The sequence below is a fragment of the Camellia sinensis genome, chromosome 5 (genome assembly GCF_055761805.1).
Source record: "Camellia sinensis isolate YWXY chromosome 5, ASM5576180v1, whole genome shotgun sequence".
Lineage (NCBI taxonomy): Eukaryota > Viridiplantae > Streptophyta > Magnoliopsida > Ericales > Theaceae > Camellia > Camellia sinensis.
Window position 1 is genome coordinate 212967708 of NC_138965.1, and position 60948 is coordinate 213028655.

General features: G+C 33.0%; 3 protein-coding genes across 8 annotated transcripts; all 3 read right to left on the minus strand.

Moving 5' to 3' along the window:
- Positions 1 to 17857: 17857 nt before the first annotated feature.
- On the minus strand, positions 17858 to 26574 carry LOC114282757 (uncharacterized). 3 transcript variants are annotated; one of them, XM_082871426.1, is made up of 5 exons: positions 25565 to 26574; positions 25331 to 25451; positions 20225 to 20537; positions 19887 to 19964; positions 17858 to 17904 (listed from the first exon to the last, which is right to left on the minus strand). In XM_082871426.1, exons 2-5 carry the CDS (start codon positions 25366 to 25368, stop codon positions 17890 to 17892), a joined length of 444 nt encoding a protein of 147 aa, XP_082727552.1. In that variant the 5' UTR covers positions 25369 to 25451; positions 25565 to 26574; the 3' UTR covers positions 17858 to 17889. The 3 variants fall into 3 exon arrangements, with proteins under 3 accessions (XP_082727552.1, XP_082727551.1, XP_082727550.1); XM_082871425.1 differs by lacking the exon at positions 17858 to 17904 and adding an exon at positions 17919 to 18866; XM_082871424.1 differs by lacking the exon at positions 17858 to 17904 and having other exon boundaries at positions 19568 to 19964.
- Positions 26575 to 41761: 15187 nt separating this feature from the next.
- LOC114262282 (uncharacterized) lies at positions 41762 to 46351 on the minus strand. 3 transcript variants are annotated; one of them, XR_014331030.1, is made up of 2 exons: positions 46101 to 46351; positions 41762 to 43879 (listed from the first exon to the last, which is right to left on the minus strand). XR_014331030.1 is itself a non-coding variant. In XM_028202642.2 (2 exons), the coding sequence occupies exon 2, from the start codon at positions 43180 to 43182 to the stop codon at positions 42028 to 42030; it is 1155 nt and encodes a 384-aa protein (XP_028058443.2). In that variant the 5' UTR covers positions 43183 to 43875; positions 46101 to 46312; the 3' UTR covers positions 41762 to 42027. The 3 variants fall into 3 exon arrangements, 2 of the variants coding, with proteins under 2 accessions (XP_028058443.2, XP_028058441.2); XM_028202642.2 differs by having other exon boundaries at positions 41762 to 43875; positions 46101 to 46312; XM_028202640.2 differs by having other exon boundaries at positions 41762 to 43882; positions 46101 to 46304.
- Positions 46352 to 48142: 1791 nt separating this feature from the next.
- Positions 48143 to 54512, minus strand: LOC114262283 (Regulator of chromosome condensation (RCC1) family protein). Of its 2 annotated transcripts, XM_028202643.2 has the most exons (7): positions 54063 to 54512; positions 52714 to 52753; positions 52316 to 52584; positions 51871 to 52220; positions 51017 to 51418; positions 49961 to 50348; positions 48143 to 48690 (listed from the first exon to the last, which is right to left on the minus strand). In XM_028202643.2, exons 3-7 carry the CDS (start codon positions 52538 to 52540, stop codon positions 48448 to 48450), a joined length of 1608 nt encoding a protein of 535 aa, XP_028058444.2. In that variant the 5' UTR covers positions 52541 to 52584; positions 52714 to 52753; positions 54063 to 54512; the 3' UTR covers positions 48143 to 48447. The 2 variants fall into 2 exon arrangements, with proteins under 2 accessions (XP_028058444.2, XP_082727553.1); XM_082871427.1 differs by having other exon boundaries at positions 51871 to 52635; positions 54063 to 54491.
- Positions 54513 to 60948: the final 6436 nt, after the last annotated feature.

Consider the following 60948-nt stretch of genomic DNA (forward strand, 5'->3'; position numbering starts at 1 on the left):
GGGCCAGATAAACTCTATCAGAAGAATTCCTAATCCATCAAGGTTTCCTTCTTATCTTAGAAGAGTGATTATATTAAAATTTTATTTACTGAACTTGATCTCAAATATTGGCTTTATCTATTTGTGGAGTCCAAATAAATTAAAACATGTAGAAAATATGTAGGCTATTGGGCCACAGTAGAAAAATAAATCTAACATTCTCCCACTTGGCCCATTAAGCCGATTATGATGCAATTATGAGTTTTTTCAAAAATATGCAACTTAAAAATTTTGACTCATTGGATTCCACACTAAAAACTTTGACATGTGATCACGAATTTTAAAAAAAAATAGCCAATAAATTCAGATATATTAGAAACTATAATACTGTGATTACTTCAGATCACCAATGTGAGTTATAGCGGTTATATAACATTTATGTCATATTTCCTTCTATGCACCACACCATTGATAACCTTCACCAACCCAGTCCTTTATTGGGATATATAATTATTTGCCTGAAAGGCCCCTGTAATTTGTCTTGTTAAGACATTTCCTGTTTATTAATATTCAAAATAATGTGTACACACACTTTTAGAAACAGGAAAAACAGAAACAAAATTATTATTGCACAAATAGTGTCAAAAAATAAGCACTCATGATTAACCATACACATCAAGGGTTGCTTAAAAGACCCATCCTAATAACATGCTCTTTGTATGTCTTTGGTGGCAATCCCTTTGTGAATGGATCAGCAATCGTAAGAGAGGTGCTTAAGTTTTCAATTAACACTTGTTGTTTCTGGACTCTCTCTCTAACAACCAAGTACTTTACTTCTATGTGTTTGGAACCACTGGAGTACTTTCCATTCTTAGAGAAGAAAACTGCTACGGTATTGTCACAATATATCTTCAGCGGCCTGGCAATTGAGTCAACAACACCAAGTCCTGAGATGAAATTTCGCAACCATAAAGCATGATTTGTAGCCTCAAAGCATGCCACAAACTCAGCCTCCATAGTAGATGAAGCAATAGTGGACTGCTTTACACTCTTCCATGAAATTGCTCCACTAGCTAGTAGAAAAACAAAACCCGATGTAGATTTTCTACTATCAAGGCAACCAGCAAAATCTGAGTCTGAGTATCCGATAACTTCCAACTGTTCCGATCTCCTATAGGTGAGCATATAATCCCTTGTTCCCTGAAGATATCTCATAGCTTTCTTTACTGCTTTCCAATGTTCCATTCCAGGATTACTTTGGAATCTTCCCAACATTCCAACTACAAAACTAATATCTGGCCTGGTACATGTATGGGCATACATCAAGCTCCCTACAGCTGATGCATATGGAATGTCCTTCATTTGTTTTCTTTCCAAGTCATTCCTTGGACACTGTTTTTCACTTAATTTATCACCATTCATGATGGGTGCATCACCGGCTGAACAAAACTGCATATTGAATCTCTCCAAAACACGATCAATATAGCATTTTTGAGATAGTCCTAGCAATCCTTGAGATCGATCCCTAAAGATCTCTATGCCAATAACATAGTTTGCTTCACCCATATCGACCATTTTAAAGTTCTTGGAGAGATATTCCTTGGTTTCATGCAATAAGCCAAGGTCATTACTAGCTAACAAAATGTCATCCACATATAGTACCAACATAATGAACTTGCTCCTACTAACCTTCAGATATATGCACTGATCAACTGCATTTTCCTTAACTCCGAAAGAGGTAATGGTATCATTAAACCTTAAATACCATTGCCTAGAAGCTTGTTTAAGGCCATATATGGATTTTTTTTAATTTGCAAGCTAAATGTTCTTTACCTTTCTTTGCAAATCCTTCGGGCTGCTCCATATAAATTTCTTCATCCAAATTCCCATTTAAAAAAGCAGTTTTCACATCCATTTGATGCAACTCTAAGTCATAATGAGCTACCAATGCTAGGATGATTCTAAGCGAGTCCTTCTTAGATACTGGAGAGAAGGTCTCTGTATAGTCTATGCCTTCTTTTTGAGTAAAACCTTTGGCAACAAGTCTGGCTTTAAATCGTTCGATATTGCCTTTTGCGTCACGTTTGGTCTTGAAGACCCATTTGCACCCAACCTTTTTGCAGTTATTAGGCAATTCGACGAGATCCCAAACACTATTCTGTTCCATGGATTTTAACTCTTCATTTATAGCATTGACCCATTTAGAAGAATCATCACTATTCATGGCTTGTGAAAATGAGACTGGATCTTTGTTAATCCCAATATCAAAATCAGATTCCTGTAGATACACCATGTAATCATCTGGAATGGCAGGCTTTCTTTCCCTCTGAGATCTTCTTAGAACTGCCGGTTGTGGTGGTTCTACAATATTTTCAATGGTGGTATCTTCATGAAGTGGTGAAACATGAGGTGGTGAAGGATTTTCATTATGTTGTTCGTTTTCCTCAGCCTGTGGAATAGTCTGAGGAACAACAACTTTTCGATAAGGGTCAAATGTTGGCACATCTACCCTAATTTCCTCAAAATTCACCACTCGTGTTTTCTCACTCCCACTAATTTCACCATTCTCTAGGAATCTAGCATTACCAGTCTCCACTATCCTCGTACTGTGATTAAGACAATAAAATTTGTACCCTTTAGACTTGTCTGGATAACCAATGAAATATCCAGATATTGTTCTTGAGTCCAACTTTTTCTCTTGTGGATTAAAGATTCTTGCCTCTGCTGGACAACCCCAAATATGTAAGTGTCTCAAACTAGGTTTCCTACCAGTCCACAACTCAAAAGGAGTTGTTGGGACCGCCTTACTAGGAACCCTATTTAAGATATACATTGCAGTTTTTAAAGCTTCACCCCATATTGAAATAGGTACAATTGAGTAACTTAACATACTCCTAACCATATCTTTAAGTGTACGATTACGCCTTTCAGCAACTCCATTCTGCTGTGGCGTACCAGGCATTGTATATTGAGCACAAATGCCTTTCTTTTCTAAGAATTTGGCAAATGGGCCAGGATTTTGACCTGACTCATCATATTTACCATAATATTCACCACCCCTATCTGATCTCACTATTTTAACCTTTCTATCTAATTGTCTCTCGACAAATTGTCTCTCGACTTCAGTTATGTACACCTCAAGGATGTCAACAGCCTGAGACTTTTCATGAATTAGATACACATATCCATAACGTGAGAAGTCATCTATAAATGTGATAAAATATTTTTCACCACTAAGACATGGGATGTTGAGTGGCCCGCAAATATTTGTATGAATTATCTCAAAAAGTTCATTACTTCTTGTGGCACCTTTCTTGGTGTGTTTGGTTTGTTTTCCTTTAATGCAATCCACACATATCTGAAAATCAGTGAAGTCTAGGTTTTCCAAAATCCCATTCTTCACCAATTTTTCAATTCTATTTTTGGAGATATGCCCCAACCGTCTATGCCACAAGATCGATGATTTTTCATTAATTAGACCACGTTTTAAACCAATATTCGAATGCAGAGTTACTAATGATTGTGCAAACTCATGATTTAAGGTAATTTTATATAAACCATCACATAAATTACCAGAATCAATCACTTTTGAATTAAACATTAAATTGAGTTTTCCACAATTAAATAAAACTGAATATCCAACACGATCCAATTTGGATAACGAAACTAAATTCCTAGAAATTGAAGGAACATAAAAAGTGTCTTCTAGATCCATCTGATGACCCGTCTCTAAGATCAGTCGATAGGTTCCTACAGCTACGACTTCAGCTTTGAGACGGTTCCCCATATAGACAAATCTTTCACTTTCCTTCGGTTTCCTGGTTGAGAGGTATCCTTGCATGTCATTTGTAATGTGGGTCGTGGCCCCAGAGTCAATCCACCACGTATTAGAAGGTACTTCAGCAAGATTTGATTCATAACAAACAAAAGAAAATTTCTTACCTTTCTTTTCGAACCAAGCCTTTCGCTTGCTGCAGTCTTTCTTCACATGTCCCTTCTTGCCACAAAAGTAGCACTTGACAGTGAAACCATTCTTAGCCTGATTTTCTTCCCCAGGTTCATTCTTTTTCTTTGGTGGATTTTTCTTTGATTTTACAAACTTACCCTTCTTTTTCTTTATAGCTCCATGAGTTACAGCCAATGCAGTTTGACGTCCTTCCTCCCTCAACCTCACTTCCTCCTGAACACACATATTAGTCAGCTCATTCAAATTCCACTTATCTTTATTGGTGTTATAGTGAATTTTGAATGCGCTGTATTGTGATGGAAGTGAGTTGAGAATAAACTGCACGAGGAAAGTTTCATCAACTTGCATTCCTAAAGTTTTAAGCTTTGCAGCTTTGTCAGCCATATTGAGGATGTGATCCTGAACTCCTCGGTTGCCATCATATTTCATTGTTATCAATTCAGCCATGATAGTGCCAGCAAGTGATTTGTCAGCAGATCTAAATCGATCTTCAACAGCCTTTAAGTATTCCAATGCATTAGCAGTTTAAGGTAAGGAGGTCTTGATGTTATTTGCAATGGTCATCTTCATGAACATCAAATTGAGTCTATTGGACTTTTTCCAGGATTCAGAAAAGGCAACTTATTCTGCAGTACTATATTCATTAATGTCTGCAAGTTTATCTTCAAGCAATGCCATATCGAGGTCCAACACACCCAGTGTAAACTGAACATGTTCATACCATTCCGAAAAATTCGAGCCAGTAAGTAGAGGGACGCCCGATGCAAGAGAGTGCAATGAGGTGGGAACTTTTACTGAAATAAGATAGAACAATATACATATTAAAGCTTTGAGAATTATGATGAACTATTGATATCACATAAGTTTTTCCTTTGGGCAAAACTTAGGTATATCTATTGTCCATTCGTCAAGAATCACTTATGTAGGTCTAAAGTAATTTATGCAATTTTTCAGCTAGTCATGTTACCTTTGGGTATTCAATTCTAATCTTTCAAATTACATAAGTTACATTATCCTACCCAGTTCATAATTATTTGAAAGTGACTCTCCTTTGGGCTAGTCTCAATCTCCTAATTATAACTGTAATTGAGAATATTATCGACCTTAATGTTACCCTTTTTAACAATTCTTTTATGTAGTTCTATATTCATAAGTTTTACAAATCTAGGCCACTTTGGCAGCTACTAAATTAGTAAACCCTATGAATACGGAACTAACCAACAATATTCTCCATTCATTAATTTTGAGTTATTTAATTATCATTAATCCAATCACAATTTTAATGAGATCACTATTTTTATGATTTCTAAAATTTCTTTTATGTGATTGCTATTACCAATATAATAATAATAACTCTGGATGAACAGGAATATTTATATATGTATTATAGCAATCATGAATATCTAAAATAATGGTTAATAAGAATTACACCTAATATGAATTAACCACTTTAATATTTAATATTCAATGTTATAAAATTATATCATGATATCAATTTTAAATCATGAAAATATATAAATATTTAACAATAATAGACAATAAGTGTGCATAATTAAACAAAGCAAAAACATAATCCTCTAATGTGATACAATCAAATAAATATATTTATTTAATAGTCCGAACGATTCAGCAAAATTCTAAAATTGCTTTTAATCTATGCACTTTATCATAACGGCAAGCAATACACTCAATTCAATAACATATTATGATGATTATAAAAATTATTATCACTAAAATTGATAATAAAACATGCATATGAACAGCATATAGAATTACATAAAAGTTTGCACCTAACATATCACAAAACAAAGTGAGTGAGGGAGTCCATGATGTGCATACTTAGTTACGATTTAGAAATCAAGAATGAAATCTTCTTTCACACAACCTTTGACTTTTAACAACACAAAAAGAGTTTCTTTGATGCATAATGAATATGAAAGAGATTAGATGTACCATTCAGACACTGCCTAATAAATATGGCATGCAGCTTACAAGGTTGATTATACAGCGTATATTCAAGATAACCAACACATGCCGAGAGTTCAAACCTTATGAACAAAAAATATGTTGTTATGAATAATTATAATTATAATATAAAAACAATATTCATAAATATATTATTATTCCAAGGTGTATTGATTCACAAACTAAAACTCTGATACCACATGTAAGATTTAATAATACATGTAACCATAATAATAATGCGGAATTAAACTTTACAGGATCTTGAATTCAATACAACTCAAGAATAAAACGAATATACCTTTGTCAGCCATTGAATTAGAGAAGTTGAGAAAATACCCCTTAGAGTTGAACCTTTAATTTTGGCTCAGCTTCTTCTCTCTGTCTCTCTTAATTAGGATGACTATAAAACTTAAAGTGATGGAAAAATACTCATGATATGAAAGAGGAGTCACCCATCCTTATATTGAGGAGAGAAGAGGGCCAGATAAACTTTATCAGAAGAATTCCTAATCTATCAAGGTTTCCTTCTTATCTTAGAAGAGTGATTATATTAAAATTCTATTTATTGAACTTGATCTCAAATATTGGCTTTATCTATTTGTGGAGTCCAAATAAATTAAAACATGTAGAAAATATGTAGGCTATTGGGTCACACTAGAAAAATAAATCCAACAAGTAGTTCACATAACTATTCTTTGAAACAGAGAGAAGGTCAAAGGTTGAGGGTTGGAAGGTCTCAACTCTTCACATATCATCGATATTGTCTACTTTGGACCACGTCCGTATGGATTTGTTCTTCCCAATGGGTCATCCATCCTAGAACTACTCTATCGATATTGTCCACTTTGGACTACGCCCGCACAGATTTGTTCTTCCCAATGGGTCCACCATCCCAAAACTACTCTATCGATTAGTACAATTTGTTATAACTGTTGGAGATGCGCAAAATTTTTTATTTTTTAAATCATTGGAAAAACCATAATATTATATATTCATAAAATATTTTAAAAAGTGTGTTTAAGGACCACATTCATGAAGAATTTGTATATGAAATGAAAAATATCTCTTAATTCATTTCTTAAGTACAGAGTTCACTATTTATACACAATATTCAATTAGTTATGTAACTATCCTATATCTAACTTTATAACTACTAACAGTTACAAATATAACTACTAACAGTTACAAAAACAGTTATAACAAATCTGATTAACAATGTGATACAAACTGAACTGACTGAACTATCTGAACCTATTTACAATGCATCAATCAGAACTGTAATCAATCAGCATTAGTTTCAGCATTAGCTTCTTTTGTGGCTATAGCTGGTAGTTCATCAGGCCCCCGCAAGCGAAGAGGAGAGGGACGAACCATGAGCTTGGGCTGAAGAAAAGCAAAGCGAGCAGAGGACAGCGGCTTAGTGAAGATATCAGCAAGTTGGTCAGAAGAACCAACAAATTTGACAACCAGCTTCATAGAAACCGCCTGTTCACGCACATAATGATAATCCACAGCAATATGTTTTGTGCGGGCATGGAAAACAGGATTGGAGACCAAGCTGATGGCGGAGAGATTATCGCACCAAAGCGTAGGCACAGCAGAAAGGAGATGTAACTCAGTAAGAAGCATTTGAAGCCAAGTCAATTCAGAAGCAGCCTGAGCAAGTGCATGATATTCAGCTTTAGTGGAGGAACGAGAAACAGTGTTCTGTTTCTTGGCAACCCATGACACCAGATTGGAACCAAGAAAAACACAATATCCAGTGGTGGATTTGCGATCATACACACTGCCAGCCCAATCAGCATCCGAAAAAGCATGAAGATCCAAAGAACCAGCAGTAAAGACAAGGCCATAATGCAGAGTACCACGAAGAAAACGAAGAAGCCTCTTGACAAGATTAAAGTGAGCCACAGTGGGAGCATGCATAAATTGACACGCAAGATTAACAACAAAGGCAATGTCAGGTCTGGTGATAGTAAGATATTGTAAACCACCCACCAAGCTACGATATAAAGTAGGCTGAGCAAAAGGAGTGGAAAAATCAAGAGAAGAGGAAGGCTTAGTAGCCATGGGAGAAGAAGAAGACTTACAGTTAGTCATGCCAGCTTTGGCAAGGAGTTCAGAGGCATATTTGTGTTGAGACAAAAACAGACCATCTGAAGTAGGTAACACAGATATACCAAGAAAATAAGAGATGGAACCCAGTTCCTTCATGGAAAACTGAGAATGCATATGAGTAATAAGCTGAGCAATTTGAGCAGAGTCACTCCCAGTAATAAGAATATCATCCACATATACCAACAGGAGAATGATGGAAGAAGAAGAGTAATGAATGAATAAGGATGAATCACAACGACTATTAACAAAACCAGAAGTGAGTAAAAAAGAGGAAAAAGTGGAGTACCAGGCACGAGGAGCCTGCTTAAGACCATAGAGAGCTTTTTGCAATTTACACACATGGGAAGGATAAGTCGAATCAACAAAACCAGGTGGCTGGTCCATAAACACCTCTTCTTCAAGAATGCCATGAAGAAAGGCATTGGAGATGTCCAGTTGCTTAATGGACCAGTTGAAGTGAAGAGGAACACTAAGAAACACACGAATAGTAGGTTGTTTAGCCACAGGGCTAAAAGTTTCATGATAATCAATACCTTTCTCCTGAAGATATCCCTTAGCAACCAAACGAGCTTTATGACGAGCAACAGAGCCATCAGAGTTTTTCTTGAGACAAAAAACCCATTTGCAGCCAATAACATGTTTGTGACTAGGAGGAGGAACCAAAACCCAAGTAGCTTGGCGTTGAAGAACTGTAAATTCTTCAGACATAGCAGCAGCCCAAGCAGGGATAGTAAGAGCAGTAGACCAAGTGTAAGGTTCAATTAGAGAAGAATCAGGAGCAGAAAAAATAGTCAAATGAATGGGAAACTTATGCTTAGACCGAGTAACCATGGGATGAGTGTTAAGAGAAGAAGCTAACGGAGCATAAGTACTGAAATCAATGTGACAGAATCAATAGGAAGTGAGGAGTTTGAAAGATCAGGAGCTGAAATGAGAGGAGCAGCTGTAGGCATAGCAGGAGAAGAAACAGACACAGGAAAAACAGTGCCAGAAGGATCCAGAGGAGCAGCACCAGCTGGAGAGACAGCAGCACCAGCAGATTCAGCAGGAACAGAACCAGAAATAACAGGAGCAGAAGAAGGAATAGACACAGGAGCAGCGGCAGCTGGACTGAAAACAGTAGACTTAGAACTAGGAGGAGAAGAAGGAGACAGAGAAGAGGAGCTGGAATGAGGTGGCCAAAAGAAATCATGAAGTTGAGATAAAGAAGGAACAGTAGAAGGAAGTAGAGAAGAATGAGAGACAAAAGGAAAGACAGTCTCATCAAAAATAACATGTCTAGAAAGAAAAACTTTTCCGGAGACAGGATCAAAACACTGATAACCCTTAATAAAAGGATGATACCCAATGAACACACAAGGCACAGACCTAGGTTGGAGTTTATGAGAAGTGTAAGGTTTTAGCCAAGGAAAACAACGACAACCAAAACTCTTGAGAAAACTAAAATCCGGAGATTGATGAAACAATATCTCAAAAGGAGTCTTATTATGCAATTTGGAACTAGGCAAACGATTGATAAGAAATACAGAAGTAGCTAAAGCATCAAACCAAAAGGAAAATGGTAGGGCTGATTGATGAAGAAGAGCAATAGTAGTAGTAATTAAATGTCTATGTTTGCGCTCAGCTACTCCATTTTGAGGAGGAGTGTGAGGACATGAGAGTTGATGAATAACACCATTGTTTTTAAGAAATTGCTCAAAATATGTTCCAGTAAACTCACCACCACCATCAGTACGAAACACTTTAAGTTTAGTATCAAATTGAGTCTCAACAAACACCTTAAACTCTTGAAATTTGGAAAACACTTCACTCTTATTACACATAGGATAGACCCAAGTAAACTTGCTAAACTCATCGACAAACAGAACATAGTATTTAAAACTGGAATTAGAACAAGAAAATGGGCCCCATACATCACTATGAATAAGAGAGAGAGGCTTATTAACAGAGGAATTTGACAAAGTAAAAGGGAGTCTATGACTCTTTGCTACAGCACAATGTGTGCATACAGTTTTATTACAATGAGAGGAAACAGGTAGCTGATAATTCTGAAGCAACACTTGAAGCTTTTGAGAAGAAGGATGACCTAGCCTTGTGTGCCAAACTGTTATTGAAGCAGAGGTAGTGGCAAGACAAGCAGCTGGAGATGCAACTGGTTTGTGTTTGAGAGAAGGAATGATAGATGGAATTTGATAAAGACCATGACTATGGACCCCTTTGTAAAGAGGGATCTGAGTAGTCTTGTCCTGAATCACAAAAGACTTGTCATCAAAAGTAATAGTGCAATCATTATCAGATGTGAGCTGATGAACTGAGAGAAGATTTGAGGACAGAGAAGGGACATGAAGAATATTATTAAGTTTGAAAGGATGAGAAGGAATGAGAAGAATACCTTGACCTGTATGGTGTATGGGAATGGAGGTTCCATTACCCACAGTGACTTGGTCAGAACCATAATATGGTTGATAATGATGCAGGTTATCAAGATCTGGAGTAACATGAGTGGTAGCTGCAGAATCAACATACCAATTGACAGGTGATGAGGACGAAGGTGTACTAGCAACAAAAGCAGTTTTAGGAGAAGAACTGGAAGAAGGAGCTGCTGTATAAGAAGTATCCATCCTAAACCAGCAGTCAATGGCTGTGTGATTAGGCTTGCCACAGATTTGACAGATCAAAGAATTTGAAGAGGAATTTTGTTGTGAAAACTGGTACTGAGATGAAGAGACAGATCTTCCTCCTCCATTTTTACGATTGAAAGAACCTCCTCTGTTGTGAAAATATCGTCCACCTCTATTAGAAGATCCTCCTCTGTAACCAGGAAATTTATGTCCTCGAAAACCAGATTGAAATTTAGATCCTTGATCTTTGGTTGCAGAATATGCAACAGTGAGATCTGAAAAAGATGAAGACAGGTGTGATTCAGATTCAACATGCAAAGCTTCTGAACACAAAAGAGAGGACAAATCTGACATAGTGATTGGTTCAGGTCGGGCTCGGATTGCTGTCTTCAAAGAGTTATACTCTGCTGGAAGACCATTCAGAACAATGAGAATCAAATCCTCTTCCTCAACAGGAGAAGAAACAAGAGCTAATTGATCTGATATTGTTTTGATCTGGAGCAAATAATCCTCCATTGATAAAGACTTCTTGGAAATAGCATTGAGTTTGTTCTTGAGTTGATGAACATGTGATCTGGATAAGGAGGTGAACCTTTTGGTGAGAAGAGTCCAGACTTCACAACTTGTAGAACATTGGAGAACAGATGTAAACACAACAGGAGTGAGAGTTGCAGTGATGCAACTCAACAGATGAGAATCGATTTGTTTCCATGCAAGAAACTCTGAATTGGTACTCTCTTTACCAGTAGAATCATGAATTAGTGCAGGAGGACATGGAGAAGAACCATCAACATAGCCAATAAGATTTGTGGCTCGAAGTATGTTCTGAAACTGACTTTTCCAGATCAGAAAATTTGTAGAATTCAATTTGATTGTAACAAATGAATTCAAATTGTTAATCAGAAGAACAAGATTTGCTGGTAGAGATAAAGCTGCAGACTCCATTGAAGGACCTTGAAGAAGCTTGACTCGTTGGAGTTAATTTGCTCTGATACCATGAAGAATTTGTATATGAAATGAAAAATATCTCTTAATTCATTTCTCAAGTACAGAGTTCACTATTTATACACAATATTCAATTAGTTATGTAACTATCCTATATCTAACTTTATAACTACTAACAGTTACAAATATAACTACTAACAGTTACAAAAACAGTTATAACAAATCTGATTAACAATGTGATACAAACTGAACTGACTGAACTATCTAAGCCTATTTACAATGCATCAATCAGAACTGTAATCAATCAGCATTAGCTTCTTCTGTGGCTATAGCTGGTAGTTCATCAATTCAGTCTAGGTATGTCTCACATTTTACTAATTTTAAATTTATACTATACATATCTTTTTGAGGTAAATTTCAAAATAAAATTCCACGATCCTAGGTTATTGTGCTCTTCACAAATAAAAATAAAGATAACTTTGTATTCGCCTGCTAACCCGACTAATTAACAAACAAGTTAACAAACCCATTGAAAAAAAAATAATTTAAAAATGCTTGTTACCTGCACCATTAGATTCTTAATCTACTATGGAAGATGCTCTTATATGATAATTATTACTTCGCTTTGTTTCCCTCGTTGTGTCTTTGAGCATAGAGCAGCACCCAAATGAAGCAAGAAAGAAGAGAGTTTCAGTAAACATATTCTTATTCAGATTGAAACACTCAGCTCTACTCTACCTCACAGATGACATGACAATCTCAGCGCAAATGGGTTCTAAAGGTAATAATAACCTGTGATTTTTATTTTATTTTTATTTTTATTTATGAAATGGGTCTCTTCTCTGTGCTCACCTTCTTAAACTTGATTTCTTCATTTTTTGCCCCTCTTTGAAAAAGAACAGAAAAGAAAAAAAGATTTAATCTCCTTTTCAATCTTTGTACCAGAGGATCGAAATTGTTTTGAGCAAAATGATGAGAAGTAAGGTACGAGATGATGGGAAGATGTGAGACACCAATTTCGTCCAACTGTTAGGTTGATCTCTACTCCATATTATTATTACTTCATATTATTAGTTCATTTCTCGTGGACTCGGGAGGAAAGGATTCCATCACAAGTTTCATTTTAAATATCTGAATCAGTGACAGACGTAGAAATTGTGTAAAAGTGGACTAAAGAAAAATTATTTCAATTTTAGAGGAATTAGAGTAAGATTATATAGATTTTGAAAATCACAATATTAATTTATTTTACAAAATCTCAAAATGACATGAAAGTAATGAGATTTTTCAAAGGTTTGGGATGACTAAAACACTAATTTATTTTATAATTACTAAAAATTGCATGAAAATAATGAAAATTTTCAAAATTTAGGATAGCAAAAGTAAAATTATTTAGATTTGGGAAGGGTTAGAGTAAAATTATATATATATATATATATATTTTTTTTGAAGGGGCCAAAATGCAAACTTCTTTTATAAATATTCAAAATTGCAAGGTGAAAATCTAATTTGCTAAAAGTTGGGGGGGCGGTGGCCCTCACCCGCCACCCCCTGTGTCCACTAATGAATCATTTATTTTATTTGATTATATGCGTAAATCATTCATAAAAAGAATCAAATAAGTTTCATTTTGAAGATCTGAATCAGTGGCAGACTTAGAAATTGTGCAAAGGGGGGACTAAAGAAAAATTATTTCGAATTTAGAGGAATTAAAGTAATATTATATAGGTTTTGAAAATCAAATTTTACAAAATCTCAAAATGACATGAAAGTAATGAGATTTTTCAAAGGTTTGGGATAACTAAAATACTCATTTATTTTATAATTACTAAAAATTGCATGAAAATAATGAAAATTTTCAAAATTTAGGATAGTGAAAGTAAAATTATTTAGATTTTGGAAGGGTTAGAGTAAAATTATACTATATATTTTAAAGGTACCAAAATGCAAACTTCTTTTTATAAATATTCAAAATTGCATGCTGAAAATCTAATTTTCCAAAAGTTTTTTTTTGGGGGGGGGGGGCCTCACCCGCTGCACCTGTGTCCACCAATGAATCATTTATTAAATTTGATTATACGTATAGATCATTCATAAAAAGAATCAAATAAATCCAATAATTATAGCTCATTATTTTATCAGAATTATCTTAAAAAATATAGATATTTTATTTTTAAAATTATTTTTTTTGTCTATGGATATGTTTATCATACGGATTTCATTTTTTCTTAAATAATCTACACACGTAATCGAATAAAATAAATGATTCAAATCGTTGAATTCCATTCAATCTGTTGGATTAGGGAGAACCCAAACCCATAATATATACTAGATAAAGGAAAGTAAACACATAGGTTTCATTTGGAAAGTGGGTTGACTTTTTGATCATTTTAGCCTGCGACTAAAATGTTCGTTTGAGTTGGACTTTTTAACTCATTTAGAGAGTTAACTTAAATGTTCGTTTGAGTTGGACTTTTTAACTCATTTAGAGAGTTAACTTAAGGCTCGTTTAATATCATTTATAAGTTAACTTCTATAACTATGATTTTTTTTTTAATAAAAGTATAATACATGTCTGTTTATGTGGTTATTTTTCATCAAAAAATATTAACAATTGTAATCAATTAAACTAAATTGTGTCAAAATTATAAATTTAATATCAAAATTGAACCAATTAAAATTATATAAATTAAAATAATGCAAGGACAAAAATATAAATACCACCAGTGTAATTTGCCTTTGAACTCAAAAAATTACAATCTTTGATATTCAATTCAAAGTGTATACATCGATAAACATTTAAACAACAAAATTCTTAACGTTGCAAATTATTTTATATAATATAATGTGAAAAGGCAGACGAGTTTACTAGGCACGCGAGACGTAAAAATTATTGGGCAAATTACATATACCTCCCTCAAAATTTAGGTAAATTACAGATATCTCTTGAGATTTCAGAAATTACAGATACCCCCTGAGATTTATATTTTTATAACAAATTATCCTCTGAGATTTATATTTTCATAACTATTTGCCCCTGATTTGTTATGCAAATATAATCTTCAGGGGGTATCTGTAATTTCTCAAACTTCAGGGGGTATCTGTAATTTTGTTAAATCTCAAGAGGGTATATGTAATTTGCCCAAAATTATTTAACAAAAATATCGCTGGATCCATTACAGAAAAATTAGATGAATTCGGAGCTTAGGATCACATTAATACAATTTTGAGGAATCAAACTAGCATAATTAAAATGTGAAAGATCAAAATAAGATAAATATCTACTACATGGACTAAAAATGAGGTAATTATATTTTCACACACTAAATTCCTTCAATATACATACTTAATGAATACTTTTTCAGTGCACGTATCGAAAACAAATATTCTCAGTACACATCTTTTCATTCTATTAATACCCTCATCTTCTATTTACAAAATTTTAATTTTTTTTTTCATTCACCTACTCTGTGTCTGTTGGAAAACTAGCAATGTCATCACCGCCACTCTTAGGGTCTAGGGGTCATATGCCCCCCTAGGTTTTGAAATATATATATACTAGGGATAACCCGTGCCTGAAGGCACGGTCAATAGTTTTTTTGGTACCACACGGGTTACGGAATTCAATTGTAATATCACTCTAATTTAATACTTCACAAATAAGAAGTTGAAATTGTTTCTACATAGTAAACTGGCAAAAACATTCATAAATTTCAAATAACAAACTTCAAAATTACAGTCCAAATAATAAATTTTATATTACAGTGTAGCATAAGCAAATAATAGAATCTAAAAATATTTGCTAAAATTCAAGTCCAAACAACAAATTTTAGAATTCAATCCACGCTAAAATGACACATGTATAGCAAACCTTCAATAAAAGGATGTTACTGAATTAGTATCATAACTGATAACCTTTTCAGTTTATCAAATTTCAATACCTTCAAGAAAATGTGAACAAATATTTTGGTACAAAAGAGTAATCATTCTAACTAAAAATAATAATAATTAACCATCCGGTTTAGAATGAGCGCCAACTAACTACACACATAAAGAGAAGCAACAACCCAAGGTTTCCAATACGGATCAGCCACCTACAACAAAATCACTCGCTTAAATTCACTTTAAAAAACCAATAGCTATGAGAAATCACATTAAAATACATATGAGAAATCAACAAAATGATTCTTTAAAAGCAACTCTAATTTGACAACAAAATGAACTCATTGCAGTAATAAAAATAATTTGAAGAACAATAACAAATGCATGAATAGTTTAATATAATATTATTGAATCAGATTATTTTACGGTTTCAATTTGAACAATACCAAAAAAACTCAACAAACCCATGTTTAAGAGTTATAATTGCATATTTCACAATTTTTTGCAATGATCTTTGACAAAAATCATAGAATCCAAAAATCAACTCAATAGGCAGGATAACAAACTGAGTGAATATTAAATTAAATTAAGTGAAGCTTAAGACAAAAATCATAGAATCCAAAAATCAACTCAATCGGAATACTTAAGACGAAGCTTTAAAGATAGAAGTTTGGAATATATAAAACTTAACAAATTGCTTAAAATTTGAAACATTCTAAATGACTCAAATAGCATGATGAAATTCTCAACAACCAATAAGAAATTCTAAAAAAAGAAGACGACTTTTGCTAATGAAAGTTTGAAAAGTATGACACTACAAATTCAAACCAATTAAGATATTAATTTCAAAATCAATTAATTGAAAAATTCAAATCCTAATCATTAACACAAAGAAGCCATGCATTTGACCATGAATTTGAATCTTAGTAAATAAAAACTCGAACTTAGCTTTATAGCTTTAAAACAAATTAACTCATTAATTCTATAATTCTGTTAAGAGTCCATTGGTTGAATTTACAAAATCATTGCATTCATATAATGCCCTAATGTGACTAAGTGGTATTTTGGGAAGATGGTAAAAAGCAACTTTTTTTGCTTTTAACCAAGCTTTTTGGGAGTGTTTGCGAAGTTAGTAAAAAACTGATTTTTTTTTTAATTAATATTTATTTATGGTGTCACATCACACCAAAATGACTAAAATAACCTCACCAAATTTAAAAAAATTACGTTTGACCCAAATCTATAAGATGTAAATATTGAGAGTAATTATGTAATTTCCTAACCTACTTTTTCTACTTGCGAAATGAGCAAAAAAACGCTGCTGTGCTCCAAACGCCAACCTGGCGTTTTTCCCTTTCCCCAAAAGAGCCCTAAACTAATCATGTAAATGAAAAAGTACTTTAAATAAGAGTAATTACACAGATGATTAATTTGGAAGTCATTAATTATATCAACTACAACCATTTTAAAATTGAAATTGTTGCATTAAAAAATAACTATAGTAAAAGGACTTTAAAATGGTCCAATAGTCATTTTAGTAACTATATATGAAATAAATAATAAAAAAATCAAATCAAATCAGACGGATTAAAGGAATGTTATCCAAAGAAAAAAAAAATTTCTAATATGAATTGCTAGCATATCACTCGTGCCTAAAGGCACTCCCATATAAACAACTTAAATGGTTAAATCTTTTCTCTATAAAAAATAAAAAATAAAAAATAAATCATACAACATAGAAGTTTGAAGAGATTACCTTAATTGGAGCGTTCAAGGGTGCCATTGGTTTGTTTCCTCCTATCAATGAACAACCCCTGACTCTTTCAAAAGCTTCTTCATCTCATCCAATTCCTATAGATTCATATCCAACCAACAGTGGTAGAGTATTTAGCATGAATAAGGAAGAAGATCAAAAAAGCAAAAGTACTTAGGAACATGACATATTTCAAAAAATTATTTAGGAACATAAAGTCTAAATAGGAGAGTATTTAGGAATATGACATATTTTCATAGTACATACCGTAGAAAAAAGTAGAAAATTTAAAATTTACTTCGCAAAAGTGTCACCCTTCCAAAAATATATATTTAAAAAAAAAATCCATTTTCACTACTAAGATAAATGTGAAACATAAAAACTTTATAAAATTCATGTGAGTTTACCACTTTGGATGCCATTTAGGATAAAGATGAAAGAGATTGTCATATCTTTTCAAACAAATTGAACGAAGTATGCACAAATTGTTGCTCACTCGAGATTGCCACTCTTTCAACACTCATCAATCAAAGAAGTGCACGTTTAGTTTAATATTGTAACTCCCAGAACAATAAATACAAAATCATTAGAGAGATAAGAAAAACTTAACCTTAAAAAAATATAGACCTATAAAAGGGAGCCGATATTACCATTCGCTTCTAGTCTTCATTCACCTGTAAAATACAGAAAAGAGCCAATATGATAATTAAAAGAGACTACCCAATTCAAAACAAACACACGCATTGTCACACTATTAAAAGGTTTTTCATAAACCACCCAATTCAAACTAAACACAAACAATGTTGCACAATAATAATAGATTACCCAATGCAAACACTACCAAAAAACACAACACATTGTCAACACAGATACAAATTAATAACAGAACAAAAACCAAACAAAGAAAAGATAACCCTGCTCTTGAAATCATAGAGAATGTTAAGCCCTTTGTGATATTCACGTCTTTCATAATGACTGAGAATATTTTACAGAGCAACAACATGAAAGTAGTTAAAAAAACCCAAGTACTCCATTGTGAATCTGAAACCCAAGTACTCCATTGTAAAAAAACCCAAGTAGTTAAAAAACCCAAGTACTCCATTGGTTTCAGATTCTATAAGGAATGTCTTCGTAATTATGTTACAATTGTGAAATTTGTTGTATTTTTTTTTCAAATCTCAAGGGAGGTTAGTGTAATTTACCCCCATTTTTTTCTATCAAATGTTTTCAGATTATTGCCTTTGCTTTCTAGGTATCTCTTCACTAAATTAACGGCAGTATATCTTAGACTTGGGGTTTTATGGGTTGCTGTGGTTTGATGCTCTAGTGAAACATGATGTTGAAAAACATAATGCATTAAGTTTTCTATTTGTTTATTTTTTGTTGTTATTATTTGAATAGAAAAATAAGAATGCATAGTTGTAAAGGTAGATGTGTAGGTGAAGATATACTTACAAAACCAGATTAGCCAATGTGAGAAGAAAAGGACACCTGAGAGTCTTTCTCACAAAGTTATCCATAATGTTGTATTGTATCCATCAAGTCAAAGTCAATTCTTTTGCCATCTCTTAAGGTTCCCAAATGATAGGGTCTCTTTCATATGTAGAAGCAGCTTCAGATTTGGCATCCTGTCCTCCTATGGATTATTATTATTATTATTATTATTATTATTATTATTATTATTATTATTATTTGTATATTGTATTTGAATTATAGATTTGAATAGAGATTTAAAAAGAAAAGACAAAACGTGAATGAAATATAATTATATTTTATTTATATTTCATTTATTTTTTTTCTTTTCCTTTCAAAATTACTTCTCAAATTTATGAGAAGTAAAAAACCAAGTACTCCATTGTAAAAAATTCTTAGAATCTGAAACCAACAAATTCTGTAAATATTTCTGTAAGTACCCACAAATTTGAAATCCATCTATAAATACCATATTTATAACTTGAGAAATATGAAATCCATCTATAAATACCAAATCTGAAATCCATCAATTAGCAGTAAACTTGAGAAATCTAACCATGTTTGTAATAGGAATCTTCAAAATCACAGAGAATGTTAGAAAAATAATCAAACTAAGAATAACATTAGCATGAATCTATATGTCAAATCACCAAAAGCAGTAGTTAGAGATTGAAAGTGCTAATGATTTTTGCATGGGTCTACCCACAACGCATACCATAATCTCTACTTAATAAGTATATACCATATTCTTAACTCTCAACCTTTTTTCTTTTTTTCCAGTAATCATTCTGGTTCCAGGATATGAAATCTCATTACCTTAAAGACATTGGTGCAGGAAAACCTTTATAAGTTGAGTGCACCGAATCGAATGAAGCTAGAAAGTAAAAAGTAAGGAAAGAGATGGTCTAAAGATCTGGCAAAGATAAAGAACAAAGGTAAGAAGGTAGATATTATGAAAGGGAAGGTAAGAATAAGAGAAAAAAAAGCCTAAACAATTACCATATTGTTTTTTTTTTATGATATTGAACTAAATTGTTATTGTCAAATTTTTCGTTAAAAGTAATGAGGTATGTTAATCATGTTGTTTGATTTTAATAATGTTTAAGTTGGGATGACAAATTCCCCCATCCAACCAACCAAAAAAAAAAAGTGAAGAAGAAAAAATAGTAGGGTGGGGGGTAACCTTCTTAGAACTCTTCTTCTCTCTTACTTCATACTTCTCTTGGCACATCTCTGACAACCATGCCCCTGGACTCACCAACTGTTTCCACATCCAACCACAAATTCACAAATCATTAGAAAGAATCATAACCCACCCAAATCACTGCTGATTTTTCTTTTCTTCTTATCTTATTTTATCTTAGCCAAAAAGAAAAAGAAAACCCAGATCATATAACTGAAATTGAATTCCTTTGCATTCCCAGGTAATAATTTCAGAGACATAAAATCACACGCAGACAGAGACAAAGTCAGGGAAACACAGAGAGAGAGAGAGAGAGAGAGAGAGAGAGAGAGACTTACAAGTAATGTTCTTTGGATGATTTTGGCCCTTTTCTTAGGCCTCTGAGGAGGTTTACAGCCTTTGATGGCCATAAAATCCTCCTCTTTCTCTTTACTCGACAAACTTATATACAGCTTCGGCCAAACAATCTCTCCTCTGTTTTCATCCCCGTCACTACCACCAACTCTCTCTCCTCCATCCATCATAATCGAACCACCGGCCTTTCCATTCTCATCCAACCCCAACCCTAACCCAGCCACTGACCCTCTCGTGGTGTAGTACCTGTCTTCCTTCTCTGGAGAACCTGATGCCGACTTCCGATTCTCCGAATTCCTGCAAATCACACCCACATGCAAATCAATATGTAATGACAAAGTGAGGAAACACAAATCATTAATTTTTCAGTGAGAATAAGCCAATTTTATAGCTTATTAACATTTCTATTTTCCCCTTTGTTTAGATACTCTCAGAAGATAACAAATAAGATTGGTTTGCTCACCTTTAGATTCTTCTTTTTGCAGGGCGTTTGGGGCTGCCACTGTTAACGAAGAGGGATGGCAGAGACAGAGAGGGAGGAAGAGAGTAATTGGGGTTCGGGGTTGGGTCTCCGGCAAGGGAATGGGCTTCGATGGAGGTAGAGAGAGAGGTGTGTTCAAAATTTGAAAATTGAAAGAGAGATTTTGAGCAGAGATGAGTACATATGAGAGAGAGATTTTCAGCCACATTAGAGGTGAGAGACATTTTGGACCATTAGATGTTGATGGTAATTGATCTCAACCATTGAAATGTCTTTGTAGGACAAATGAGAATGAGACATTTTTAATCCTTGGATTGAAGTAATCTAATGATCCACATTTTGACACATACACATTTTTAATTTTGAATTCAAAATCATCCTTCCATTGTTATATAGATTTTAATTGAGCCATTTTACCGAACATGGTATATGCATGAAGACATGCACAAAATATAGAGGAGTGAAGAGACATTTTAATTGAGGCAATACAAATGAGAAACAAATCACATAATATAAATGAGAAACACAATCAAACCCGAATGAGAAACAAATCACATAAAAAATTAGACACCTAACGAAAACCCAAATAAAAATTTTGAGGCATTTTAGAGACCCATTTTAGAAAAATATTTCAGAGACCTATGTGAGGCATTTTACAGAACATAGTGAATGCATACGAAGAGACATAAAACAAAAAAAGCCAAAAAAGAAAAATTAAAAAAAAAATGTTTTGATGGATTTTCATAAAAAAAAAAATGTTTTGAGGGATTTTCATAAGATTATATGTTCTCAAGTAGAATTATATAAGCAGCTAGCATGGTATATAAACTATTTTAATAAACTATATAAACTATTTTAAAATAAGCAGCTAGCATGGTGTTCATAAGTTTAGAATTATATAAACTATTTTAATTGAGCCATTTTACCGAACATGGTGTATGCATGAAGACACACACAAAATATAGAGGGGTGAAGAGACATATTTTAATTGAGACAATATAAATGAGAAACAAATTACATAAGAAACATAAGTATTGAAAATTTTAAAATCAAAATAACAAATTGTAATTGAGAGAGACAGTTGAGATGAGATGAAATGAACATAAAGATGAGACTCAAACAGATGTTGTAGTTTCAAATTGTGAAACTGAAATCAAAATACATAAGGAAAAAAATGATGAGGTATGGACAGAAACAATATATTCTGTCCACAAAATCACATATTTTTTTCAAAATTACTTGGGATTCTGAACCTATTTGGTATCATTTGCCATGATTATTATATAGATTAATTGTGAAAAAAAAAAAGCAAAGCCCATTTGATTTCTGAATCAACTCATGACCATTCACATGACGGAAATCAAATCAGCCGAGAAATAACAAACAAATTTTAAGGGGGAGGAGTTGATACATTCTCTTTTTATTAGGAGGTCTACACAATTTCTGTTTAGATTTTTAGTTATTCTTTCCTAATTTTTAATTATTCAGGTAGGTTATCTTATCTCCTGATTTGTAACTCATTTAAGTTTGTCAACTACTTGTAAGGAATTTTCCTATTTTGTTGGGACTTACCATTGTATTGAGGCCTGTTGCATACGCAAGTAAATAATGAGATAGTGCGTGGAGTAATTCCCTAGCACCTTGGTGTATTTTCATTACAGATTTTGGTTCCCTCAATGTAACCAAATTAACCATTCCACCTACCTTTCCTTTTTTACTATCTTGTTAGCATTTACAACTCTTAAAGATAAGGACTTCATCAACCAGCCAGCCCATACCAGAAAACCAAAACAACACAATGCCACATGTCATTGTGGATAAATTGTGGGACTCTAGCATTTCTCAATAACCCATAGAATCTTCCAACCCATCTTCGGGTTAGAATCATATTGTGCAATCAAAACCTTCAATTGATCAATAACATTATACATTTGATGATCAAGCACTAAAGCATACTACCCTAAACAGCAAAATAATGGAAACCCACAAATTTCCAAATGCAATCAGACAAATGAAAGTTACTATGTAGTTGGAAGACATTACTTGACTCTTCAGTGTCGTCAGTTCGCGAAATCATCACTGGTGGTAATGCAAGATCTGTAACAGTGAAGTAAATGCAATTTCAACAAAATTTTCATTCAAAAAATCATGCAGACAGACTGAAAGACAGTATGCTTGTAAATTTGAAAACAGGGAAACGAAAAAATGAAGAATAAAGTTAATAAGAATATCTATAACCCATTTACCATCATCAGAAAGAGTGTCTTGCATCCATTCCTCATCAATAATATCTATAAGAACACCCAGGCTCAGTTCTACCATGCTCGGTCCGTACTTCAGATAATCTCCTTTCACAAATACAGAATTAAAGAACAATAAAATTTAATTATAGATAAAATCAAATCCACTCCACAATCACTAAACCCAACGGTATAAAATTTGGAACAATAAAATAATTCACTCCACAATCAAATTTTTTTCAACATTCCTTATTTAATTTACTTGATAATCTGAACCCATTTTGTAAATCAGAAATCACATAATAGGTTCACATAATATAGGTTCACATAAAATTTTACCAGAAATCACACAATAGGTTCACATAATATAAATCACATAAAAATCACATAATATAAATCACATAAATCACATAAATCATATAAATCACACAATCAAACCCGAATGAGAAACAAATCACATAAAAAATTAGACACCCAACGAAAACCCAAATAAAAATTTTGAGGCATTTTACAGAACATAAAACAAAGAAACCTTAGATACCGATCTCTAAAGGCACAAAGAGACACACATAAAACAAAGAGAGAAACCTTGGATATGCGTAGAAAAGGGAGGAAAATTTTGAAGAGGATACCGACCTCTTTCTTGTTGGTTGCGTCGACCGATCTACCGATCTACAGTGCAATAAATTACGAACACAAAATTACCGACCTCTTTCTCGTTGGTTAAGTCTAAAAAATTGCGAACATTTGTGATAGTGCAAACAAACAAACAAACCAAAATACGAACACATAATAAATTATATGAAAACATAATAAATTATAAACACATAAACACAAAAATAGGAACACCGTTTTTTTTTTTAAACACACACGCACACAAATTAAGTAAACAAACAAACCAGATTGTTTAAAATTGAATTTATGCACAATTTTTATATACAAAATCTTTTTATATAATACACCTAATATTTTCTTAGTTGATGATTCAAATTATTATTATTATTATTATTATTATTATTATTTTTTTTTTTTTTTTTCAGGATCTTAGAGTTTGCTAGGGATGAGTAATTGAGTTAATACTGTAGGAGTAGACATTCTTATGGGATGATTTTTGAATATTGGAATTACAATTTATCTAGAAATAATCTGGAAAGGTGATTGGTATGTATATAGCTAATTCAGTTGCTTCCTGGAGTATATTAAAAAAGATTAGCCTTGGTAAACTGACCAAAAGATTAACCTATTTCAAAACCAAAATATAGAGCCGCAAACATACAAACCGAAATCATACAAATCCGAAATCAAAATACATAAATAGAAATACATAGAAATACATAAATACCAAAATACAGAGATTTGAAAACTTATTTCAAAATCAAAACTGAAATCATACAAACCCATTTCAAAATCAAAACCGAAATCATTCAAATCCATTTCAAAATCAAAATTAAAACTGAAACCATGTCGAAATCATATGCAGAATTCTGTAGAAATCATATGAATTAAGCCATAGACAATGAATTAAGTGGTCTAGTAGTTAAGCCGCCTTTGTCCCCATTACAATTGCCTCCTAAAAACAAAGGCTATAATTGCTTTTGTCATTGTATATTCTGACTTGTGTAGAAGAATGATATGGACATTCAAAGTGAGCTTCAGACCAACCAACTTAGATGCATATTATGTAATGAATACAAAATTCAAAGTCAATAACCAACTTGATCGCAGATTATGTAACGAATACAGAGCTTAATGCAATAGATGTGTTTTGACTGAAATTGTTGCTGAAAACACTTGAATTCTATTAGTGAAGACAAAAAAAATAGCAAAACAATATTTGAATTACAACTTGACATAGTTTACAACAACGTTTATACCTTGGGGACAAATAGCTATAATTATTATACTTGACATTTCACAAATTCACAATTGGTATTTTATTAAACAATGAACTCCATGCACATGGAGCTTACCTACAGCGGCGACAACAACGTACTCACTTCTAATCTATTTAAACAGAGTGGTCTTTACCTTTAGTTTGAAAAGAGTGAGCGAAGTGATCGACTCGAGACAAAAAGAGAAGGGGAGCGAGCAGTTCCGACAGAATTAGAATCTGAAACCAACAAAAAATCTGACCTCACCACATATAATTTTAAACAAACAAACAAAAAAGAGAGGAAAATTTTTATGGATTTTGAATAACAGTATTTTAAACAATGAAAAGTTGAATCAAATAACCCAAACAATCCCAATGTGGCCAACAGCTAACAAAAAAACAACAAATAAAAAATAAAAAAATAAGTAGACAAATCACCAGAACCAAACACCAAGGATGCGGGGGGGTAGATGTAGAGAAAACTGTGTAACTATACCTTAGCATCATTCCAACTTGATGTAGATCAATCAGCATTCCTATTTGAGAGCCATCAACCCCATTCGATACATACGATCGGCTATGGACTCTGGATTCTCAACATCCCTTCTCTTCGTCGTCTGATCAAGCCCCAAAAAGCCCCCAAACCCAAAAAATAAAATCACAAATTTAGGCAATGATATTCGAGAGAGAATCGATACATATATACATAGAAGGGTTGGATGAGGAATACCTTGAGACGGTGACAGAGAGAGAGAAAATCGATGGCAGGAGAAGCGGGGACCGAGGATGAATCGGAGTGTGGTGGTGATGATGAGGATGAAGAAGGAGGCTCGGTGGCCATTCGAAAAACCCTAGAAGGGTTGGATGAGGAAGTTCGAGCTCTGAAAAACTTGAATCGAATGAGTTCAGTCGAAGCGAGTGAAGGTACCAAGAAGGATTTACAGAACACTCGACTCCCATTTGAAATCAAGAAGAAGAGAGGGAGAAGGGTTAGGTGGGAGGCAAACCTGTGAGACACAGAAGAAGAGGAGTGTTTGATACACTTGGGTAGAAATGAGAGGAGTGTTTGAGAGACAACCGTTAGATGCTGATCAGGAAAGATCTCAACCATTGATACAAATGTATCTCTCATACATTTTACACATTTTCAAAATCCTTCCTCTCTTATTATATAGATATATATTTTGCAAATATAAAAGAAAATATTTTAAATAAAAAAATTGATAAAGCTATTATTTAGATTAAAATGCCAATGACATTTTTTAAATTATAAAAACAATAATGATTGTTTTGATTGAAAATAAAAAGACTACGATAAATTATATTATTATCTATGAAAATTTTAATATAATGGTGATATCTATTATTATTGATATGCAAACATAATTAATCTCAATGAAGATATGAAATTTATTGAATTGTTAGTTATATTTGACACGTGAAATTCATCCTCTATGTGTTTTTTTACTATTGGTTGATGATATCACATGTAAATGATGACGTGGTATTACTATTATATTGAATTTTTACTTATATTTTGTACAAAAAATTACTTTATCATTATATAATTTATTTTAAAACTTATATCCATGACATTTTTAATATTGTTCATGATACATAAGTTACAAATAAGATTACTTTCTTTTTTTTTAATCTTTTTTGAAGTTAATCGTAAAAATTTATATGAAATATTTTAGTAAAAATTTTCTATGTTATAATTTGTTAGTAATAGGCGCCCATGTGGCATGACCATTTGAATTTAAATTTGAATCTTATCCAAATAGGTTTTGAAATTGAATTCAAACCTATTTAGGATAACCACTCAGGATACAGATATTATCTCCATTACTGATATGGATAGATAATAATAAAATATTATATATCTAGTATATGGGTTATGGGTGATTAAGAGAGAAAAACAACGTATGATCTGAGTTTTACCCATATACTGACTCTCTCCCAAAAGAACAACGATCAAGTCATTTGCACTGTGATTTGTGTGGGTGATATTCAATCTGTGATATCACTTCACTGCTGGGTTGGTTTATCAGACTCTGGAAGCACGCGATTTATCCACGAGGTTCTATCATCTAAAGGTATGATCTAAATATTTTTTCGCTGCATGTTTTGTGTTTTGATTTACATTGGTATCAGAGCCATGCATGGGTATTTTCGTGTTTCCTTTAATCATGTATATATTTTTACATGTCTATGTTTACATTATATACATGAATGTTTGTAAAGGAGAAAAAAAAATCTACTTTGATTAGATTAAGAGCATAAATATTTTTTTTTTATGTTCATTAATGCCTTTTTTCATACCATAAACGGTTTTATTTTGAAAAAAGGAGTTCGACAGTACAAAAATCGGACCAGAAAACACCCTGGAAGACGGCGCGTGCAGACCACGCGCCACCTGACGCCGTGAGCCGCAGCCACGCGCTCCCACGCGCCCACACGCGCCAGATCCCCTACAGACGCGCCTGCACGCGCCATCACGCGCGCGTTAGCGGCGCTGTCCACGTGCACGCCGTCCGCGCCTCGCACGCGCGCCGCGTGCTGGAGCCGAGCGCCGAGCCGCGTTTGAGCCGTGCGTCGAGCCGCGGGCGGAGCCACACCGAGCCGTTCCTTGAGCCGACTCGCGCCGAGTTGCGCTGAGCGGCGGCGAGCCGAGCTGAGCCGTTTTTCCCGCCTGGCTTGGCTTTAAGGCTCCGTTTGTTTGTTTTTTAATTCTGAATTGCGTTAATTGGCCATAATTTATTCGTTATAGCTTTGTTTTAAGCATGGTTGGTACTGTTAGACTCAAAATTAATTTTTCTAAATTTTACGAAAATAAAAAATATTTTTTCTATGTTAATAATTCATTTTTTATGCTTTAAAATGATTCTGGTATTGCATAAATAATTTTCTGGGGTTGAAATTTTTATTGTAGACTTCTGAAATGTTTTACTATCTACTGGTAATATTGTTTCAGTTTATCAGTTTCTGGATTTTTTTATTTCTAATTTTATGTGTGTTTATTAGTTATTTAAAATTCCAAAATATTTCAGAAAAATTCTAGAAAATTTCAAAATGATGTGCACTTTAATTATGGCATAATCTGAATATTAAATACAGCATATTTTTTTTGGGTTTGTAATATGTTGTAATTAGAGGAGCATGATTAGTTATTTATTTATTTATTTGAATTCCATTATTAAATAAATATAGCATGAGTTATTTGTAAATTTACATTAAGATGCTATTGTATGGAATTTATCATGCTTTGTATATGCCATAGTCAGTGGGAGGTTATTCGGTTGAGAGAAATCTTTGTAGATTAACTCCCGAAAACCAATATTTTGCGCATAAATTAAACTAAATTTTGGATAATTGTCACTTGTGGAGCAAGAGATGATTACGAGCATAGCGGATTTTCGATCTTGCGACTTGTGTAATATTGTCACTATTTAATTTAGATTTTTGCAGCAAAATTATATTATGCTAATCAAATTAATCCTAATGCGAATTTCTCTCTAAATTGATTTAGCTTATGGAAGTTAATTTGGTTAACCTAGACTTAGTAGAGATGTTCAAATGTGAACAATGTAATCCCATTCTTTAGATGAGCAAAAGTCTTGGAGACTTTAGGTCAAGTCTTAATTGAGCCAAAGTAAGAAAACATGACTCAAAGTCGCCGTGATTTTGTTGCCTTGTTTGGCATAATAAAAACTAATGTGTGCGCTATGGTTAACGGCACGCTACGTAGTTTTGGTTGGCGAGTTTTGGAGTTATAAAATTAGTAAGCCCTCAATAGATCTGTATATGATCTTGACTATTGAGCTGCGCGGATTGACTTTGTAATTTGACTTGTAAATAATGTTACATCATTGGATGAAGTAACATTCATGAGTCACGTCATCCAAGAAATGCGAGCTTAAATAAATTAGTCATTAAATGTAAGACGAGTAGCCAGTTTGAGCAGTGTTTTGCTCTCTACCCAATTATTGGGAGTGGATGGAGCAAAAATTTCATGCACTATAATAGTGTGCGTTGAAATATCACGTGAAGTTAAAAGATTAGCGCTTAGAAGCTGCAAAATCTATTAACACTAAGTGAAAAGATTAGCGCTTAGTGGCTGCAAAATCTATTAGCATTGCCGACTCGTCCTAGTCTGGACACTTACTGTTTCCACACTTGAGTGTGAGACATGAGGAAGGGCTTCTTTGTGTGATTCCTTTACTAGGCTAACGTTTTGAATAACATTTATCACTAAGTGCAAACGTTGCAGCATAGTAATGAAAAGGTCAAGGCCGACAAGGTTGTTGTGACTCTAAGAATTTGACGCATCGCTTGTGAGAGCATTGTGTTGAAATTAGACTCTTTAGCCTCATTCGCGCTTAAGTTACTTCAGGAGCTTCCATAGGTGATAGCTTATTCTCTCCTTCTTATGGATAGTAGAATTAATTGCAAGTAACTATGAAGCGAGAAATAGATATGGCAAGAGGAGTATCGTCATCTTTCAACTAGATGTATGGAGAATAAAATTGACTTGAAGGTGCAGGGGATTAGCACTTACTAGTTAAATTTGCGACATAGGCGCAATTGATATCTCCATGACATCCTTTTTATGATCTAGTAAATATGACTTTGTCGTGAGTCATTACCTAGTTGGGCCTAAACCTTTAAAACTTGTCTTCGAGAACTCATAAATTAAGATGATTGGAATTAGTTTATGACATTGGTCATGAACCAGTGGCTTATTATACTTAATCACATTAATGAGATGATGACACCATGGTTTGAGTAGGCCTTATCGGGCCCACTCGCTTATGACATCCTATTCTTATATGAATGTGTAACTTTGTTCACAATGGATGCGCACAAGTAAGTAGGAAAGCCATAGAAGGTCATTTGTTTTGGCGCATTTAGTCCACTATGATATTTTGTGACTAGATATGTGTAAGGGTATGATAACTAAGCCTCAATCTCGACACATTTATAGATCACGATACGCATCTGAGTCAAGACTATTTGATCTCCCATAAGTCAAAAGTTTTGAGATGATTTTTGACATTGCACATATGAGGTTGAGATCAATTAGATAACAGCATTCATGCTTTTAGTTTTGACCAAGGTGGCGAGTATCTATTTGAGTTATTTTTAGAAAACTCTGTGAAGAGAGATGGATGCTTAGAAAATTGATTATTCCTAGTACTCAACAACACAATGGTGTAGTAGAGAATAAGGAATTAAATATTGTTAATGTTAGGTGGATAATGGCGCAAAAAGTTTCCCAATTGGAAATTGCACTTGTTTGTTACCTATATCCCTAACTAAGAGCCCTCCATATCAGATTTTACACTCCAATTTTGAGTAATAGGTTCGTAGAGAGCCATCTATGGGCGATCTGTAACCGTTAAGCAGCTTATCTTTATGTTACTTCTCATAAGATTGTGAAGTTAAGACCTAGGGTTCTATAGCACATTATTGTGTGTTGTCTTGTAAACACAAAGGGTCGTGTGGCACATTATTGTATGCGGTCATGCAAACCCTCTGGGTCATGTGCATATAGGTAAGCAGCTTTGTGGTAGTGTAACTAAGTCACATAAAGTTTTATTAGTAAAGGTGACGTGAATAGAGTTTTCGGAACTCTATAAGATGGAGAATTCCAAGCATAGCGCTCTATGTAGCCTAGTTGAGAATGAAAAGAAATTTTCAATATCCTAGGGACAGTGGGAGCGATGTGCCTACTAATGGATTACTCCATTAGAGAAGAATACTCTACATTCTTAGTTGCGTGGTAGCGAATGTGAAAATTTTCCACGTCATCACTGGGTGATTGAGAGGGAAACATTTATGATTGCTCCGCAAGATGATAAAGAGCCTAGGATAATGCCCAAGGCTCTAGTCCCCTATTTTTAGAAAGTGGATCAATGTTGCGCAGTTTAAGACAAAGTCTTTGAGGATTAACCATTTTTTATAATTTGGTTGACTTTCCATTATGACGCAAAACTGTTATAAAGTTATGCGTAATTTGGATAGTCATTGTTGAGGCATAAGGCTCGCTAGATACCGAAAAGTCGCACCATTGAGGAAAGTGTAAACCATGAGAAGACTTCCTCCTGGGGAGTGAGGTTATTTTGACTTAGGCTATGATTGACATAAGTTCGGAACATTGATTTGTGGACATTGTGACCCAACATTCTCGTTAGAGAATTGGATAAGTAGATCCGTAGGGATTTACATTCTGCTTTTATGGTGAAAAGTTAGGAGCACAAAAAGGTTGCTAGCTCTAATAAATCTTTTACAGCCTAAAACAGTTATCCAAATAGTGGTTCTTAGATTTCGTCAAGCCATGATAGGCCAACGATGATCGATGAAGACCACTGAGGCATGATCAATGGTCCAAAAGAAGTTTTTCCTTACTTAGTCATTATGAGCCAGGAATTTATAAGGTTGTCGCCACCTAGGGTGGGCAGTCCTCTATTTTAGATATGATGGACATGGGTGATGTAATTTATATGCTTGGATGTATGATCCTTAGGGATTGTTTTAGGAAAATTCTCGGTTTGTCTTCGATGACTTACATAGAGAATATCTTAGAATGATTCTAGATGCAAAATTACAAATCCATTAACCTACCTATCGGTAAAAGCCAAAGCCTTAGCTATTGAGTGAATCCTCGGATTGTCTTTGGGAGAAACAGATGACCTATATTCCTTGATCTTTTCTTTGTTGTGGGAGCCTAAAGTACGCTATGTAGGCGTATTCGGCATGATAAGTGTTATCTTTGGTAAATGGTCAACTGAGTTGTTTAGACATTGACCTTGCTCATTAGACTGTGGATAAAATGCTTTATTAGAAGCATATTAATTTGCTCCTTGTAAGATTCAATGCGCTAGTTGGGCGCATCTGTGCTAGTTGGGCGCACTAAGAATGAACGCAAATTGGTCACCAAAATATCTTTAGAGAGGTTATTACGCAAGAGGTAGTGATCTTAAATTACTTCATGTGAGGCGCACATGGTGGATTACGTTGTATATACTTATCGCAAGAGGTGCTGATAAGGCTTATGTTTGGAATCTATAATTGCGCAAGCTGTGATCATTTTTTTTAAAATCGATCACTTATTTTGAGATGATGGGATGTTGACACTATTATGGTTTGTGTCATAATGATTAGCAGATGATGATGTCAGCAGGCAAGATTGGCTCACTCACACGAGCAATCGCCTTTAGCGCTTGGGAGCAAGTAAGGATGAGACTGGTGGTTTTTTTTTATTTGGAGCCAAGAGAGGCTTAAATCATCCACTATGTATGTCGCCTTGGTTATAACCAAGATGAGGTCGTGTTAAGGACCAAACATGGATGTTAGTACCCACTTTCCATGTTGTGCCTGTTATGATTAGCCAGATGCGAGATCTCATTTGGCGCCAAGAAGGCGAGCAAATAGAGAATTCAGGTTAGGCGCTAGAAAGCGACTAGACTAATATCTGTACGGTGTATCGAGTATGACGTCACTCTTTATGGAAGAGTTACTCCACCGTAGCATGTATTCATACTATATGTGCTTAGCGACCGAGTAATGAGGTGAGAGAATGGATCCCTGCTTCCTCACCGTGTGAGTCTTACGTGTCATTATTGATATGACTTCACTATGTACCGTTTTGTGACTTTTGACTATGTCATAAGGTAAGGGATTAATGTTCTGCTACTTTGGTATGTTGCCTGCGGTCATGTATGATTCGGCCTTAAGGGACATCACTGAGAAAGCGGTCAATCCTAAACTAAATGGCATGAGTGCAAAGGGAAGATCATCTAGTATTACACCACTGTTGTATATTCACTGCCGGCAACTCACATCGCTCTGTATGAGAGGCGAATTGAGTGTGAATATATTGCAAGAATTGAGAGGGTCAAACATGCTCTTTTGAGGGATAGAGATGTTTTTTGGACCGGTGTAATTAGATGGGTCTGGGGTATATGAGACACTATTTCTGTTCTTTTTGGGTTGATGTCTCTATGCTGGCTCATTTTGAGTTTCTAGTATAGAGCTCCCACATGCAAGTGTTCTCAGCAGTCGCATGGTGCAGTGGCTAGTATGAGATTGTTTATTTTTGGGAGATTGAGATAGAGATGTGGCAGTGTCATGCCAACTCATGTGCGAGTGGGAGATGTTAGTAATGGGCGCCCATGTGACATGACCATTTGAATTTAAATTTGAATCTTATCCAAATAGGTTTTGAAATGGAATTCAAACCTATTTAGGATAACCACTCAGGATACAGATATTATCTCCATTACTGATATGGATAGATAATAATAAAATATTATATATCTAGTATATGGGTTATGGGTGATTAAGAGAGAAAAACAACGTATGATCTGAGTTTTACCCATATACTGACTCTCTCCCAAAAGAACAACGATCAAGTCATTTGCATTGTGATTTGTGTGGGTGATATTCAATCTGTGATATCACTTCACTGCTGGGTTGGTTTATCAGACTCTGGAAGCACGTGATTTACCCACGAGGTTCTATCATCTAAAGGTATGATCTAAATATTTTTCCGCTGCATGTTTTGTGTTTTGATTTACATAATTAATAAATGTCTTCTCTGATTTAATTTTTTGAGTTTATCACTGACTCTTAGCACTCTACTGCCACCACCACCACTCCTAACCCATCCATGCTTTAGTCTAGACCTCCATAACCTAATCTCGCTGCCCACCATTTTTTCAAAACCTTAACTTTTACGACTCTCTCCACTACAATTCTAACCTCTACAATTTTTTTTTATCGCAGTGCAAACCTTAGATCTGCTCCAAGGTTGATATCTAACCAAACCTTAGAGGTTTGGATGTGTATTGAGAAATTAGAAAAGATAAAGATTTGTCCTTGAAAAAATTCATCATGTGTGTGTCCTGAGAAGATTTGGTGTATGGAAATAAAATTACTTTGACAAAGCTAGGGACAACATTGACACAAATTGAGTACATTAAAAACTAATCGGCACAATTGAAACATTGAGAACAAAATTGATACACAATGCACATTTTGGGGACTAAGCTTGCTTGGTTTTATTTTTCCAAAATCATTTTTTAGAAAATTTTACTTTCTTATTTTTCGTATTGTTTTGTTTTTACTAAATTTTTTTAATATTTTACGTAATTTTTTTACTTTTTAGACACCTAAAAAGTAAAAAAATTATAAAAAAAATCTTTTAAAAATTCACTAAATACCAAAAATATAAAAATACAAAAAAAATTATAAAAATTCAGTACATTTTTTTGTATTTTTATGTATTTATTAATCTTTTAAAATATTTTTTCACAAATTTTTTACTTTTTAGATACATCTAAGTAAGGTGCATCTAAAAAAGTAAAAAAAATGTTTAAATTTTTAAAAATATTTACTAAAAACAAAAAAAAAAACACGAAAATAAAAAAACTGAATTTTCAAAAAATTTAATCCAGAAAACTCAAACCAAACACACTGTTCGCGTTATTAATCCGTTTGATTAATTCGGATTTGGGGATCACATCGATAAAAAAATTGGATATATTAAAATAAGACAAAAAACATAGTTAGGGGACTTAGTGATGTAACTAAAAAAAGTGATGCGATGAAAATATTCTTTGTTCTGTTACGTAAATTTAATGGAAATTAGATGAAACACATATTTTCAAAATTAAAAATATTATTAAACCTTCTTTTAGGGGTAACCGCATGGGGGGGCAATCCAAACGATTGTTTCCAAGAGAAAGATCACTGTAGGAACTATCCAATAGAATTATTCTACTCCCTCCGTCTCAAAATATTAGTCCCTTATTTTATTTTTTATTGTCCTAAAATATTAGTCCCTTTTCAAAAATCAAGTACAAAAATAATATAAATTTCTTATTTTCCCCTTCTTTTAAATTAATAAATTATATAAAAAGTATAATTATGACATTGATATTTTCAAAAAATATACTATCAAAAGGGTAATTTTAGAAAATGAACTTTTTTAAAGTGTAATAATTGTACTATCAAAAAAAGTTGAATTCCCCAAAAAAGACCATCATTTTAGGACAGAGAAACTATTTATTATTAGTTTGATGAAAAATGATCTTTATAGGGTTCGAAAACAAGATCAAATTGTTTGAGAAAAAGACTAGTCCCCTCTAATTAAAAATAAGTGGTCTTTGGGAATTTCTCACAACCTATCTAATTACATAATGACCTATACGCAATTGTAATAAAAAGATGAAAACAAATGAAGGGTCCACAATCTATACTAAGAAAAATAAAAGGAAGAGACAAGTTGGAGTGTCAGGTACCAGAAGTGACGGAGTTAAAAAATTAAATCATTAGAAGTACTTATTAATTACAATTAATTTTTGAGGAAAATCGAAAAGCAAGTATTATGTGTAACTAGTGTATTATGGACAATGTAAAAAAGTCATATATTTAAGTCGTAAAATAAATTATATAATGGTAAGATAAATCAATTTTTTACAAAATTTGAGTAAAAATTTCATATAATAGTAATATCACATTATTATTGACATATGATATCATCAACCGATAGTAAAGCAGCATATGAAGGGTGAATTCCACATGCAAATATAACTAACACTCTAGTAATTTTTACATATATATAGTGAGATTAATTATATTTACATATCAATAATGATAGATATTACTTTTATATTGAGATTTTTTTACAAAATTTTCATATATAAAAATATAATTTGTTATAGCCACTTCATTTTCAATAAAACAATCACTATTGTTTTCATAAATTTAAAAATGCCCTTGACATTTTATTCTAAATATTATTTTTGTTTAAAATTTTATTTATATATATATATATATATACTTAAAAATGGTAAAAAAAAATTGAAGGGAACACGTGACCTAGTCACCATGTGGCTCTGCCACTGGGTACAAGATAGGAGGTGTGAGGTGCCAATCTTGTCCAACTGTGGTCATTACTCAATATTATTGGTTCATTATAGACAAATTATTAGAGCCATTGATGCACAATACTGAATAGGGAAAACATTAAACACAAACAAAGTTTGAAGTAGTCTTCCTTGATGCACTCTCAATCTTGTCTAAGGGTCTAACTAGTTTGAATTGAGCTTAACCTTGATCCTATTTCGGGTTGACTAGGTTTAGCAGCTACGTAGGTGGATCAACTTGCATGCGCAAGTGCTGTTCAAAAAAAAAAAAAAACTTGCATGCGCAAGTGGAGCACCATGGAGGCTTTTTGTATCTTTCAATTTTTTTTTCATTTTTGTTTATATATATATATATATATATATATAAAATATACTAATGGTCCTTAAAGTATGCGTTGCATATTACGTTAGCCCTTTAAGTTTTAATTTTGGCTTGTTTTGAAAATATGATTAAAAGCAGCTTTTTGGTTTTTTTAGCTTATTTAAGTCACATCTCCTCTCTATTTTTTTGCACGTTTGTTTTTATAAAAAAAGTCCAAAAAAAAAAAAAAACCAAAAAGTTAGCTTTTAAACTACTTTTCAATTTTGTTGCTAAAGTTTTTAATTTGAGTCAAACTAGTATAATTCCATACGGTCGTTTAAATCGTTAATGAATTAACTATAAATTTCAACTATGGTCCCTAAAATATATGTTTTGTGTTATTTTGGTCCTTCAAATATTAATTTTGTCAATTTCGTCCATCAATATTGTAAGGTTATGTTTTATTTTTTTCATGAATGTTTCAAGATCAAATTGACAAAATTAAAAAATTTAGTGACCAAAATAAACTAAACATATTCTTTAAGGACCATGTGTGTATTTTATTACTATTCTGTTAATTACTTAGATGGTCAGTTTGGAATTGAACCAAATTGACTCAAATTAAAATTTTAATAACAAAATTGAAACTTTTAAACGACCAAAATGGCAAAAAATTGCATATTTAAGCACCATCAATGTATTGTAACCTCTTTTTTTTCCCTATAAAGCAAGTAGAATTATATAAAATATAAAATAAAATAAAAAATTACAAAGGGACCATATTACTAGGCAAAAGATGAAACAAGTGGCACAGACTAGTCTATTCTAGATTCCTTAAAGTCCTCCAGAATTTTTTCTTTCAGATCAAACACAATGATACAAATTAGATTTTCTTGTCCAGATAGCCTAATATTAACCTTCGGTATCTTTTGGTACCCATGTGAAGTCTTGACACTGCCTAGACTGAGTTTGTTGTGTCCGTCTCTTAAATTGATTCTGTTTGGCATGAGATGAGACTTATTACTAAGATTTTTTTATTTTTTTTTTCCGATTCAAACAGAATTATTATTGTTGCTGTGTTGTGTTGGTTGATTCTTGGACATCTTAGGCTTTTGGAACATATTGTCTAACCAAAAAATAACTTTTCTCAGTAGGTTGATGTTGATAAAGAAGGCAAGGGTGAGTATGATGGGTCCGACTCTAGAACGGTTGAGGAGACTATGGGACCTGTGGGATATTCGAGTGCTAGTTCTCGTTAGTCTCACTTTACAAATCATTCTTTTTATCTTTGGCAATCGCAGAAAGTACATGTCATTGAAATGGATCAACATCTTTGTTTGGTTGGCCTACTTAGCTGCCGATTCGATAGCAACTTTTGCCCTTGGCAATCTCTCTCGTACCAAACTTTGCCCTTGGCAATCTCTCTCGTTCCAAACGGAATCACGATGTTGAGGACAGTAACAATGTCATGGGGGTAATATGGGCATCCTTGCTTTTGTTGCATCTTGGTGGCCTAGATACATAACAGCTTATTCATTGGAAGATAATCAGTTGTGGTTGAGGCACTTGTTGGTATTGGGTGTTCAGGCTACCGTGGCAGTCTTTGTAATTTTTTTTTCTTGGAGAAAAAATTCTTGGGCTTCATATTTGTCACTCCTAGCTTTTGTGGCTGGAATTATTAAGTGTGGGGAGAGAGTGTGGGTTCTCAGGTCAGCAAGCAATGACAAATCGGGAGACATTGTACCGTTTGATAATAATCTAATTGCTGCAAGTCTTGATGGGCGTACCACGGTGGAGGACACATTTGTAAGTGCTCTAGTTATGGGCCATAAGTTGGTCAAGGAATTTAAGCATTATATGGAGAACTACGACACTGGAAGATTTCTTTTCGAATTGCCTACCAATCAGTCGTCCAATGGGATGCAATCGAGGGACAATTTCATGAGTGATGAAACATATTGTGGGATGCATTGGAGGTTGAAACGGGACTTATGTACGATTTGTTCTATACAAAGGCATCCATAATCTATACCAAGTGTGGGTGTGTTATGCGCTGCATCAGTTTTATTTGTACTATGTGTGTGTCGGTACGATTGTTTTGGGTAATATCCAGGAAAGAGAAGTTGCATAACAAGCAGTACTACGACTTCATAATTGACGTTAACATCACAAGGGTGCTGCTTGTAAGAGCTCTAGTGTTGGAGATTTATGCAGTGATGGTAATATTATCTTCTAATTGGACATTGCTTTGGCTAATTGAGCACATGAAAGGAGAATGGGTGATCCAGTTGAGACAAAAATTCCCTCGATTTTACCAAAAGAAGAAACGGTTTGAGAAGGTAGGGCAATTTGACCTGCTTGGTTTTTGCTTTAAAAAAAACGAGCCTGCTAGGTTTTCTTGCATTAGAAGCCTACTTAGACCTTTGGGATTTGAAGACAAGTTTAATTGGTACATGCATTAGACTTGTGTGGATGTACCTCCTAATCTATATAGGATGATTTTAAACTACTTTCATTATTGGAGTAGTCCGAATGTGCCAAGACTAGATGAGATTGCTCAAGCTAGCTTAATATCCACCGTGATGGTCTTACATCCTCAACTCCCAGCTTTTTACGAGCTAATCATTATTTTTTACTTGGCAACAGAAATGTGCTACCATTTGAACTTGAATGATACTTCCCAACAAGGTGCGAACTCCTTTGGAGGTGGTGACCAAATTAAGGAAACATGCAAAACTTTGTCGCATTACATGATGTATCTTCTCCTCATGTGCCCTTCAGCATTGCCCATCGCTTTATCTGACACTGAGTTGGCAAACTTGATCCATGAGCTCAATGTGTTTCTTAATGATGCACATAATGAAAAAGAAGCTTGTGGAAGGTTGAAAGATTATTCCATACAATTCCAAGACCCCAGAAATCTACGCCGCATATTACTTGTTGCACAACATTTTGTCAGAAATTTCTTGGGATGGGAAACACTAAAATCCCTGTGGTTAGGAATGCTGGGCTATGCAGCAATTAAGGGGCAAAAAAATCATCATCTTGAACAACTCAGACGGGGGCGATTTTCTCACTTTCTTGTGGTTCTTTATACCGCAATCTAATATGTTGGATACAATTGACACTGCGCGAGTGTGTAGAAAAATAAATAATCAAGTGACTCAGCTTATGACGAGTAACATTGATAGTTATGCAGTTTAGAAATATTATCAATATGGGAATGGTTGCTTCTTTTGGAGGTCCTTTTGCCATCTTACGGACAATACGGGGAATGTTAAGAATGATTGCATCTTCAATAATAAGCCGATAATTGAATGGAAATCAATAGCAGAAGTTGTGAAGACCATAATCGCCTTTTGGGTGAAGCAAGGATGGAAGACAAAAAATTTCACTATCAATGAGTTCATCTTCGAGTTGCAACAGGTCACAGGTAATGGATCTCTATTATGACATTGGAACGATAATTTGTAGGTGTTTGGAAATGCTTAACTTCAATTTTAGTGAACTTTAGATTTTAGTGTGATTTTAGATTTCGGTTTTAAGTAGAAGTTGTAAATGTGTTTGGTGAAAAATAAATCATAACTTTTAGTAATAGTGGCCGATAACAAAACAAAACTTTTAGTAATAGTGTTTTTGTAGAGTGTTTGGTTGAAAAGTGATTTTTTGTTGTGTAGTTGTGAGTAAAAAGTTAAAAGATGAGAAAAAAAATACACATTTTTTTACTTTTACAAAAACAGGACTAAGAAAGTTGAAGTTTAAAATAATAATAAATAAATAAAAACCAACCCCTGTTTGGCACAACTTAGCTTCTTCTCTTATTTATTTATTTTTTTTCCCTGAAAAAAAATAAAATAAAATAAAATAAATAAAAAAGAAGAAAGGAGCAACTTTTGAGTTGCCCCAAACAAGCCCTTTCTATTGTTTGTGCTGTGGCTAGCTAGAAGGATGGTTTTTGCTCGTCTTCTTTTTGTTGATGGAATGAAAAACTAGGTGCCCTGTTTTTGTTGGTCTTTTCTGGTTTGTTTGTTTTTTTGGTTTGTGCTTTCATTTGATTCGCTTTTTATTTGGTGCCAACCTAATTGAGATGATGAGGGTTGTAAACTATGATTTTGTCGGCACTTTCCCCCTTTCTTACTATTTTTGTATTTTGCTAGATTGTTCTGACTCAATTGATCAATAATATTTTTCTTTCATTTTGCTGATAAAAAAAGAAAAGAAAAGAAAGATACTATCAATAATAGATACTTCAATTTCCCTAAAATACACATGGTGTGTACCATAAAAATTTATGAATGTGTATTGTTAGTTACCAAAGTGTACATTAAACATTCGTTGTATGGTCTTGTTAGGCTGTGACTTTTTGTTGTGGTCTAATGCCACAAATGTTCATAACTTATGCTGGAAAAAAGTCCTAACAAAAGTTCCACAAAATCTAATGACAAAGCCACAATACAAATATTTGTAACTAAAGTAACAGATGTTCATAACTAACACTAAAGGATTACAAAACATGTATGCACGATATATACAAATTGAAAGGTTCCATCCTATCTAATCTTTTTTAACTATCAATAATATCACTGTTCCAACCACACGTAGTCACATTCTCTCTCACTCACTCTCACAGACTTTCACTTTCGCTCTCACTCACTCACTCACTCTTATGCTGTGTTTGGTTGGGGGATTTAGGGAGGGATTTGGAAAGGGAAAGGGAAAAGGTGTGTGAAACTATGTGAAATATAAGCATGATTTATTCACATTTTACCTACCTTTTCCATTTCCCTTTCCAAATCCCTCCCCAAATCTCCCAACCAAACACAGCATTAGAGATACCGGAAAAAAATCCTAACAAAAATTTCACAAAATCTAATAACAAAGCCACAATACAAATATTTGTAACCAAAGTAACAAATGTTCATAAGTAACACCAAAAAATTACATAACATGTATGCACGATATATACAAATTTTTGAAAGGTTTCATCCTATCTAATCTTTTTAAACTATCAATAACATCCCTGTTCCAGCCATACGTAGTCACATTCTCTCTCACTCACTCTCACAGACTCTCAGTCTCGCTCTCACTCACTCTTAGAGATACTGGGAAAAAAGTCCTAACAAAAATTCCACAAAATCTAATAACAAAGCCACAATACAAATATTTGTAACTAAAGTAACAAATGTTCATAACACCGAAAAATTACATAACATGTATGCACGATATATACAAATTGAAAAGTTCCATCTTATCTAATCTTTTTAAACTACCAATAATACCCATGTTCCAACCACAGGTAGTCACATTCTCTCCCACTCACTCTCACAGACTCACTCTCGCTCTCGCTTTGACTCACTCACTTACTCACTCACTCTTAGAGACGTAAGGAGTGTCAAGGCCTTATTTTTGTTAGAGGAACTGAAATAACCATACCACAGCAATCCTCAAAATATGTGCAGAAGCATACCATAAATATAGCACCCTTAATGTTGCTGGAATAGACCATTTTCTTTTCCAGATGACAAATTCCATCCTTGAAACATTGTTGAACTAGTAGAGAACTTAGATTTCAAGATAATGGTTGGCCTCATAATTCAAGATGAACAACATTAATGTAAAGTACCGTACGTACATTTGTTTCACATGATTAAACTATGGAAGAAAAAATTAAAACTAGAATGAAAAGAAAAGGAAATTGAGAAACTATGAAAGATCAGTTAAATATCGATAATCTGAAAGAGCGGAATTGACACCCTTGATCGGTGCAAATAATCATACATTAATGGACTTGTAACGATTGAACAAAAATTAAAAAGATAATTTATGTGATGCTTACATAACCATCTATATGGATAATTTCTATGCTACATAATTATCTATATTACTTGTAGTAAGCTGCGTCACCTGATTATTAATTTGTCTGCCCACTTTTGCGGCATCAATCCTATCCAATATATTAGATTAGGGTATAAAGAACCATAACAAAGTGAGAAACTGGCCTCCTTGTCTAAGCTGTTGAAGATGATAATTTTTGTCCCCTTTAATTGCTGCAAACCCCAGCATGCCCAACCACAAGGATCTCAGCCTTTCCCATCCCAAGAAGTTTCTCAAAAATTTTTGTACAACAAGTAGTATCCGACGTAGATCGTAGGGGTCATGTAATGTTATGGGATAATCTTTCAACAATTCACAAACCCTGCTTACATCCTCCTCATCCTTAATGAACATTTTGAGATCATGGATCAAGTTTCCTAACTCGGTGTCCGAAAGATTGATGGGCAACGCCCAAGGGCACATGAGGAGTAGATACATCATGTAATGGGACAAAGTCCTGCATGTTTCCATAATTTGTTTTTCATGTCTAGAGGAGTTAGCACCTCGTTGGTCGGTAATATTTAACTCCAAATGGTAGCAAATTTCTGTTGCCAAGTGAACAATCACGATTAGCTCATAAAAAGCTGGAAGATGAGGATCTAAGACCTTCATGGTGGATATTAAGGTAGCTTGAGCAACCTCATCTAGTTTCACTACACTTGGCCTACTCCAATAATAAGCGTAGTTTAAAATCGTGTCATATAGATTAGGAGGTACAACCACATGAGTCTTATGCATGTACCTATCGAATTTTTCTTTAAGTCTACAAGACAACATAGCAGGCTTATTTTGTTTAAAGCAAAAACCCAATAGGTCAAATTGCCCTACCTTCTTAGACCATTTCTTTTGTTTGTAAAACCAAGGGAATTTTCGTCTCAATTGGATCACCCATTCTCCTTTCTTGTGTTCAATTAGCCAAAGCATTGTCCAATCAGAGGCTAAAATTACAATTATTGCATAAATCTCCAATGCTAGAGCTCCAAATAGCAACACTCCTGTGATGGTGACGTCAATCATGGAGCAGTTGTAGTGCTCACGATGCCAGTTCTCTTTTCTACATATAGCCCAAAACGATCCTACCAACACAGACATAGTACAAACAAAGCTGATGGAGCGCATAACACACCCTCGCTTGGTATACATTATGGATGCCTTCGTATAGTATAAATCATACATAAGTCCCATTTCGACCTCCAATGCATCCCAAAAATATGTATCACACTCGTGAATTTTTCCCTCCATTGCACCTTCGTTGACAGCTGATTAGAAGGAAATTCAAAAACAAATCTACCAATATCATAGTTCTCTATATAACGCTTAAATTGTTTGACCAACTTCTGCGCCATGACTAGAGTTCTTATATACTTGTGTTCCTGACCATCAAGACTTATGTCGGCTTGCTTTTTAAATGGTACAATGTCTCCCAAGTTGTCATCACTCGCTGACTTGAGAACCCACCACACTCTCTCCACATAAAAAATAATTCCAGCCACGAATGCTATGAGTGACAAATATGAAAGCCGAGAATATTTTCTCCAAGATATAATAATGACATAAATTGCCACAGTAGCTTGAACACCCAGTACCATCAAGTGCCTCAACCACAACTGATTATCTTCTAAAGAATAAGCTGTTATGGTATTTGGGCCACCAAGCTGTAGCAAAAGCAGAGGTGCCCATATTGCTGGAAATACATTGTTACTGTTATCACCTAGGGCATCAGATAGCTTGCTAAGGGCAACAATTGCTACCCAATCAGCAAGTAAGTAGGCTAGCCAAACGACAACATTGATCCACAGTGACGACATGTACTTCCTGCGGTTGCCAAAGACGAAAAGAATGATTTGAAAAGCAAGACTGAGGAGAACTAGCACTCGAACATCCCACATGTCCCATAGTATCCTCAACAATGTTGGAATTGGATCCATCACACACCTATCTTCTTTATCAATGTCAACATATGAAAAAAAGTTAATCAGTTCAAGCTATATATTTTGAGGTTAATTAGCTATACAAATTGTTCAAAAAGTTTCAGATGTTCAAGTGCAATAACAAACCAATTATTAAATGAAATCAAAACAAAACAAAATGTACTATTAGATTGTTGTTGGTAAAAGAGCCAAAGTAAGCAATTTAACCACATCCACGATCTTTTGACAACCACCAGATCATATTATAAGCCAAAGTATGTGAAATTCAGTAATGCTTTTTCTTATGCAAATACTAGATTATTTTTTCCAAACATTTATGCAAATACTTAGATTAGTAACCCTAAACCTTGAAAGTAGCTGGAAACTAAAGGAACACCAAAATTAATAGAATAACTCCTCAATTTTCATCTAAGGAACACCAAACTTGGGTTGTTTCTATTTAAGAATTAGGATCTTGTGTAATTGCAATGATTTTTACTTAATATATGTTGCTAAAACTTCTGTTTATTCATAGTTGTTAGTTTCTTCTTGTAGCTAAGATGTCAAAAAAAAAAAAAAAAAGTGTAACAATCAGATTAAAAGGACTCACCTTTGGCTCATCAAGAAGCCAAGAACAAGAACAAAAGAGCCAAACACAATTAAATGTTGTTTCGTGGCACATCTTCTATGGATTAATTGAATGGCTCTCATGAATTGGGATAATAAAAATCCTCAATAATTTATCTTCATCGATAAACATTATCCACATAGATCTTTCATTTTTTAACAGCTAAATTACATTCACAAAGCCAATTGTTGGGTGCAAAATATTTGGGTGTGTATAGAAAGAAAAAATGACAAGACCAACCTGAGCAAGGAGAGAGAAACCAAATGAGAGAAAAAAACAAAGGGACCAAGAGAAAGAACTGAGAGAGCTAATTTGCTTCTGTTGATAATTGTGATATTTTTCTTTCATCAAATTTGAAAGTGCTCAAAAATCATCTCTAGAGCATCTCCAATGGTTTCACATTTTCTTTCGTCAAATTTAATTTGATGAAAAATTGCTCAAAAATCATCTGTAATCCTTTTATCCAATGTTCATCAAATCAAAGAGTCATTCTCCGTATCAAATTAAAAACTCATGAAATCGTTCAAAAAATTTGAATTTGATGAAAAATTTTTAAAATGAAGCATTAGAAATGATTTTTATTCATCAAATTTGATGAAAAAGATAATTTGGGATAAGTGGGGAATTTTAAAAAAGATTTTGATGAAAGGATTAGTTTTTTACTCAAATTTGGAATTAAATTAGATGAAAAAATTGGTGAAACTAAAGATGTGCATGATAATGTTTAAAAAGAAAAAAAATTAAAAAAAAATCCAAAGTGTTAGCAGGTATTTTAATATTATCATGTGTTATTGGTTTCCATTCTAGTCTTCTTCTAGTCTTCTCTCCTATCCATTCCAAGACTTAGAAGTTAAGCAATCCAAAGTCTTCATTAGGTCCACCAATCTTATCTAGTCCTTGGTCTTGGTCTAGTCTTTGGTCTTGGTCTTGGTCTAGTCTTTGTTAACTTATCTACTAAGTTTTTCATTTATATATATATTAACTTGTGTCCTATCTTAGGAGGCACACGAGAGAAGAAGTGTTTGTTCATTAGAAGCTTTGTTCCTTTGTTATGTCTAGTGTGAGATTATCAGGCAAATAAAAAGGGTGTGTGTGATAAAGCTTTGGGTTCAACCAATTGTGCAGTATTGGTGAACCATACGACTTAGTCGGACTGTTGTATCCTGGGGGGACAAGTCAAGGTTTTTCTGCTGCACCGGTGTGAGGCTTTGCCTAACCGCAGAGGGCTTGAATCTCCTTAAAGAGAGCGAGTTTCCCGCGCCTCAGCTCTGATAATAAGTTATTGTAATTTTATTATTTGTATTTTCTGGTGTGTTATTTGTAATTATCACCAACACAAAGTAAAGTTCTTCCTTTTTCCATAAGAAAAGGTTCAGAAATATGACATAGTCCCACAATTAATTTCAAAAAATTAAGATAAATATGGTTCAATGAAAACTAAATAAATAAATAAATAAATGAAGCAAATGGGTTCAACTGGACTAGATAGTTGAGATCGTAACAATCATTAAACAAAGCTTTTTACCAATAAGAGTTTATTAAAAGATTTCAGTAGGTCAAGTCTGGTTCAGTTGAACTTATAAATCAAATCCATAAATAAAATAGAGAGGGAAAGAAAATACCTTTGTAATGAATGAGAATTGAGATAAGATCAAAAACACACACTAATGATGTTTCAGTTAAGCCTCCAATTTCTTCATCTTCGCTCACTTTCACTAGCGTTTTTTTTAAGCTTAAAAACCTTCTCTTCTGTTTTTCCAGCCGACTAAAACGAATAATTGCAGTTTGGTCTCAAAACACTTTGCTCGTTTTTTACGTTTTTTGTTTTTGTTTTTGTTTTCTTAAAAAGGGAGCAATAGGGAGGGCTCTCCTTTTTCTTTTTTTTTTTTTTTTTTTTTTTTTTTTTTTTTTTTTTTTTTTTTCAACTCATTAGAATTATTAATGGTGTGTTTTTTTAGTGGTACCAATCAATAGTTCTGTTGTTTTTTTGGTTCGTATCTAAAACGCCAAATTAGAATATGGTTGAAATTAATTTAATCTATTAAAATATATAATAGGTTAAATATTATATTTAAATTATAATTATTTTAATTTTTTACTTATAAAATTATAAAATAATCAAAAAATTCATCTCAAATGGAATTTTTTTAATTAGGCTAAAATAATCAAAAAAAAATCATATTAATTTTTTTTTTTTCCAAACAAAGGATTTTTTATTTTTTTTTAAAGCTTTGTTCATCTTTTAATCATTTTTTTGTTTTTTTAATATTTCAGATGTACTTTATCTAAATATATTTAAAAGGTTAAATATTTGTGAATAAATTTAAAGAAATTCAATAAATACAAAAAATATATATACTATTTTTTTGGTATTTTCTTTGTTCCATTTAGTGAATTTTTAAAAAAATGACAAATTTTATATTTTTAAATTTATCTAAATTAAGTGGCTCTAAAAAGTTTATATATATATATATATATATATATATTAAAAAAATTAAAAATCAATAAAACTAAAAAATAGAGATTAAAAACTCAAATTTTATTTTTGAAAACTGTTAGATCAAACATAAAGTTTTAAAATATAAATTGAGGATCCAAAAATTTTGGGCCTTCCTAATTTAGATTGAGCCTCTATAAAAAATAAAAATAAAAATCTTTGGATTTTAAATTCAAGTGGCCTTTATTATTATTATTATTTTCTTTTTTGTTTGTAAGGACTAATACAAGAGCTAAATTAATTAATTTTGGGACCATTTTTCTAGCTATGTTTTTTGGGCCCCAACGCGGCTGATTTGTGAGTTTTTGACTTGACTTAAAGTCGGTCGTGACTAATCAAGTGTGCGAAAAAGGGCAACGAAAGAACATGAAAATTAATTAATTAATTAATTTTTTTTAAACAAAAAAAATGAGTTGGCAAGAAGCATACATGTGGTACGGATGAAAGTGTTGTGTGTGGTTCATGCTTGGATTCCAACTTGAAGTTAAAATTCTCAACTATAAATAAACATTATCATCTTTGGAGGACGTTTTTAGAATTTTATTATAGTTCATGTTCAATGATGGGTGATACCATACTCTTAGGTTTTTTTGTCTTCAATTTGAGCTCTCAGGAAAAATTGTGTGATGCCATATTTTTAGGTTTTTTTGTCAAATATTTTCTAGCATCTTTGATGGAAGAATTTTTTTTTTCTTTTCTTCTTTCCGCCGTGGCTCGTCTTGTTCTTGTTCTCAATTAGGATTAGTGTGAGACAAGTCCCCCTCCATAGTAAGAACCAAAAGTTATCATTGACAGAAGATGAATGATAATTTTTCCAATTCTTTTTCTTTTTCCTTTTCTTATTTTATTGCTAATTATTTATTAGGAAAATTACATGATCATCCCAAAAAATTATTAAAAATATATAATAAGTTCGACAAGTTTAATATAACTACACTAACCCCCTTTTTGGCAAGACTAAAAGAGACATGAACAAACAAAATAAAATAGACATTCCAACATAAAAGAGATAATAACACAATTTTTTCAACTATATGACTAATGAATGGCTGATGAATATAGAGATTAGTATTTTGTGAATTAAAATCTTAAAAGAAATATTCCAACTTACTGGGCTCAACTCAATGTATTATCTCTAAACCTGAAACAATGTGTAACTTACCCTTATTTATTTTAAACCTGAGCAGATTTATGATCCATTCAACACAAACAAGTCAATAAAATGAACAGTTTTGACAAATGTATCAGCTATTTACTGCTTGAGACCTAAGAGCTGACAATTGTTTTAGGAGGTTAATAATTGTACCATTTTGCTCAGAGGCCCCTCTTTCTACCTTACTTGATTGATTATTCACAATCTTTTTGTTTCTATGTACAAAATAGACATGGAAATATGAACTAAACACCCAATGCAACAAAAAAAAAAAAAAAAAAAAAAAGAACAGACATTTTGATCATTTTTCAGAAAAGGGCTAATTGAGATCGATGTCGATGCGTTCAGGATTTCCCCGCTCAGTCTGGTTGTCGACAAGCTCGACACCCAGCTGGCCTTTGTCACCGGCACCAAAAGCATACAATTTACCGGATTCAGTGAGTGCAAAAGTGTGGGCATTCCAATAGATAGAATTGGTGAGGCTGATCTGTACTATTCGCTCCTTTGCTTGCTTCAGCGATGTTACTACGTCTGGGCTTAGAACATTTGTGTGCCTAATCACCTGGCGAGAAATGGAAACACAGCCCAATTATCAGTATACCTTGGTTAAAGTGGGAAGGCTACAAGATAAATTTCTCTCTCTCTCTCTCTCTCTCTCTCTCACACACACACACACTAACACACTATAGAGCTCCCATACACACTTGAATGTAGCCAAAGGGCCGGAAAGTGCACATGCAGAAATGGTCATAACCAAAGGGGCAAGAGAGTTGCACACACAACGCTACGAACTCACAAAACAATCAAAACATAACTTCGGTTGCTTCTAAACCGGTCAGCAAGCATATTGAATTGCATAACTGCTACACTATCAATGAAATTACACAGAATTTACAAGTGAAGATCACGTTGTACTGTAGCGATCATGTTCAGCAAGAATTACAATACATTCATAGCCATACATAAAACACATAATAACATGAAGGAACTTGAAAAGATGGAAGGCATGATGTGCTTTGAGGAAAAAAAAAAAAAAAAAAAAACTACTTATGTTACCATAGAAGCATTCACAACAAAATCGTAATGTTGCAAATGATCCAGGAATCAAACAGATGTTTGCATTTCATTAAGACCAAAGTTTTAAAAGGCATTATACATGTGAGTCTAATGCAAAACACATCAAGACTTTGATTTCTAGGTGATACTCTCCAAAGGCTTGCGCATCACAATTTGAGATGTGCACTTTGTATGCCCTTTGTACATAAGCATATGGAGAGGTTGTCTTGTGAAGTTAAATTAGTTTAAACCTTAAAAAGAGAGAAAAAAAAGAAAAAAGAAAAGAACATCCTTTGTAACTATATTTCATGAAAAAATAAAGTAAATAATCAACTAAGAAAAAACACAAAGCTAAGGCTCAAGCAAGAAACTCGGCAACTGAACTTAAGAAAGTCAATTTCACCTTTGATGAGGGCAACTTCCTTTTCTATGATGAAATGTTTGACGCATTGAGGATACAATTTATTTATACCTTTATATTTAATTTTTAATACACTTTTTTTACTATTTAAAAAAAATTACTTATTTACTAAATAGAAAAATTCAAAATGCTTACATCTTGCACCTAGAGGCACAAGGGGTGTTACAAGTTACACATTATTTTACCTCAATAAACATCGATGTATAAAAATCACCTTATATAGTGTTCACTAGTTAGAGAGTAGCATATACTTCAGGACTTGTTTATAAACTTGGGAAATTATGCAGAACCTAACAGTCAAGCCAATAAAGCATGTTTTAATTGTACTAGAAAATAGTGTAGGAGAAAACCATACCTGCCCATCAAAAACACCAGTGTTATGTCCAAGACTAGATGATTCTCCACATCCAAATGAGAACACATCACCATCTTCAGACACCACAAATGTTGTGTAATCCCCAGTAGCAACATGAACAGCTTTGACCCCACTCAACGCCTCTACCACTTTAGGAGCGGATTCACAGTCTTCGTTCCCATGTCCCAAACATCCATAACGCCCCCAACCCCACGTACAAACCCTTCCGTCCTTCCCCACCACAGCAGCATGCCACGCACCGGCTGCAACCACTACAGGCTGAAGATTCAAAGTCCGAAACTGTTCAATCAATTTTGGGTACTTTTCATCAGTTCTTGTTCCATGTCCAAGCTTCCCACCCAAGCCACATCCAACAGAATACACCGACCTGATCATATTATCAAAAGAACAACAATATCTAAGCATTTATGTATAAAGGACACTACGTGTGTGAAATTTAAAATAATAGTTATTTGAAGTACTTGGATCTGAGAAAATTAAAACAGTAGAGAGCAATTATTGTGTTTTGGGGATACTTTGCAAAAAGAAAAAAGCATGACAGTCTCAGGTGTAGAATTACATAGTAGTATAGATGAAAATTAATTGCACAAAGCGGGGGCAGGGAGCAAGGGCATAACGAAGTTTGTAAGGTTGGGAGCCCCAAACTGTGTATATATTTTGTAAACTAAATACATAAACATATTCCTTTCTTCTTTTCTTTTTTTTCTATGTAGTTATAAATATGTGTTAAAATATGAATAAATATTAGAGATTGATGTCAACTACAAATTGACTTTGTTAAGAATAAATAAATATTATGAAAATAGAAACTACTAGAATAAACTTGAGTTGTTTTTCGTTTGTTTATGAGACTTGTATGTTTGAGAGATTCTATTTGGAGTGAGTTTCTTCACCAACGGAAGCACGTTTCTTGGTAGTGCGGAATCACATTTCTGAGTAAGAAATGTCACTCAAGTGGGAGTTTCCTGCTACTAAGCTATGAAACATTATATTTGAAAACTTTTATCAAGGTCAAGAGATGAACAAGAAGCTCACATGCCACTAGGTTGACATGCCAAAGCAAGAAGGTAACAGTATCCAGCTGCAATTTGAACCACCGGTATATTCTCCAGTGCCCCGAGTAAAGGATAGGGTTCCAAATCATTTGGCTCAGTTTGGTGACCAAGTTTGCTTTCATTTCCCCAAGAAAACGTATAAACCCTTCCTTCTCTTGACAACACAGCAGTGAAGAAATTTCCAATTGCCGCTTGCACCACAAATATGTTTTTCAAAGACTCCACGAACTGTGGGGTAGTAACTAGTTTACTTCCTTGAGCCCCATACTCTGCTTCCCCAAATGAGTCTTTCCCAAAGGCATATACCTGCCCCGAATCACTAATTAGCATTGTCCGGCCAGCCCCAGCAGCTGCTTGAATAATACGAACACCTTGAAGTGATCTGCAGCAGAAAAGATCCAGTTAATTTTCCCTGAACTGACCTAAGAAGCACAGACACGACACAACATTGCCACAGACACAGAAATTTTCAAAAAATGGATGACATGACATGTGGCAAACACATGCAAAATATATAATTATACATTTGTTATATGTCATAAACAAGAATAAATAATTATTATATATCATACATATGAATATTTAAGTCAAACATAATAATTTTTAAAGTCTAAAAGAGAAGACGTACTAATTTACACTTTTTTATTTGTCATCGGATTCCAAGTTCTTTTATTCAAATTTGTAATGTATTTCATGTGTGTCTCAGTGTAGGGAAGTATCCAACGAGTGTCGTGTCGATCTTCTTAGAAGTGTCTATGCTTCTTAAATGGGAACCGATCTCCTATATTCTCACTTCTACATTATCAGGCCTAAAATTATAAAAAGTTAAGCAACCTGATTTGACGAGGCCGCCACTCCTCTTCCGTAGTGCCATGTCCAAGCTGTCCCGAGCTGTTAGACCCAAATGAGTAAACAACTCCATTAGAAGTCACAGCGATACTGTGACCTGGCCCTGCTATTGCTTGCGATTTTTCTCGCCTTGAACACACTTCTCCAGCCAGCAAGAATCTCAGGACCAGTTTCCATGAGCCCCCACATCTTTCCTTCAAATATTGACGTTCATCAGCTGTCATTGGCTTAAATATAGCTCTCTTCTGACACATGTCGAGAGCAGCAAGCTCTGATAAGGACAGCTCATGATCAGGGGCAAACTGGGCAGGCTGCCTAAAGAAGGAACACGTCGCCTGCAACACACAATCACAATTCAATCAGCAGCATCATCAATTCTAACATCGACAAAATAGTCCACTATTAGAACAGAAAGAAAAGGAGCACTTGCCTCTAGGCTCGCAAGATCATGAGGATCCAAATTACACGCGGTGAGGACATGAAGAACAATAGAGGGACTCGCAGACAATGGGAACTCCCCGGGACTTGCAACGCCAAAGCAATGTCGTTGTTGTCGTAGAAATGCCGGTACACCAGAGGTGACAAGAGCAGCAATTGACTGCTCGGGGATATTACAGTATTGAATAGGTGGGGTTCCACGCGTTGTGGCATCCATGGGCACTGCTTAAGCGTGCAGTGCCCAGACTAGGCAGAGAAGATCTAAATGATGGAAATGAAGTGAAAAAATCACTACATTGAGTTGATTGGACACTACAGAATGTAAATTTGAGCTTCAAACTTTATAACTAATTGAACATACAAGTGAGAATTTTATGAAAAAGTATCTACCTTAAATAATGTACCGGTCAGCAAATTTCAGGTATCACACCTACATACAAAACACACTATCATAAACACACATTTTTTTATTGGACCTGAAGTGGAAAAAAAAACACAATGTGAACCAAGTAACTGCATAAATTTTCTTCATTTGGTATATAGAATTGATCAAAAGCTAAATTGACAGGCACCGTAAAATCATTGCTACAAACTAATAAAACAAGTATGAAAGATCCAAAAATAAATGTAAAAAAGGTGACTGAGTGCACGAGGCTCCTGCTAAAGTGGGACCCCAAAATGGAAAGTACAATGTGATGCAAGTAAGCGGACAATTTTTCCTCATTTGGTATATATAATCATTAGATGAAGTAGAAGATGAAAAGACAACTAAACCACATGCACTAAACTGATCAAAAGCTAAATTGATGTGCACCATGATTGCTACAAACTAATAAAATAGGTATGCAGGATCAAAAAATAAACATACAAAAGAGCGACACGAAGCTGCGGCTATAGCGTGATCCTGAAGTGGAAAGCACAATGTGAACCAAGTAATAGGAAAAAAATTCTTCATTTGGGATATAGAATTGTTAGATGAAGTGTAGAAGATGAATAGATAACTAAACCACACGCACTAAACTGATCGAAAGCTAAATTGAATGATTGCTACAAACTAACAAAATAGGTAAGGAGGATCCAAAAATAACCATAAAAAACACAAAACTCCCCACTAAAGCAATCTCTCCCCCTTTCTAGAGGGACTATTTCTGTGACTCAAATTGCGTCACCAGGGACACTAAAGGGAAGCTTACTGTTGGGCCAAGCCGCCCTTTGTCCAAAAATAAACATATAACTGGAAAGAAGATAACATTCTGTGAGTCCATGATACGAAAATATGATCAATAAAGCACAAGAAACTTGAAAATATGATCAAACAAGTAAATCGAACTGAGAACCAATTGATGCACCAAAAAAGAAGAAATCTGTCACATGAAGAATACTAATCCTTCAACAAAGGATATTTCACAACCAAAAGGAAATGAATTTCCACTTCGATTCACAAACAATCATCATACATAACAATGAAACCCAATAATTCAGATTCAATAAATCAAAACAAACCAATTAGATACAAACCCAGAAAAGAGATTGAAGTTAAAAAAAATTCTTCACAGGAATCAACCACATAAAATCTGATCTTTTAACGTGAAAAAGATCAAAGGATGATCAGACCATATCAGCTAATTCTACAACTCATCACGCAACCCAAGAGACAATAGATTTTAAGTAAAAGTGAAAATTTATCATAAAAAACAGAACATAATCACAAATGGGTAACTGCTGAATCTGCACATTACATGTCATAGAAACCCAAGATTCCTCAAAACCCATGTGAAATCCGTCAATTATTCCCGATGGATTCACCAAAAACAGCAAAATTTCAGATCAAATTGAAGAGTATGGAAAGGGGTATCTGATCAAAACATATTCAAGACTCTCTGAGGTGATTGTTTCTCGCAGGAAAATAGTGAATCAAAAGGAATAGAAAACAAAGGGATTGTTGATGGGATGTTTTTGGAAGAATTGAGAAAGAGAAAAAGAAAGAAAGAGAGAATTTCGATGCTTTTGTTGGGAGTGAATGAACATATATATATATATATATATATTGATTTATATATTGTGAATTGGGTGGTTGTCATCTGTACGTTTATTCAAGGGACGAGACGAGACGAGACGAGACGAGGTGTCTCCCTTCGGTGCTGGTGGTTCAAGAAGCCTGCCAATGTGCTTACGCTACACACGCCAGCTTATTTTGAGAAGTAAATTGAAAATTAACAGCTTGCTTAATTTCAATTTTTTTAAAAACAATTTTTAAAAAATTTTACTTTCTTATTTTTTATATTTTTTATTTTTATTAAATTTTTTTAATATTTTAATTATTTTTTTTACTTTTAAGACACACCTAACATAAATACACCTAAAAACTAAAAAAAATTATAAAAAAAAATCTTTTAAAAATTTACTAAATACCAAAGATACAAAAAAAATATATAAAAATTCAATACAATTTTTGTATTTTTATGTATTTATTAATTTTTTAAAATATTTTTTCACAAATTTTTTACTTTTTAAATACATCTAAGTAAGGTGCATCTAAAAAGTAAAAAAAATATTTAAAATTTTAAAAATATTCACTAACAAACAAAAAAAAACACACGAGAATCAAAAAATTCAATTTTTAAAAAATTTAATCCAAAAAACTCAAATCAACCACACTAAATTTTTTTATTTTTTAAAAATTATATTAAAAAATAACGAAATAATGTGACTTAAAAAGTCATATGTCAAAATAAGCTTATATATCGTTACAAACTCGACATAAAAATTTATAAATTTTTTAAAATTTTATATTAATTAATCAAATTCATTTCGTATATAAATTTATATTTCAACAATTTAATATTTACCATCCAAACCTATCTGTGAGTACATTTTAGATCGCAAATTCTTAGGCCTTAGTTTTTAGTTTTGTTGGTATATATACACATCATATATATGTATGTTTTTATTTAAAAAAATAAATAAATAATAGATAGTCCCTAAATATTATATATTAAAGTAAATTACAAATATAATTTTTAAATTTTATTAAAATACGAAATTAACAAAAAAATAAAAAATAAAAATTGTAACTATTTTTCTATACAACAATAAAATTACCATAATTATTAATTGAAATATATTTATGACATTATTAAAAACTATTAGTTGACTTAATAGTTTATTATAAAATGAGTAATTTGTTATGTGATTATAAATTTGAAAGGGTGCGATATAATTTTCTGAAATAATTTTCAGAAGTGAGGATTGAGAATCAAGAACTGCTTAAGAGTGAATATTTTCGTTATTTAGGGTTGATTATCACAATAGTGGGAGAGATTGATGCATATGTGGCCCATAAGATTAAGGCGGGATGGTGTAAGTGGAGAAGTGCGTTTGGGGTACCGTGCAATAAACGAATACCCACTAGACTAAAAGGTAAGTTCTATAGAATGACTATTAGACTAGCGATGTTGTATGAGACGGAGTGTTGGGCAATCAAAAAACAACATATAGATAAGATGAGTGTGGCTGAGATGAGAATGCTAAGGTGGATGTGTAGTAAGACTAGACAAGACAAGACAGGACAGAATTAGGAATAAGTGTATTCGGGAATGGGTAGGAGTAGCACCGATAGAAGATAAGTTGAGAGAAAATTGATTGAGATAGTTTGGTCACATTCTACGAAGACCAACACAAGCAGTAGTGAAGAGATGTGATGCTATAACGGTAAAGGGGAGTGTTAGAGAACAGGGTAGGCCTAGATTAACATTAGCTAACGTTGTAAATAGAGATATAGATCTACTTAATTTGAATAACGAAATGGCTTTTGATAGGGCCATGTGGAAAAGAAGAATTCATATAGCCGACTGTATTTGGTTGGACTCAAGACTTAGTTTGGTTTGGTTACATGAAGTAATTCGTGTTTTAAACAAATCTTATGTGTTATATTTGTAATTTACTCTTAAAAAATTATTAAGTAGTTTCTAAATATTATGTACTATTATTTACATATTTCTCAATAAATGAAAAATTACAAAATATACTAGGTGAATTATATCTTTTCTCTCAATTATCTAATAAAAATGAATTAGCATTATTCTGTTGATACCAAGACTTCTTCAACTATTAATAAATGTCATGTTTGAATCAAAAAAAATAAATAAATAAATGTCATGTTAGTTATGAATTTGTACATTTTGATTTATTCAATTATAAAAATATATCAATTGTATTATGAAGCTATTCAAGTCTAAAAATTTGATCACTTTCTAGACTTTGTGATGTGTCAAGAAAATAATTAGTTGATAATTAAATATTCTCTAATTATTAATCAATCATCTTCTTAATATATCATTAGATTTAGATAGTAAGTCTAAAAAATAGACTTATGTATCATTCTCCTTTTATTATTTCTATCTACACTTCTCTACTATAGTTTTTATATTTGAGGAGATCATAAATAAAAAGATATAGTGATAAACTTGATAATAGTTAAAAAAAAGTTAGTGTAATTAATTCTTAAATTTTTTTCATACATTATTCATTAAGAACACTAGATACACAATATTGTGTGATGGTACACAAAAACTGGATAATTACCTCTTTATCCGAGCCAAGCTAAGCTAACCCTTTGAGCGATGACTGGTGAAATTAATGTCCATTTGAATCTAAACGAGAATTCTACGGAAAATGACCACAACACAAGTTTCACATCTAAGGAATCACTACTTTATTAAGAGTAATGTTAGGGATATTAAATTTTTTATTAAATGAATAATTAAATATCTCACATTGTAAACCTCACATTCATATAAGATATTTAATTATTCATTTAATTAAAAATTAAAAATTTATAACATTTTCTCATTATTAATGACCCCCACCCCTCTCGGCTTTTCTGCCACTGCCATCAACAAGTTGGGACCTACTCAAGGAACAAATTGAACAACCCACACCACACCAATGCTTTTAAGCTTGCTATTCTAGCGTTACTTTTTATTTTGCTCCTTTATGTTTATAGTCATATTTTTAGTTTATTTTATATTTGAAGTTTTTCTTAATTTATTTTTAAATTCTAATTTATATCCAAAATTATATAAAAAAAAATGACACATTAATAGTTATGCGATATAAAAATATTTTATTATATATAATTCACACTTCTAACATAAACTCAAATCTTAATGTAGTAATATATTTTTTTGTCATGTAACAGTTAACGTGACATTTTGTATTTAATTTTAAAAATAAATTACTTTTAGAAAAAAATTAAGAAAAACTTAAAATATGAAGGACTAAAATAATAAAAAAAAAATCAAGGACCAAAGTGAAAAATAACCAAACATAAAGGAGCAAAGTGTAATTACCCTTTTGGTTATGTGTTCAAATAAATCTTGGGTTAATTAAACTCAGTATTTTTATTTTATTTTTTTTACTTTCATTAAAATTTCCATTTCACTTATTCATTTTTAATGTCGGGTTACTTTTTATACTTTCATCATTAAAATAAGTGATTTTTTTGGGTATTATTTTCGTTTCTTGTTTTATTTTTTATTTTTTTATAAAAAACATAGAGAATTTCTTTGACCAACTTTTTTTCTGAAAATTGCTTTTGAATTTTTTTTAAAAAACAACCTACATTTTAAAAAATACCAAGAAGTTATTTTTAAATTTTTCTAAAATTATTTTCACACAAAAAAAAATGATATGAAAAAGATTTTTATTTTGAAATTGTTCACTATGTTTATTTCAAAACTGAAAAAGAAAATAAAATCGATCTCCTCCTTTATATATAGGGTCAAGGATTTATAAAACAAAAGTAAGTTTACGAATGCATAATCCAATCGCATAAAACAGTTTTAATTATACATATCAGATAATGGAACCGTTATAAAAATAATTATTTCACTCAAATTATTTCATTTATGTTTTGCATAATTAGTCCAATGGTTAGTTTTGTATCCGTAAATAAATTCATAAATAAATATTTAAAAAATATATATCTATACCATATAAATGTGGCTTTTAGACTTTTACTAGTGGCCTGGACCTGCCTTCAACTAAGGCTGGCCACATCACTATGCATTATCAAGAGAGAACCCAATGCCAATACGAAATCATTATGTGCAAAACCAAGGCCGAAAACAAACTTTAAAAGCTAGTTTTTTATTTTCTATTTTTTGGGTCTTCAACACAAATTCAGTACAAAATCAAGGGGTTAACTTGGTCGGTGAAGTGTATTCTTTCTCTATTTCTTTTTTACTGATTATAAAAAATATATGTGCAAATTCAATATATTAAGAAAGGAAAGGGTAGGGCAAATGAATGAAACTCTTGCTATCAGAGTCATAAAAATGAGTTTTATACAAAGAAAGAGAGGGGTGGGGCACATGAATTGAAACTGACGGTTGTTAAAATGAGTTTTATATGAAGGTGATTGCGACGTGCATGCTTTTGGCATAATAACTTTTTATTTATTTTGTAAGTATAGAGTCAAATTCTAACCTAGTAGGAGCATCCGTATCACACTTTGAAGCTATTATGGAGTGCATCAGGATCAAATCCTTCTTTCATCAGTCTTTTCAAATTTTTTGGAAATTAATTTTTTGTTAAATTTGCTCCGGTACCTCAACAAAAATAAAGAGGCACTGTTCATTAGCTACATTATTTTTTATTATACTTTCTGGAGCAAAATTGGGCCAGAATCTTTAAACCGGATGTCCTACCGGATGTCCCATGAGTGCCTATAGCAGAAGAAAAAAAAAAGTCCAAAATTAGCCTAACCGGTCAACAACAATATATATATATATATATATATATTTTTTTTTTTTTTTTGCATTTTTTAAGAATTGTTTGGGTGGAACCTCATCAATTTAATAAAAAAAAGAAAGAATAACAAATACAATAATAAATTAATATTTTAATAAAATTGAGTTAGAATAAAGAGTTTGATGTAGTGAATATTAAAAAGGTGACTTGTTAAAATAGAAAAAGTAAATTTTGGGTTAAATTTGACTAAAAATTTAAAGAGATTAGTGCAGATGCTCTAACATAATACAGAGATTTCGGCTAACCAAACTAGGCTCAGTTGGTTCCTTCCTTAGGTTCGTGATTGGTTGGATGATGCAATCTCACCTTTTGATTTGGAGCTAAATTATACAGTAAATTAACCAAATTTCATTTATCATCAACTAAGAAATCGGTAATGATGCAATTATCACTATATATATATATATATATATGTGAGTAATGTTATACATAAATAATTTTTTTATTTGATTTTTTTTATTAATAGACATAAAAATAGTGAGACACACATTGATGAATACATGTGAGATTTATACCTTTGTCTTCGATAATAAAAAAATCTGATATATATATATATATATATATATATATATAGTTTCAGAATTAATAGAACCTCCAAAATCAAACAACCACTTATAGGTGGCCACACATATGAAAGTGATGTTTAAAATATATTCGTATACAATAATTGGGAACTTTGGGTCAATCTCGTGGCTATACTTTACTTATTCCTAAGCTGCATTATACTGGTAAATAATAAATTACTAGTAATGTTCATTGTTTACAAACTTATCAAAGTGATTGAATTCAACCTCTTGTAAATTTCAAAATAAATAAATACATAAAAATTATTTTTTAAGCACAAGTCTTAAGGAAATGTTAACACTTGTTTAACTTACAAAGCAGCTGTTTAATTCACATGACCTTTATGAGCTTTCTCTTGGTTTTCGTGTTTTCTGCACGAGTATGGATAAAGAAATTAGTTTAAGATTATAAGTTTAGGGTGATCACATGAAATATAGGAACTTTAACTGACAAGATCATAGAATTGGTAGATGTCATGATAAAGATGAGAGTTAATATAGCTTGGGTACAAAAAACTAAGTGGACAGGTGAGAAACCTCGAGAAATAGAAGATACATGTTTTAAGTTATATTATAGTGGCAAAGATAAACACAAGAATGTGGTAGGAATAATAGTTGCCAAGAGTCTTGTAAAAAATGTAATTGCGGTCATTAAGAAATGTGATAGGATTATGTTAATTAAACTAGTTATTGGAAAGAAAATAGTGAACGTTATTAGTGCATACGCCTCCCAAGAAGGATTAGATGATCAGGCTAAGAAAGTTTTTTTAGACCAAATGGATGGTGTAACGCCTCCAAAATAACATAATAAATCCAACTCATGAACAAAAGGAAAATAGAGATAAAATACTTTCATTCATCAGAGTTCGTATTACAAAGGATAATACATGCGTTATATATTCATAAATGTACATCCTGAATTTACAGCATGTAATACTAGTTAATTATCAACAGAATAAATGCCCTACGAACTTATATCTTTCTAAGACATTGCTTGGTTACAACAAAAGAGAGTCATAAGCTCTATATATATAAAGCCCTTACCTTGAATAAATATAAAATACAAAACAGCAAAATAGTGCCTCCAGCTCCTAGGTCCTCCCAAGCTATGTCCTTGGAGGAAGCATATCACCAGTGTCTAAAAATGGTTTCCCAAGTAAGGTGAGCCAAAACTCAGTAGAAACAATCTATCATTGTAACAACCCCGAACCCTGATTAACGTTAATCCATGGTTAATTATGCTTAATTG

Excerpts from the sequence above, each read along its gene's own strand:
- LOC114262283 (XM_028202643.2), bottom strand. The coding sequence starts at position 52,540 with ATGGATGCCACAACGCGTGGAACCCCACCTATTCAATACTGTAATATC. Across the intron at positions 52,221-52,315 it reads ATGATCTTGCGAGCCTAGAG|GCGACGTGTTCCTTCTTTAG; the intron begins GCAAGTGCTCCT and ends TGTGTGTTGCAG. Across the intron at positions 48,691-49,960 it reads CTGGTGTTTTTGATGGGCAG|GTGATTAGGCACACAAATGT; the intron begins GTATGGTTTTCT and ends ATTTCTCGCCAG.
- LOC114282757 (XM_082871424.1), bottom strand. The coding sequence starts at position 25,368 with ATGCTGATTGATCTACATCAAGTTGGAATGATGCTAAG. Across the intron at positions 20,538-25,330 it reads CAAGTTGGAATGATGCTAAG|GAATTCGGAGAATCGGAAGT; the intron begins GTATAGTTACAC and ends TGTGATTTGCAG. Across the intron at positions 19,965-20,224 it reads TCATCCAAAGAACATTACTT|TTGGTGAGTCCAGGGGCATG; the intron begins GTAAGTCTCTCT and ends ATGTGGAAACAG.
- LOC114262282 (XM_028202642.2), bottom strand. The coding sequence starts at position 43,182 with ATGGAGGGAAAAATTCACGAGTGTGATACATATTTTTGGGATGCATTG.